The 55,758-nt window shown below is 41.4% G+C and overlaps 2 protein-coding genes and 1 long non-coding RNA gene across 3 annotated transcripts; all 3 read right to left on the bottom strand.

Moving 5' to 3' along the window:
• Positions 1-5,644: 5,644 nt before the first annotated feature.
• On the bottom strand, positions 5,645-9,127 carry LOC146682370 (C-type lectin domain family 4 member E-like). Its single transcript, XM_085445611.1, has 6 exons — positions 8,934-9,127; positions 7,815-7,925; positions 6,832-6,963; positions 6,583-6,722; positions 6,216-6,328; positions 5,645-5,936 (listed from the first exon to the last, which is right to left on the bottom strand). The coding sequence occupies exons 1-6, from the start codon at positions 9,076-9,078 to the stop codon at positions 5,804-5,806; spliced, it is 774 nt and encodes a 257-aa protein (XP_085301737.1). The 5' UTR covers positions 9,079-9,127; the 3' UTR covers positions 5,645-5,803.
• Positions 9,128-23,484: 14,357 nt separating this feature from the next.
• On the bottom strand, positions 23,485-35,081 carry LOC146682369 (uncharacterized). Its single transcript, XR_014917415.1, has 6 exons — positions 34,919-35,081; positions 25,163-25,273; positions 24,269-24,760; positions 23,974-24,015; positions 23,718-23,771; positions 23,485-23,526 (listed from the first exon to the last, which is right to left on the bottom strand). It is a non-coding gene; the product is annotated as an uncharacterized LOC146682369 (long non-coding RNA).
• Positions 35,082-40,909: 5,828 nt separating this feature from the next.
• On the bottom strand, positions 40,910-53,108 carry LOC146682368 (CD209 antigen-like protein D). Its single transcript, XM_085445603.1, has 7 exons — positions 52,874-53,108; positions 52,184-52,294; positions 44,786-44,833; positions 44,610-44,663; positions 44,377-44,516; positions 41,579-41,691; positions 40,910-41,299 (listed from the first exon to the last, which is right to left on the bottom strand). The coding sequence occupies exons 1-7, from the start codon at positions 53,016-53,018 to the stop codon at positions 41,167-41,169; spliced, it is 744 nt and encodes a 247-aa protein (XP_085301729.1). The 5' UTR covers positions 53,019-53,108; the 3' UTR covers positions 40,910-41,166.
• Between the last annotated feature and the right edge of the window lie 2,650 nt (positions 53,109-55,758).

The following is a 55,758-nucleotide window of genomic DNA, read 5'->3' as shown; positions in this document are numbered from 1 at the left end:
TTTATTTATATAGTGCCAAATCAAGTGAGTTGATATAATGAAATATTATTCCCATTGATCCCCTTTCTCTTATCCTTGTCAGGGTCACGGGTGGGGGGCTATCCCAGCTGTCTTAGGGCGAGAAGCAGGGTACATCCTGGACAGGCCACAGAGCTAACACATAGAGACAGATAACCAATCACAATCACACCTATGGGAAATTTAGAGTTTCCAGTTAACCTAACCCTACTAACTGCATGTCTTGTGGGAGTAAGCCGGAGTGAACCCACGCAAACACAGGGAGAACTGAACTCTTGCTGTGAGGCAACAGTGCTAACCACCATGCCACTGTGCTGCCCTGCTTATTTCATTTCAGACAATTTAGTCCAAAACATTAATAAAGTATTTTGAGTATTTTGAGCTGAATAGTCATCAAAGATCAATGGTCAAAGGTACAGGATGTGACACTATTTGCCAGCTATAGGTCAATATTTAATGCAGCAACAGAGATCTGTCTTCACAGCCAAAAAAGCAAATAACTTCACAAAATACATACAGCTCTGAATGCTATCGTGTGTAGGCACAATAGACATCTTTGATAAGCAAAACAAAATGTAAATGTGGAAATCACAATTAACCTCCTAAGACCCGAACTCTTCCACAGCAGCATTTTTAATTTTGATATTTGATATTTGGGCTGATTGGAGCCCGATAAATGTAAAAACAAAGAATTACCAGATTTGTTTTTATGAAAAATCAGAGCCACATATGAAGATATTCGTTTAAAATTTTGATAGAACAGTAGCAGAATAATGTCCTTGTAAATGGAAATCAGGCCCTTGAAGAGTAAAATTGAGTATTTTGGTCTAAATAACCCAAAATGTCATGTCCACATATGTGGACGCCAGGTCCTAGGAGGTTCAAGTTATAAATAAAAAGTCAATAATTCTGCATTCTTCATTTTCCATGGACATAATGACCTGAGTTTGTTTCTTATGAGACATGAAAATTTCAGAGATACACACATGGAGAGGCTTTCTGTAACCATAGTTACTCTCTCAAGTGCCAGTGAATGGGCTGTCTGTAGCTCCGGGAGCAGAAAAGGAAAGGACAATGCTGCTCTTAAACCCTGAGTGTGCCCTGAGCAACATGCATGCTTTCATGTTTACAGCATAATAGATTTGTGGCCATTTCTCACTATCCTGTGCTATCTGAAGAGCCTAATTTAAACAATGAGTTTGATTTGAAGTTATATGAGGAAAAGGAGAGTGTAACCATCTCATGTCCTCTCCTGCAGCAGCAGCAAGACAAAATTCCTTCTCCTCCTCCTCATCTCCCCTTGCTTCTTGCCTTTTTCATTTTTCTTTTAAACAAAGCATAACACCATTGTTGAAATCCTTAATTTATTTAGCCACCACCAGATCAACCTGTTTTGCAACACAGGCCACTCATTAGATTTGACCCTGGGACCTGACAAACTGATGCGAGAATGTGGTTTCAGGTTAATCTCGTTCAGGGCTCGCAAAATCGCTAGCCCGACGTCCTGGGGCTAGCGATCTTTTTTGTGCACCAATTCCTCTGACATCGTCTTATCAATCGTTAGCTTACTATGCAAACATGACAAGTGAAATCTCCCGCAGCTTAAACATGTGAGAGGTTGATCGCACAGAGAATCGCTGAGCTTATGTGAGTCCGTGTGTAAAAGCAGCAGGATATATATTTTAGTTCTGCTGAGCCAAATAAGACAGGTCAGGGTGAAGAAGTGACAGCCAAAGAAAAGCTTACCACAAAACGGAGAAGTTATGACAAATCAGACTATAAGGCAAAAAGAAAGTGCAGCTTTATGGTTTCATGGACAAAAGAATTTCTGTGGCTGCAATATGACGAGCTAAATAACCAGGGCTGCACATAAGTGGTCCGCAGGTGCGCATTCGCTGTCAAAAAAAAAAAAAAAAACGTGCACAAGATAAGAAGTTGCAACGCGTGTTTGTGTACATAAGATTTTCTGGAGGAGGACAGACATTTGTTTAGAACTCTTAAAGATGTCGAAGAAGCTCCTTTAAGCAATTACTGTGATGTTCCTCCACCTCCAAACAAATGTCAGAAGGAGTCCGAACCACAAAAGAAGCGCGTATTCTCAGAAAAGTGGTTGCAGGAGGTGAGCTGGCTTCAAACAAATGATGAACGCACAGAGATGTGGTGCGGAATGTGCCGTGAAAATCCCACGCTAGCGGACAAAAACAGCCTTTTATATGGACGCAAACGCGCGCTGCAACTTCTTATCTGGTGCGTCTTTTATTTTGACAGCGAATGCGCACATGCGCACAGTGAACTACCACTGGCAAAATTTAGCAGTCTTTGCAAACTTCAAAAAGCAAACGGCCTCAATCTTGGTTCCACTTGTCTCTTACCCGTGACTTCAGTGGAAATTTCAAATTCAGGATCTGACACAGACTGATTCATGTCCTACACAGTTCTTACAAGTTCATAGAAATTTCTGTTCAATCAGAACCAAGTATTTGAGTTGATGATTGTTTTTATACAATGTTGTAATTTTGTTTTTCAACAATTTTTTGATTAATGTTTTGTTTCCTTTACAATATTATACTTTAATGTATAATATTGTAAAGGAAACAAAACAGGAAACAAAACATCAATCAAAAAATTGCTCGCTTTTTTATTCGGGCTACTTAAATTTATTTTGGGCTACCAAAAACTGAAGAGTCCCTGCCCGAAGGGCTACCAGGGATTTTGAAATTTTGAGAGCCCTGTCGTTGAAATGACGTTAACGCCACAACACGGCAAATCTCCGTTAACGAGCTGCCCCTGATCGCCCCGTGCATGGGGCTGGAGGGCCAACACGTTAACGAGCTAACTGCGCTAACACACTAATTCCCACCCACGTAATTGAGCATTGCATGGCACATCCAACATACTGTTTTACTTTAGTCCATGACTCGCTTAATTAAAATTAATTAATTAATTAAAATTAATTAATTAATTAAAATTAATTAATTTTAATTAATTAATGACAGATTTACTTTATTACTGACAAATTTTAAATTATTTAATGATGCGATCGTGGCTCAAGAGTTGGGAGTTCGCCTTGTAGTCGTAAGGTTGCTGGTTCGAGCACCGGCTCCGACAGTCTCGGTCGTTGTGTCCTTGGGCAAGACACTTCACCCGTTGCCTACTGGTGGTGGTCAGAGGGCCCGGTGGCGCCAGTGTCCGGCAGCCTCGCCTCTGTCAGTGCGCCCCAGGGTGGCTGTGGCTACAATGTAGCTGCCATCACCAGTGTGTGGATGTGTGTGTGAATGGGTGGATGACTGGATATGTAAAGCGCTTTGGGGTCCTTAGGGACTAGTAAAGCGCTATATAAATACAGGCCATTTACCATTTACCATATTTATCTAAATCATTTTGTCACTCCTGGCCTTCCAGAATACTAAGGTGAAGTTCAGCCTTCACTTTATATTGGAAAAATGTGGTACAATTATCTCTGTCAATGTGCGCTGTGTGGCAGGCAGAGTAGGATCGAAATCCAGGACTCAGAAACCAGGGAGGTAAATAAAAAAAGCTTTGGAAAAAAAAAAGATGTCCCCAGTTTTTCTTTTTTCCATTGGCCCCAATCCTCTCTCATAAGAATGTATACGTGCACTGGGACAACCTGGTGCTGTGTTTTGGTGCTTATTTTCATATGTTACTGTTGCGGTAATTCACTGTCTCGGTAGTGCTACAGAATTTGAATTTGAATTTGAAAATTTGAATTTGAATAGGAGTGACTACAAAGGGAATGTTTTTCAGTATAAAAAGAAGAAAAAAATCAGCAGTTTTACAAAACGTTTTGTTTTGTTTAAGTGTGTGATATATACAGTACATTAAATTACAAAATGCAAAGTGTGAATTAACATGAGAATGGGAATGAATCAACTTATTGGCAGAAATTTGAACCAAAATCTCATTGCAGTTTTACAGCAGCTGAATAAAGTGTGGGTGTTCACCCATATGGTAGCAAACAAAAATATTAATGATGTATTGTAAAAACAAACAATACAAGATTGATCTCTGTGCAGACTAGAAGCTGTCTAACTGTACCATCTTGTGGTGCAAAATGGTATTAAGCATGAACTGGCATTAGCTGTTTAGGGAATTCTAATTCTATGCCTTAAAAATAACATCTGAGCTGATTCCCTTATATTCTGTTAAATGTTTTAACCGGCAGCGCCATGTGAGGACATTGATTTGTGAGCTCTGCCCTTGAACCCTTGGATTTACCATATAATTCTTAGAAAATTACGTGATATTACTTCACATATGAGAGCAACAACATATTAGAAAAGAACCATCCCAGTCTATGGACAATATGCCCAAAAAAATTCAAGCCAACAAGATGGAGCAGGACACGAGAGCTAGTTGCTGGCCCAGCTAGCCTAGCATGCCCAAATGCCACGGAGACAACTGCGGGCGAGCAGCAGGCAATCCTGAAGGAGCTGCAATGAATGAAGCAAGAATTGCTGGAGAAAATAGATGAAAAGGCTGCAGAGACCCAAACAGAGCTGCATAACGTCGTTGAGACACTCAATAAAAGATTGGATAAGGTTGAAAACCACACATCTGAGTTGGAAAAGGGAGTCACTGCTAATTCCGACTCTATGGAATCGACATTTCCAGCCTGAAAAAAAGAGCTTGCCCTGCTGAAGGCCTGGTGCGAGGATTTGGAGGCTAGGTCACAGCGCTGCAACGGCCGCGTTATGGTGGTAAAGGAGGGATGAGAGCAGGGGAAACACCCATCTGAATATGCGTCGGAAATGCTGAAAAATGCTCTTGGTCTAGAAAAAGTGCCGACTCTAGAATAGGCGCATTGGACCCTCTGCACCAAGCCAACTCAAGATGACCAGCCACCCGCGCATTTGTAGTGAAATGTCATTAGTTCACAGAAAAGGAAATATTTCTCAGAAAGGCAGCCGAGGCTGGGGTGATAACAACTGTAGATGGTGATTGTATTCGCGTACTGCCGGACTTCACCCAAGCTGTGAATAAACAGCGTGCCACCTTTACTGAGGTGAGGAATCTACTTCACAGTTGCAACGGAGTCCACTGGGGTATCCAGCGACGCTGAGGATTACTACCGCGGACGGACAAGAAATGACCTTTAAAGACCCAAAACGTGCGCTTAATATATGTCCAGGGCCAGGACTCGCTCTCCCTTTTTTTTTCTTGCACTGACAATACATAGTTTGGGATAACTATGAATGGCCGAAACAGGTACAAGATAATAACAACAATTAAACTCTACAGAGTCCCATTTATGCTTGGGATATGTGTTGTTATATCACTTGTTGCCAGTTATTTATTCCAAAGTTCGGTCTAATACTCTGCGTTTTGGTTTGGGTGTGGACTGGGTGTAAGCACTTAAGCATTTAAATAGTCTGAAAAATGAGAAGATGGACTGGGATCACTGGAAGGATAGCAGTCTCCTTTTGAGACCGGTTTCATTTTGTTTTGTTACTGTTGTTGTTGATGCTACTATTGTTATAGTTATCAGTGCCTTGCTTCTCTATGTTCATTGTACATTCCCCCCCCCCCCTTTTTTTTTTTTTGTTTCACCTATCATCCAAAAGGTGGACGAGGTGAAACGTCTTCAAGCAACTTAAAGAAGTCCAGAAGCTTTTCTTTCCAAGGTCCTTAGATAACACATGTAATCAATATATGATGCAGAATGAACAAGTAAAGACTGTAAGCTGAGTCTGAGGCTCATGCAGGACATTTCATAGTGAGGTGTCTTTGGTTGGATTATTCAAACATTTACATCAAAGCACCAAACTCATTTCTCACAGATGAAGGTCTTCGAGCTGTAACCAACATAATGTTCAACTGCCTGTTTCAAGTTCCCTTTATCATCACAGCAGACTCCATAGGAATCATAACTCGTACTCTGCTGTGCTGGTGCCCACAACCTGTCAGAGAAATAAAATATGATATTAAGGTGGAGTAAACATGTTTCAATCCTGATTCCTTCAAACTGACTTGTTGTAACTGAACGTCATCACAGACTGCAGATGAAGAGAGTTCAAGCACAGCTGTTCATTCAAAGGAGGATTTCTGCTTTTCTTTACATTCAGTTTGTGGGGCTGTTGGAAAATAGCTCAGCTCATGTATTGCTGATCTATCTTCCAAAACATCAGTGTTTCACTTCTAAATAATAACTCTGGAATAGAAACAAACTAATGTCTCACGTTTCTGTCAGCGCTGATCCGTCCACCCATTCCCATTTATATCCTCCTGATGTCTGTTTGCCTGTCAGACCAGTCCAGGACTCTCCTCTCATGTTCAGTTCATTGATAAATTCCTTTTTGAGTAGAGACACAAATATTGTCTCCAGTCATAATTCAGCACTTCTGTTGTAGTGACATCATCTTGTGAACATGTCTGAAGGAAGAATAACTGTGATGAAACTTTTCTTCCATTGTGTAGAAATCAGAGAGAAATCCATCAGAGTGGAGACAGGAAGCAGGTCACAGACTGACAGCAGGTCAAAAACACAAGTAACAGATGACTGTCAGCTCCATCAAAGATCACACAGACATGAACAAACACACCCACCTGTTCCTCTTTGCTGTTTATCATCACCAGATCAGCTCCTTTATCCTGACAGGCTCTCCTGCTCTCTTGCCAGTGCTTTGCCTCAGTGGATTTAAAGTAACAGCTGCTTCCAAATCTTGTCCATCGATCGGGACACTTCTCTTAATGTCAAACACATGTTTTAAATACAGTTTCTACTCAGTGCTGAAAGTTACAGCCTTTACTTGACTCACAGAGATGTTTTCATATCGTGATTCAAAGGTGTTTTACCTTCCATCTTTTCTTTGAGCTGCTTGACCTCTTCCTGTAGCTGACCCGAGTGATTAGCCAGAAGGCTGAAGTTGTTGCTCAGTTCATTGTTTCTGTTCTGCAGCTGCTCTTTGTCCAAAGTGACTAAAATATCTAGTTGAAGAGCAACAAAACTGATTTAAAACTAAATAATATCATCGACGGAAGTTTTTCATTTTCCTTTCAAATAAATGAAACAAACATTAGCTTGTTAGCTCCCTAATTATCTCAAGTGAACTAACTAGCCAGCATAATGATAACAGACCGCCACTGTCTAACATAGTGTGACTGCACCTGTAGCATTCTTCAGCAGATTCTGCTGCCTGTCTGCTTTGTTGATATAATCACAGAATCACCGTGTTGAGTGTTGTAGGTGGGGAAGAAATCAGCCCAGATGTTTGTTAATTTATAATGTGTTTTTTTTTATCAAAAATGTTTCCCCAGCGCCCATCTGCTGTTGCTTGTTCTGACACTGTCAGAGAAACTCTCTCCTGCTCGCTCTTCCTGTCCCTGTCAGCTACTCCAACCCTTTTCTTCTGTTCGAGCCATTGAAAGCTACTGAAATAGGGAAGCTGTGGTTAGAATGATGGTAGCTGCAGTGTTGGCCAGCCTTCCCTGCCCCCTGAGCACACTGCACTACCCCTCCCCTGCAGCAAGGAAGACTGTGAGAGTGTGGTCCCGTTAGAAAGCAGTGTGGATGATTTTTTTGTTTTCCCTGTTCTAGCCTAACTTCATAAAGGGAATAGATGTTAAAAACAAATAAACGTTACATATGTTTCTGCACTATGTATTCAAAGCCCAATAAAAGATCATATCCTACCAGAGGAAACACAGGAGGAGAATAAGAACTGGACAAAAGCAGGTCTAAATTTCAAATAGTTTCATGTAGAGATGTCAAATGTAAATAATAATAATTTAAATTATAATAATAATTTTTAATACATGTTGGAATTAAATGTCCTCACAGCGTGTCGTGATTCCAGCCAGCATCAGAAGATACAGCACTCCCAGGTTTACTTCAAAAACTCTGAGCCAGCTTCTTGTTGAAGCTGGAACGTTCTTCTGGAAGTGTTCATCTATGCAGAAAATACACAAAGAGTCCACTGATGAGGCACTAAAGACACTTTGGAATTCATTTTTCTTTACATTTAGTTAATTTCCTTTGTAGGAATGTTAAATCGAGTGGTTCTTGCACATCACAAAATGTGTTTTTCTAATGTGGCTGGCAATGTTGAGACATGACTACATTTTAGACACATTTGTGGTCAGCAGCAAAATATATTTTGACCAACAGAAATCAGAAAACTGATATCTTTTTAGCGTGTTTCAGCTGCTGTTGGACAGGTGTGTTTGATTTCTCTTGAACTACTTCAGAAGACAATGTTTCCATGGGAACAGGATACCTAGCAGTCCTGATGTAACAGTTATTAGCTTTATCATATGCACACATGAGTGATGTACAAATGTAATACTAAGGAACAACCATGAACTGTAGAAACATTAAGGGCTGATGAGTTAAATGAGTTCTATTGGTTACTCTGTTCTTTAGTACAGTTAAACTCTACAGTTTAAACTACACTTAAACACTTTTAAGTTAAAAGCTTTTTCATCTGTTTGTGTTTCTCCTAATCACATATACTGCATTTTGATAGAGCTGACTTAACAAAGAATTTGTTTAGATATCCATCTGTTCCTTGTCGGACCACAGAACAGAAATACTGATTTAAACGCTTTGCATTAACTAACGGGTTAAAAGAGCTGTGCTGCTCCTATTGGCTGCTTCTCTCTGCCACTCACAGACCTCTTCCTGAAAGCAGAGCAGCAGCTGAACCAGTTGGACTTGAAGCCACAGACACTGAAACAGTCAGACGGTTAGAAACGGAGCTCCTAACTGGGAGTAAACAGGCCCAGTGCAACAAATGATCTGTGTGCCAGTTTGGACTGGAAACATATTCTGGGGACATGTGACACGAACACTAATATGTCTAAAAGTGGTCGGATATCAGAGCTTTGAAAGACACTGAACAACACTTTCATCACCAACATTTTCTTTGGTTTGGTCACTTTGATGATTTCCTGCTTACCAGCTTCTTGTAGGCCAACGTCAGGGTGCTGCTCTCCATCATCTAACACCTCCACCTCACTCTGCTCTCTCACTCCTCCATCCTCTTGGGACCCTCTGCTGTATTTCACCCTGAAATCTTCAACACTTTGAATTTCTGTAGACATTTTGAGCTGAAAGATCTTTGAGCAGCTTCACCGTCTGTCTGTGTCTTTAAGTCCGACAGTTTTGAAATGAAAATATTGAGGAAGTAAAACCAGACGAGAGTCACTTTTCATCTGACACGTCATGATACGTGTAAGAGTCAGTTATGAAGCACTGCAAACAACATCCTGCAAGACCTCCAGTTCCATTATATAAATTAAAAATGCTGAAATTCCATTAATACAGTAATTAAATCATTAAAAATGATAAATGACAGAAACTTGCAGTAGCTTAAATACATTTGTGGATTTCAGTGGGATCGGGAAACCATTTAGTGCTCATTAAAATACCTCCAACAACTTGTTTTTAATATTTGCTGCTTATCATATCACAAACATACAGGTTTAACTCAGCAGCTGCAGTATGTTTATAATAACACGGCTTTGTTAGACGCTGCCTTCTACAAACTGTAAGTACATCGAAGCAGCAGAGAGAAGAAGTGTTTGTGACACAGGAAATATGTCAGAGTGAACTATTTATTTTTACCAGCACAGAAACTAACAGGGCAGCGTGGTGCTGCAGTGGTGAGCACCATCACTTCTTAGACAGAGAGTTCCTGTTTTGGGTGGTTTTGAGTAGAGTCTGCTAGTGTGGGTTTCCTGCTTCCTGCTGTCCAGGTTCCTTGTAATCTGGCTGTACATGTAAACTAAAACACAGAGAATAAATCAAGCCGGCGTAAAGCCTTTCTTTAAACTGCCTGCTGAAACAGTGAAACATGCTGCCCACACATAGTCACAGAGGTTTTTTTGACTGTGCAACTATGTCTCCTCTCTTTCTAAACTTCAGTCCCCTTCTCATATATCTCATAGAATAGCAGATTTACAGGACAGCTCCAAGTACCTATCCCACAGGCCAACAGGAGCCCTAAAAAGATGTTCAAAGGTCAGCCACAGCCAAAAACCACCATAAAGTACGAGGTGATAAGCCATCTGAAATGAAGGAATATGATCTTGAATAGATTCAGCTTCATGAAGCATTTTGTGAAAGCTGTTTAGAGCAGGGCTCATTACCTTTAATACCTTTAATACATGTAATCTTTGACACCCACTTTAACTGGCCACGTAAGTGTTTTCCAACACATTCACACAAACACAGAGACACACTAAAGTGTGACTTTATTTATCATCTTTTTAAAATGACTCTGCACAACAAACTGCTTGCAGTGTTTATAAAATATGTGTTCAAATATGGAAAAAGATAGAAGTCATACATGCATTATATGTTTTATGCAGTTCAAACAAGGAAAACACTAATTGGCACATCATTTTCATGATGTTATTTTATTAATGAAATAAAAAGCAGTTTTTCTGTGATCACATGCTGAGAAAGCCCTTCTTTGCTCAAAACAACAATACGTCTTCTAAACCTTTCTTTTAAGTTCAGCTGGCATGTGTTTCCCGAACACAGTGTTGCTTAGTCAACAATGTTTTCCCTGATATTTAATGAACGATCATAATATTAATGGTGAGCTGTGTTCATTGAATGAGGCACCAGAGTTGGTCCTGCAGACTTTTGACATTTCAGTTCACACAACTGTGTTATAAACAGTGACCATTTCCGAATGTGTGTTTAACAGAACACCTGGTTTCAGTTAGCTTCATGTTTAAGCATATCTGAAAAATCTCTGCCCACAAACAGCCTCACAGGAGTAACAAAAAAAGAGAATTATGATTTATTACATCTGCAAGAGAACTGAAAGAGAACTATGAATCATGAAACTCTTAAAGACTGTAATCAGATTGGCCGTGTAGCACAGTGGAACAGTGGTTAGCATGTTTGCTTCACAGCAAGAAGGAGTTCAGTTCCACCATCACGAGTCTTTCTGTGTGTCTTTCTGCATGTTCTCCCTGTATTAGTGGGGGTTCTCTCTGGGTACTCTGGTTTAGTCCCACAGTCCAAAGACATGCAGTTAATGGGGTTAGATTAATTGGTGATTCGAAATTGCCCACCAGTGTGAATGTGAGTGCAAATGGTTATCTATCTCAATGTAATAACTAACTCTACCTTTCTCAGCCTGCTTAAGCTCCAGCTGAAGGATCTTTTAGATATCAGTGCTAATGAAGATATCGACCCACAAGTCTTATGGGAGGCTACAAAATGTTTCATTCGTGGCTTTTCCATCTCATTCTCCTCCATGCTGGCAAAAACAAACTTGCTCAGGTGTCCAATTTAGAAAATCAGATAGAATCTTTACAGAATCTGCAAAAACTTATCCAGTCGGACGATCAGTCTACACTCCTAGCTTCACTGAAGGAAGAATATGATGCAATAACCTTGTCCAAATCAGAGTTCATAACTAGACAGAAGAACTATTTTGAATCAGAGCGTCCTAGTCGTTTGTTAGTACTTATGCTTAAAGAATGTGAAACAAGGGCACATATTCCAGCTATAACTAGGGATGGGTATCGTTTAGGTTTTATCCAATACCAGTACCAAACCGGTACTTTTGAAACGGTGCCGGTGCTTAAACGGTGCTCGAACCAGTGATTAAAGAATGGAGAACACAAAATGGGTCCAAAAACTTCTCATGTTCAGCTGTTTTTTTGTAAAAAGATAACAATGTTAGCCTTTTCTGCAGCTATGGGGCATATATGGTATCATTCTTGGCTGGAAGCAGTGCTTAAACAATGGAAAAAACACAAACTTTGTCCAAAAACCTCTCATGTTTAACGTTTTTCCACTTTTTCTTTGGTCTTTTTAGCCTTTTTGGCCAGGGTGAAGGGAGTATCTGCCATCAAACAAGAAGACAGCCGCATGTAGCTATGATGATGTTTGCTAGTTCACCTTACATGCATTAATGTAATAACGTGGTTAGCCTACTCAACGTAAATTACACACGAACAACATGAAGCTACTCACGCAGAGAAGAACGGCTGCTGCTGCATCATCATCCTCATCATTTCTGCTACACTGGCAGGGCTAGGGGCCAGGACTCTCCTCTTCGGGTTTTTGGGGGATGTTGCTAACTCCGGGTCCGATAACAGGCACCACACCCGCAGTAGATGCGCTCGGTGTGAGGTCTCGCAGCAAGCTATCAAATACGGCGCATTTCTCGGCTTTAAAAAAACCCCGCTACGCGTCGCCAGGTGTTTCATCAGATTCGAGGAGTTACCTCCTTTGACAGTATCACAGTATCACCTTAAAGCAATTGTTGCAGGCTGCTGAGTTTGCATCTTTTGCTGTGAAGTACAGCCAGACTTTGACCTCTTCACCTTGGGCATTTTTAATCTGTAGCTCTGCTCTAACAGAACGTACGTACCTGGCCCCGCCTACTATCCTTGGAAAGGTAAAATGATTGGCTAGAATCCAAAGTGTATCACAGCTCAGGAAAAAAAGCACCGAAATGTGCGCTGCTTTTCGGTCTGGTTACTACCGTTTATGTCAAAACCGGTGCCATAATGACACTGGATGCCGGTACCCATCCCTAGCTATAACAGCTGCAAACGGTAAAAATACGACAAATCCTCAGTCCATTAATGCGACTTTCTCGTCATTTTTTGAAAATCTGTATAAATCAAATATCAATTTTAAGGATACTACCTGTAATCGCATTAACTCTAGATGAGCTGCATAGAGCGCTGAAAGACCTTAACCCTTTAAGACCTACCATAGAACCAAGTCCGCCAGAACTTATATTTATATTTTTACATGCTGTAGTACCATTTTTGGGAGCATTTCAAGTTGCTATACATCAATACAACCATTATAACCCAGATTCTAATAATATGTCTGCATTAAGTGCATAGTAATTACATAAATTGCAAAAAAGTGCAATAAATTACAAAAAAATTGAAAATCGTTTTTGTTTTTTTAACATATATTTCTAGTTAGAGAAATTTAAGAGGCTTATCCCTCAACACTTTAAATACAAAAAAGTTGCACAAAATAGTTTCCCACTACAGGAAATTTATTTTAAGTGTCTTCATAGTTTTATTTTTGAAATAGACCAATTTTTATATACTGCAGGAAAAATGAAAATAAATATTATAATGCAAATTTGCAAAAAAACAGCATATGCATCAAAATAAACTATTTCCAGCAGTGCAATATGAGTTCTAAGCATCCCAGAAACGACACAGAAAGTCATAAAGTCAAACATAACTACACCAGTATAGGCTTACAAGGCCCTGATGGTAAAAAAAACAAAAACAAACGAAATTTCCGCGAAAATGACGTCACGTCCGGTTTCGGGCAGGTCATGGTGGACATAGGATAGTTCGCGCTGATGGATGTAGGAAGTATTACGAACAGCTGATCGGATCGGCAAAGCGTGTTTCTGGAATATTATGTTTTTGTTGCTGCAAGTGCTTTTTATGCAATATTTGCAAAGCTATATGTGGAAGGAAACCGTGACCGAGGACAAGCTGATGGCATAAGATGTAAGTACAACTCCTCCGGTTTCATATGCAAAAGAATTATTGCGCTAGCTTATGTGGTTGCAGAGCTACCGGGATTTAAAAATAGTTACGCAAAACGGAGCGTGCCCGCTCTGACCGGCTCAATTAATTTTGCAATCCAGAACGGGTCTTTCCCCAGAGACCAGAAAACAGAACTTATTACCATTCTCTTTAAAAAGGGAAAAGACCCTCTTGAGTGCTCTAGTTTCAGACCAATATCTCTGCTCACAACTGATCTCAAAGTATTCGCAAAAGCTCTCGCATTGCGCTTGGAAAGAGTTATCCATGCAGTCAGTATTAGTACGGCGAGTAACCTTCAGTAAAAGTAATAATTCACACAGCAATAGTACATTCATGTAGTTGTAAAAAGCTTGATAATATATTAAGTAATCCAAAGTATTCAGAATGCGTTACTCTCATTGAGTAACGTAAAGGAATACGTTACAAATACATTTTGGGGCATGTAATCTGTAATCTGTAGTGGAATACTGGTCTATAAAGCTCTGAATGGTTTAGGACCAAAATACATCAGTGACCTCCTGACCCAGTATGAACCTTCCAGATCCCTCAGGTCATCTGGATCCGGTCTTTTATCAGTTCCCAGAGTCAGAACCAGACACGGAGAAGCTGCATTCAGCTTTTATGCTCCTTATATCTGGAACAAACCCCCAGAAAGCCTCAGATCAGCTGAAACACTCAGTTTATTTAAATCCAGGTTGAAGACTCACCTGTTCTCAGCTGCATTTGAATAAAGCACCAAATCTGCACTGTTTACTTTTAAGCTTAAATTTCAAAACTTACATTTTAACTACTGATTTTATCTACTTCTCTTTTTTTTCCATTTTAAAACATGCTTTTTATTTGTTTTATCTTTTAAATGTCTCTGTAAAGCACTTTGAATCACCTTGCTGTTGTATTGTGCTATATAAATAAACTTGCCTTGCCTTGCCTAATGTCCCCGCCTACAATTAAACACATTCACTTAATGAAAATCGGGGGCATCTGCTGTGGCAAATAGGCAATGGCGTGTCCAGCGGGGTGGCCTGGGGGGGCACAGGCCACCCCCCAAACCAGACTGGCCACCCCAGGTGCCACCCCAAAGGCAAAACAATAAAATTCAATCAAATATCAAATGTCCGATTATGTTTTCACGGTGACGCTCAGATATCCGAGTGTAAGTGAATGCAGCATCGCTTCTGCGCTATGCGCATCACGTTAGCAAAGGTAGGAGAGCCAAGCGCGAAAGATGGCACTGCAGGAAACAATTTTTCGGTGAAAGAAAATGAGGACAGAATAAATGTCCCGGTAAGTAATATCAAGTTTGTTGAGTTTAGTAAACTTCGGTGAAATTAGAATACCAAGGAAAAAATAACACTTAAAGAATTATTGCAGCTGTGGAATATTTCAGACAGTATGTGTTAGAGATTTTCTACATTATACATTATAACCAAATCTCTATAATACAATATAATCAAGTGTGCCTTATATTCTAACCAAGTATGCCTTATATTTTGTGTGTTCATATATTTTCACATAACCAAGCTTATTGTTAAAGAGAACATAATGCATTCCTTACCTTAGTGTGTGATGTCAGATAAGGTCAGATAAGCTGAGATAATGCCTGACCTCTCCCTTTACAGTTAAAAGAGGAAGTACTATGTAACTTACTTTCACTATAAATAAAGAACCAAGCCTGCGCTCAGTGTGTGTGTCTTCTCAGAGACATTCACACCCGTGCGCACGTTTACTAATTACTCTCTGAGTCGGTCTGCAGTTGTCTCATTTCTCTTATCTGTGTTTGAACTAATGTCAACCCCTGACAGTAGGCTACTGAGGGCAGCTAACATAAGAGTTATGAGTTATAAGATATAATCTAAGTCGTAACATTGCTGTATGGAGCTGCAGATTTGGTTGCAGGTTAACATAGCTGGACTGGCCATCGGGCATACCGGGCATATGCCCGGTGACTTATTTTTTATTTTTTTTGTAATGGCATGAACAATGAGAGGTGGTGGATTGGCCAGATGCAGGTCGATGTGTAGAAATAACTCCGTTGTTTGGTGGTGGCTATGACGGGGCTTCCACAGAGGCAACAGGTGGATGAGGGAAGGGGAGGCAGGAGGAGAGCCCCGAAGCAGCCGCCAGTCCGAGTGTCAGGTGAACTGAACTTCAGGTAAGAAGTTATGACCTGCAGTCTATCTGGGTCAGATATAAACCAAGTTTAGGTGGAGTTTATTTTCATGTTGCTGACTTTTTACTGTCAGTTGCAATAACTCATACTGCGTTCTAGCCAGTTTGACGGAGTTTTTATACAGCTGGGTGGGTGCTATGATGTTACTGATAGTGAACTTTATTTTATTCATAAGGTTAGTAGAGTTGCCAACGGCTCCTTAAAAAAAATGGAATGGTCCCTCATTCAGAGAAAATATTACACGTTTTGTATTGAGCTGAGAAGAGACGCAGTTTGTCCCGGACTTTAGCTAGAATGGAAAAAGACACAAAGCTGGATTTATTCTGTCTTTATGCTGCACAGCTGCCTCTTCTTCTCTCATTCTCTCCCCCTCCCTCTCCTGTTGCTACTTCAATCATGAAACTGATCAATGATCAGCTGATCGTCTCTCTTGTTTGTCGCCCACTTTGCGCCAGAAAGAGGAAACCAGCGGATGTCGCGCTAAACAACAGCAGCACTTTTAAGCTTGATCAGCTGTTGTTAGAATGTATTTAATATTAATTTCTAGTATCAGCTGATGTTTGCTGGAGCCACAGCTGTAAAGCTGCTGGTCATGATGTCGGTTTGGATATGTGGTGAGAGGGAAACATGAAGATGAAACCAGGAGATGTCCTTACTGAATCATCAGAGCTGAACAGGTGATGGAGAAACAGGGTTACCTTTTAGGTGACATGGATGAGTTGAAGTTATGAACTGTTTCTGAGAGATAAATAACACCAGGATCCTTTTTTAGGTAGCTGACAGCTGGTAACTGTGCAGGGGCGGGTCTAGCAAAGTGTTGCCAGGGGGCCAGGTAGGGCATTAACAGGGAAAGGTGGGCACAAAGAAATACTTTTCTTTCTTATTCTCATTTAAAATATCTCGCTTTTATTAAATAATTATCTAAATCTTACAACCAAAGTTTTTATCTGACGTAAAATGTATAGAAATCATACATATACCAACAAGACTGTACATCACTGTCACAACAGCATTTGTTTTCATTCAAAGTCTTTATGGCTTTAATACCTGGTGGGTCGGTCTGTAGTAAAAATGCCCAATTTTTTTGTCCCAGTCCAGCCCTGCAGGTTAATACTGGCAGTGTCACCATGCCAGCTGACTGTATTTCATCATCAGCCAGTGCTGTTCTTTATCAATATTACCAGAGTTTACCATAAGGCAGCATAGAAAGTATTTACTTGCTTTCAGGTTTCATTCAAATGTTAGTCTTTTCAGTTGTTTCCCCACTTTTTTCCTGTTTCAAAATCAAACACCAGATTGTGAGAAGATTATCTTCTTTTTTTAACAGGCAGATAAAGTTTTGCATTGGCATTGGCTAATTTGTCAATTGTTTGTTACAGATGTTCGTATTTTAATTTTCAAAAATGTTTTTGCCCAAAACATATGTGCACTATATGTCAGTAAAAATACTATGCAAATATTGCTGTCCTTGAATGCTGAGTAAACACTGACAAAGCACTGATTGTATCTCTTGTACTTTATCAACGCAGTATCTAAAAACTTTGCACCGTAATGGTTAAAATCTCATTCTAATAAGAGTTAAAAGTGCATTTGGTTATTAGGTTTATAGGATTATTGAATTATGGTTAAGGGTTGGTAGAATTTTTTTAAACATTATCTGCCAATTAAATCTGCCACCCTTCTCCAAATCTGTGCCCCTACCTGGCCCCCCCAACAAAAATTTTCTAGACACGCCACTGCAAATAGGTGCAAGCCTTTGACCACAAACTGAGTCTCTGCTCGGTGACATTCGTCTATCCTGGTCTGAAAGGAGACGCTGCCGGTAGACTGCAGCGAGAACTGCCAGCATCTGAGCCAGACTCTGTCTGTCTCATCATGGTCACTAAATGCACAGTAATGGCAGGTTTGTAATAAGGCAGACCGCGCTAACATAATATGCACTGTTAGTTGATTATTTACCTGCCGCATTAACGGGAGAGGACGTGCAAACGTTACCGCTGCTGCTGGGTTGAGATTCACGAGTCCGGAGCGGAATTAAAAACACGACATTCATTTAAAGTCATCGTCTGTTTTGCGAGCAAATGCTTTTGCATATTCGTAGTGTTTCCTCCCTTAAATGAAATATCTACTTTGCAAGTACTGCAAGTTGCCCTGTTGTCATCTGTTCTCGTAAAGTATAACCAAACTTTTGAGCGTTTGTGCCGCATAGGCGCCGTGTTTCCTGCCAGGTAAATGACGCTCCGCAACGTGGTGATGTCATTTGAGACGACTGGAATCGATAAGGGAATCGTTTGTAAAAATGGCAAACAATTGAAACAGTGGGAACTCGGCACAGCTGGCTGCCGGCGGAGCTCACGGGCGCGTCACTGCAACTCCCCCTGGCTTCTGCTCCGCGGCTGCTGAGTGAGCCCTCATCTGGGACTCTCCTCAGCTCTTTCCGGGACAGTGGCGCAGCTGCCCCTCTGTTGGTCTTCCTTGGTCTCTTGTGTTCTGGGGGCCTCTGGATGTCTGGAGTTTTGATCTCCTCCATACCTGCTTCACGCCCTGGAGGACGGGGCTGTGCCCCCCCCACACCCTCTAGCAGATCATTGCATGAAGGAACCTTTTAAAAAAAAAACAAGCGCGTCCATGCTCACAGGTGTACACACGGGTGATCACACCCACAAACTACACCCTTTTTGGCTCCTACCTCAAAGCACACTGTGTTCTGTTGATCTTATGTGCTGCACAATAATGTTTAATATTTAGTATTTACTGTCATATTCCCATATATCATTGTGATGTTGTTTATTCTATTACTCTTGTTCTCTTTTTTCTTTCTCAGCAGGTGATCCAGGTGATTGATATATGCATTTTTTTCTCTGCCCGTTCTGTTGGTTTTTGTCTTTTGCCCTTCTCCCCCGTCCCCCTTCTCAGCTGTTTTTCTTTCCCCCAGTCAAGTCTGTCCCGTATTCAGTAAGTGAAAATAAAATAAACAATAAAAGGTGAATCAAATGGACCATTACGGCAAGGCTGGGATGGTCAGTTTGGTGAAGTAAATCCGTTGGGCATCTTTCTTTGCCTTTAGACAACAATTCTGATGCAAAAGAGCCAAACGGGACAGGCAAAAAAAAAAAAAAGAAACAGTGGGAACCAGTTCTCAAATCGATTCCCATCCCTACGTATAAGTCGTGATGCTTTGTGATTTAAAGTAAGGAACAGGGTGTGACTGGAACGCAGTTGTTGTGGTTTCATGGTCAAGTTAAGTTACATCAAGTGTAGCAGAAGTTCATATGAATTTTAGCCGATGATGCTGAGATTCATGCATGTACCAGCCCACAACCCTGGCGATACACCAGCGAAGACACACGCCCCTCAGGCAAAGCCAGAACCAAAAAAGCCAGAGACAGAGTGCCCCATAAGGCCAAGTCCCAAACGCACCCCAGATCGAGCCGGGAGCAGTGTACCACGTCAGTAACCTATGTCTGCCAGCAAGGACCCCCCTCAAAAACAATTCAATTCAGTTCAATTTGGTTTTATTCATAGAGAATCACATCACAACAACAGCTCAAGGCATTTTACATTTTAGGATAAAGACTCTACAATAATACAAAGAAAACACAGAAAACCCCAACAATGAAATGACCTACTGTAAGCAAGCAATTTGTTGAGAGTGGGAAGGAAAAATCCCGTTTAACAGGAAGAAAACAGAACCAGGCTCAGGGAGGGGCGGAGCCATCTGCTGTGACTGGCTGGGGTGAGTGGAAGAAGACAGGATAAAGACATGCTGTGGAAGAGAGACAGAGATTAATAACCAGTACGATTCAATGCAGAGAGGTCTGTTAATACATAGTGAGTGAGAAAGGTGACTGAAGAAGAAACACCCAGTGCATCATGGGAATCCCCGGCAGCCTACGTCTATTGCAGCATAACTAAGGGAGGATTCAGGGTCACCTGGTCCAGTCCTAACTATATGCTTTAGCAAAAAGGAAAGTTTGAAGCCTAATCTTAAAGTAGAGATAGTGTCTGTCTCTAATCTTTATGAGAGAGCTTTGCAGATTACATTAAGGTCAACATTAAAAAGAGATACTGGACGGTAGCTGGTAGGAAACACAGCGTACTTGCCTGGTTTTAGCCAGAGACTAATGTTGAAAGAATACATATTTGGTGGTAGTCTGCCATTTCCTTATTTTCCTGCAACATTCCATATAATGTTGGTAACAGAATTATGCAGAAGTCTTTATAGAATTCTGCTTTAATCTAATTCTCTACCAGAAAATGTTTGTGGCTACTAGATTATCTTTCTCATCGTAGCAGTTTTCATTTAAGTGCTTCTTAGTATATGAACACAAACATAAACTTATTAAATCAGATCTATTTTGTTATCATTAAAATGATTCTGCACACCACCAAGCACCAGCTGCTAAACACAGTACAGCACCTTTTTAACGAGATTCTGGTGAGCTGGAACCACTCTGCGTGTCCTATTGTGATGGGCACCACTAGTATGCCTGTCAGTGGTTTTAATGTTATGGCAGATTAGTGTGCAGTGCAAAATCCCATTCACATTTGAGATGGAAGGATAAGCCATACTTGCATTTTGTCATTGGATCCCACACTGCTGAACTTCCTCAGTTGTTTCCCCATGAAGTATTCTCTACACAGAGACAAAAACATGGAAGAGTTGCCATACTTTGTAAATGTATATTTTATGCAGTGAAAAAAAAATAGAAATTAGTTAAATAACTTATTTCTATAATAAAGTGAAGAGCAAGAATGCAAAAAGTACACATGTTTAGAGTTTGACTTTGTTTCCTGGGAATTGGAGCTAGCAATTAAAGAAAGATCTTTCTTTATTCTATTTATAAAGCACTGTACATCCAACAATGTTGGCCAAAGTGCTACAAATATGAAACAAAGAGAAAACAGTTTAAATTACATATAGAATACCTTAAAATTAAAAAAATATATAATTAATAACGAACAGATTAAGAGACATCAAAAAATCCTGCTGTGCTGAAAGCCGGGGTAAATAAATATGTTTTAAGACATGATTTAAAAAGCGATAAGGAAGGCGCCTGTCTAACATGTAAATGCAACTCATTCCACAATTTTAGTGCTGACACCACAAACACACAATCCCCTCTGAACTTACGATTACAGGCACACTCAGGAGGAGCTGGTCTGCCGACCTGAGGGACCTGGACGGTATGTATGGATGAAGAAGCTTAGAGAGGTACAGAGCGGCAGCATTGGACAAAGATTTAAAAAAATAAAAAGCAGCTTAAAATGGATCCTAACATACACGGGCAGCCAATGAAGTGAATATAAAACTGGGGTGATATACTCGCATCTACGAGTGGCAGTTAAAAGACGTGCAGCAGCATTCTGGACTAGCTGCAGAAAAGCAGAAGATCGACTCACCCCATAATAAAGAGAATTACAGTAATCCAGCCGAATGGTTACAAAGGCATGGATTACTGTTTCAAATTGCTGTGGCGCAAGAACGTGCTTAATTTTGGCCAGCTGCCTCAGATGAAAGAAACTAGACCTTACAGCCGACCTAATCTGGCCTTCAAGCTTAAGTTCAGGATCCATTTTAAAACCTAGATTTACAATCTCTGGTTTACAAAATGATTTCAGGATTTGCAAATCAACACACAGAACACCAATGGAGGCAGGTCTAAGCATCATTACTTCAGTTTTAGAATCATTAAAGCAAAGAAAGTTTAGGGCCAACCACGACTTGACGTCCTCCAGACATGTTTGCAAGCGATTTACAGACGACCCATTTTTCTTTTTAAGAGGAACATAAATCTGACAGTCATCTGCATAACAGTGAAAAGAGAGTCTGTGTTTTCTAAAAATTGAGCCCAAGGGAAGTAAACAAAGCGAAAACAGGATAGAGCCCAGAATGGAACCCTGTGGTACTCCATGAGACAGCGGAGCACGGGAGGACTCAGTTTCCTAAGCGAACTGAAAAGGTTCGATCTGTTAAATAAGACCATTTCAGAGCCACACCTGTTATACGGACACACACACAGATTAAAATTTCATCGTCTACAGTGTCAAATTCAGCAGTTAAATCGAGTAAAATAAGAATGACACTTTCACCAGAATCAAATTAAAATATATCATTACAAACTCTTAAAAGTGACGATTCAGTGCTATGCATTGCTTTAAAACCAGATAGGAAAATCTCCTGAATATTTTGTGCATTCAAGTATGGTTATATATCAATTGGTTATATACTATTTTTTCCAAGAATTTAGATAAAAAGGGCAGCTTAGATATTGGTCTGAAGTTTTCAGCGTTTGTATCTAGCCCAGGTTTCTTTAGAATAAATTGTATCTTTGAAATTCTTTGGAACCACACCTGAGGTAAGGCTGCTATTTAAAATGGTTACAATAGTTGAACATATGGTAGAAAGAACGTTTTTCAGAAAACGGGGAGGGATAGCATCGTGAGGTGAGCCTACAGGCTTTAGATGATCCACCACCTCCTGTAGCTGAGCAACAATAACCGACTCAAACTGTTGAAAGACAAATTGGTCAGATGTGGGCAAAATAATCCATACCCTAGCCAAAAGTAATTTGTTCATAAAGAAGTGAAGGCTCAAAACTGAGAGAAGAAGGAGGGCATAAAATAGTCTCAATTGAGTTAAACATTGTATGTGGTTTCTGATAATTTACCAAAATAATGTTAGCAAAGCCTTTCCTCTTTGTTTCTTTTACTGTGTACTGATATAAGGCCCAGCGCTCGCTTAAATTTTGTAAAGAGACCTGTAAGTTATCTTTTTTCCATCTCCACTCAGCCCTGCGACATTCACGCCTCGCAGCACAGGTTTCATTGTTCAACCAGGGTCCAAACTTGGTCTTAGGATGCCTGATTTTCAGAGGGGCAACAATATCCAAGGCAGTCTGACAAGTGGTATGAAACCAAGAACTGAGTTCCTCTACGTTTTGGAGTGTCTCGGGAATGGAGAACTGATTATAGAAGGTGGAGAGAAATTTAACAAACGAGATGGCTGAGCAGGGACATGCCCCCTGAATTCATTTATAGATAACGAGATGTAAAACAGAACCAGCATATGATCAGAGAAAACAGGTCAGAGACTTAAAACAGGCAGTGAGTGCGCTAAAACCAGATCGAGAGCGTGGCCACACTGTTGTGTGGATGCAGACACACATCGAACTAAATTAAAAGAATCAGTAAGATTCAAAAAGTCTTTAACCATGGGCTTTTCTGGACAGCACACATGAATATTAAAATCCCCGACAATAAGAAAGGAGTCATATTTTATCGTGACTTCAGTTAGAAATGCAGCAAATTCCTTTATACAGCCCTTACTGTATTTTGGGGCCCTGTATATTATTGTGCACAGTACAGGGGGAGAATAGGCTATTTCAAATAGCAACAGTTAATAAGTGGAAAAATAAATTTCCAATGAAACCTGTTTACACCTGTAGCGATTTCTGAAGATGGTAGCTACTCCTCCACCTCGACCAGATCTGCGTGGGACTTTAAAATAGCAGCAGTCTGAAGGCTAAAGTTCTGCAAAGGCGTTGGAATCACCAGCAGTTGTCCACGTCTCAGTTAGGCAGAGAAAGTCCAAGTAGTGTACCAAAGAAAATGTTGATCAGTACCAAATTAATATCCTTGCATTGCATATAATGATTATCAAAATAGCCTGCAAAACATAAACACCTCTTTCATTTTTCATCATAAAATTACAATTACAGCTAAACATTTGAGTCTTAAAAGTGATTGCTTAAGAAATTTAAATGAATGAGCTTCTAAACCTTTTTCAGTTGTACTTTGTGTTGTCATCTTGTTTACACTCTCTGGAAAATAAGTGGAAAATGCAAGGGATACCAAAGAAACTACAGGTTAACATCAAGTAAATATACTTAAATTACATAAATCGATTGTCAAAACTGCACTAATCATACACTTTAAACTCTCTTTCAGTCAAATTATATTTTAAAATATCATTGTTAAAAGTCACTGTTTTAAAAAAAAGACATTTCTAAACCTTTCTGAGTTGCACTTCGTGTCGTCATCATCTTCTTAGTCCATTTAACATAAACTGAAATGTATTGAAAACCAAAGTTAACACATATACAAATCAAGTAAATATTGCTGATTTACATAAATTGATGGTCAAAATCTTGTGTAAAGCAGAAACCGTAAAACCTCTTTCAGTCTTCATCAAAGAAATTAAACATCCATTTTAAACAGTTGATTGTTAAGTGATTTTTTTAAACAAATAGATACATGAGTTTCCAAACCTTTCTTTGTTGTACTTTGTGTTGTCATCTTATTTGCATTTTCTGAAAAAGAGCATTGAAATTGTACTCAGGTTTTCTGTCGGCGACTTAACATTATTCATTCATTATGAAAGTGCATTGAAAAGCCAGGAAAACACAGGTCAATATAAAATAAATAATCTTACATTACATATACTGATCATCAAAATAGCATGCAAAGCATAAACTGTAAAACCTATTTCAGTCCTCATCAAAAATATAATTAGTTAAACATTTAAATGTTAAAACTGATTATAACAAAAAAAATTATAATTACCTTTTAAAACTTTCTTTGTTGTACTTTGTGCTGTCATCTTGTTTACAGTTGCTGAAAAAAGAATTGAAATTGTACTTTGGTTGTCTGCAGGTGACTTAAAATTTATATATTATTATAAATTATATTATAATATATATATTATACATATGTTATTCATTTATTATGAAAATGCATTGAAAAGCCAGGAAAGCATATGTCCTTACATTACATATAGTGATCATCAAAATGGCATGCAAAGTGTATACTGTAAAATCTCTTTTGGTCTTCATAGAAAAAAGAGCTTACAGCCAATGTTCCCTCAAACTTTTTTATGTAACTGAACGAACACACAAACTCGCTGAGCGGTTTGAAGCCTCAACAACTGCTTATAGGTATACTTCAACATCTGATTGTTAAAAATGAAGGTAAACAAGCCTTTCTCGGTTGTAGTTTCCGTTGTAAGATGGCTATGTAAAGTACTGGTCTGCTCTGACTGCAAGGTTGCTGAGATACCTGAGGAAAACAGTAAATAACAGGCAGATCAACCTTAAAATTACAGTTCTTAAAGTTTAAAAAGTTGATTTTGTGTTTGTCCGTTCACACAAATGTACGTTTTGAATATTTTTTTTTCCTGTCCCTGTTATTGTCTATACTGGGAAATGGTAATCACCAGGTTGTTTGAATATCTTGAACAAAATAGTGTTACAGCTCAAATGTTTCATGTTGTCATTTAAATTGCAGCACTGTACCTCTAGCAGAACATTTTGAAAAGTAATAAGCGCTAAATGTGAAAAAACATGGGGGGGGGTTGAGCTGTTAATGAAATGCCAAATTATTCTTCCAAATATATAAGGTGAACAACACAAAAACACAAGTGTTGGACTTTGGTCTTTATAGAAAACAGTTAAGCCTCACCGCGACTGACAATTACAGTCAACGTCAAGACAAAACAAGCTCCCAGAGCTGCTGCGATGACTCTGGAATGGCTCCTTTTGGCAGATGAACGGTTCATTCGAGTGTGTTGACCTGTAGAGACAAAATGCATTATCTATTACCAAGTGAGATAATAGATAATTGTATCTATTATCTCACCACACTATTTATATTCCTATGAGTAGACACATCAAAGATGAACAGCAATCAGCTGTGGCAGCTCCTTGTGATTAAAGTAGCAGCCAAAAGTGACTTTTTTCATTTAATCAGTAAGAAGAGCAACATTTGGGTCCAAGTGGTTCCGTATCACACACACTTGATGGGCCCACATCCTCATTTTAGGTTTGACAGCGTTTTTAACAGATAAAAGGTAAATGGTTTACACATAAATTACGCTGCAGTTTGGGGAAAGCCTTGAAGGGGCCTGGCAGATACCCAATAATCCGACAGTAATCCGATTACTTTTTTCAAGTAACGAGTAAAGTAAGGGATTACTATTGCAAAAACGGTAATTCGATTACCGTTGCTTTTCCGTAAGCAAGCTGCGTTACTGCATTACTAAAACCATGATTTTTTTGCGAGAATGTCTCATGACAGTGACGTAAGCGAGTGCGACGTTCGTGACAACAGCTGTGTGCAGATCAACAATGGATCACATATCGAGTGCAGGAGAGAGTATGAGCGTGCAGCGTTTAAAGCGTGGAAGTACTGACCTTATTTTGAGTTTGATTCCATAAAAAGTGACAAAAACATTAGTGTCCGCTGTGCGTGGGAAGAAAACTTCTTTTTACAGCGAAAAAACCCCTAAACTTCCAACAAGCACCGAGTAGCTACGACGTAATGGGAAACTCACAGAGAAACTCGCGGATTCTTCCACTGACCGCGGCACACCTGCACCAGGGTAAACCTCCGCCTACCCCGCTCCTGCTTTACAGGTGAAAATAGAGCAACAGGACCGCTGAGTCTTTGACTTTATTTATTTTCTGCTGTGTTTTACTTGCATCTATTTGAAAGACTGAGTGTAAACACAAAAAATATTTTATTTTATGAGCTGGAATGTGCAGAAAATAGGTTTAAATGTTAAACTAATTTCTTCAAGTCAGAGAATGTTGCATATAATTAATTTTTTTAAAAGATTAAAACTTTTAACTTTTAAAACAAGTTTTAAAAAGAGACTTTTCCAGTTGATTACATTTTGTATGATGGATTATGCAGAAAAAGTAGAATTGGGCTTAAAGATCTATCGCTTTATCACCTATTCAGGTTGTAAATCGTGTTTTTGAAAAGTAACTAAGTAACTAAGTAATTAATTACTTTTGAAAATAAGTAATCAGTAAAGTAACAGGATTACTTTTTGGGGGATGTAATCAGTAATTAGTTACTGATTAGTTTTTTCAAGTAACTTGACCAACACTGCCAAAGAAGGCATCCCCTAGAAGCAGTAATAACTGTGGGGCACAAAGGTCAAAGACCTCTGCAGTAATCAGTGTTGGTCAAGTTACTTGAAAAAAGTAATCAGTATCTAATTACAAACAATTAAAAACGAGACATGAACATGATTCTGAGCAGGAGTACGAGTGTAAAACTGCGAACAGAATCAAGCAGTACCTGGAATCTGACCTGACATGGGGAGAGGGAAACAGACAAACCCACAATGAACAGAGGGAGACAGAGGACTTAAATACACAGCAGGGTAATGAGGGAAGTGGAAACACCTGGGGAGACACAGCTGACCCAAATGATCATGACACCACAAGGAAAAGTAAAACTAAGCACAATGAACATAGAAACAAGACTTTTAAAACATGGAGAGACATGAACTTGGACTCGCAAGCTTAACACAAGAGACAGGGAGAGCGAACAAGAGAAGGAGAAGATGTTTGTAGCTTATTTTAGGACATAGAAGTATAGTAGAGACACTGACACTGCCCTGGATGTAATATAGGCCTAAATGTGTCATAAACGTAGGCGTAGACTTGTAGGAGACCCTCCCCCACCTTGAGCTGTGAAAATAAGACAAAAAGAAGCTAAAGCTGAGTACAGTGTTGCCAACTTAGCGACTTTGTCGCTATATTTAGCGAGTTTTCAGACCCCTTAGTGACGTTTTTTCTAAAGAAAGTCGCTAAAAAAAGACGTGAAGGCGCGTATCGCTTTTACTCTCAACAAGCAGCAGGTGCTGTAACGCAGTCAGTTCTTCTTTTACTCTTATGTTGTTTTGTGGATCACAAGGTTTAAAACTACTTATAAACACACACACAAAGTAACTCCACCAGAGCGCCTATTTCGGGTCACTTTTGCCGGTCCAAGCCCGGGTAAAGGAGCAGGGTTGGAATTGTGACATTAAAAAAAACAATAATTACTAAAATAAATTTAATTTGTAGTTCTAAATAAACTCTAAATGCATTTAGGACGTTTTTACTCACTTTATGTCTCTTCCACGATGTTATTTCTCTCTCCAACAACATAGGTTACAATTACATTAGCATGACCAGTTATGCAAATTAGGCAATGACGTCATTTAGCGACTTCTAGCGACTTTTAGGACAACCAATAGCGATTTTCCTTACTGAGGAGTTGGCAACACTGGCTGAGTGGAAATTCCGAAGGAGATACCTGGGTGTGGGTGTCAGTACAGTGTTTGAAACTGGATAACTTTGGTCTGGAAGGGAAATGCACTTTTATGATCCACAAGAAGTTCCGTACGCAGAGGTACATACACATATATACACATGCACTTACACACAGGTACGTGCACACGTACTCGCACACACACAACATACAAACACAGTGTTTAGTTTTATGGCACATCGTATAGGGCTTAAAATGGGGGTCACGTCTATAAAACTGTGTGCAACAGCAAAGGAGTTGAGATCTGCTGATGAATTCCAGGGTCCTGTACATCTCCCTTCTAGAAGCTGTATCAATGAGTGTGGATAAATAAAAGTGTTGTGAATTGACTACTTAGTGCTGGTGTTGTCTCTGGAGGCCTGAGGAATCTAAGAACTGGGGTGAAACTGTTTAGAGGTAACAGTTTTGATGCCGAAACCCGGGACATTTTTGCTCTGAGATCGCGCAAACGAAGCGAACAGAGAGCCGCCTAACTCATCTGAAAAGGTAAGCACCACCTGTTTATTCGAAGTGTGCCTATTGGATGAATGCTAAATTATCTGTTTGCTAAGTTGAGCGTATCCCAGTGTAAATTCACTCAGTAGAATAAATAGGTGGTTAAAAGTTTGTCTTAGTCCGTTACAGCAGGAGACGTTTGTCAAGAATTTCAGGTTGATGTTTAGCCTACTGTAAGAAAACTGGGGTTAGAGGCCTTGTCACCGGCTAAAGGCCGCATGTGTGTTCTGGGCTTGGCTGCTCCACAGGCTCTTGGATGCGAGGGCGAGACCTGTGGGACGGGAGGACTAGGTTGGTAACCTTCAGACTGGAACTCTTAAAATAACTAAGTCGGGGTTAGAGTCCCCGTTACGGACTCAAGTCTGCATAAACGCAGGACTGGTTGCTTGGGCCAGTTAAATTCTGTGCTGGGTTGAACCGGAGTGTCTGCTGCAACTAGAGGGCCGTGAAGAGTGTGTGCAATTGCTGTTAGATTCGGCACCCTGCCGGTGGCGGACTCCCTCAGGTGTCGGTGCGTTGGTGGTTCTTTGTATCTGGGGGTGGGCGTCCGGGTACACACCGGCTCACTCCTTGGCGGCCGCTTATTGGGGCTCGCTCGCGCCACTTTGGAGGTGGAGTGCCCCCGGCCTCTCGGCCTGGGGCTCGGTCACTCAGGCACAGCTGGCTGCCGGCGGAGCTCACGGGCACGTCACTGCAACTCCCCCTGGCTTCTGCTCCGCGGCTGCTGAATGAGCTCTCATCTGGGACTCTCCTCAGCTCTTACTGGGACAGTGGCGCGGCTGCCCCTCTGTGGGTCTTCCTTGGTCTCTTGTGTTCTGGGGGCCTCTGGATGTCTGGAGTTTTGATCTCCTCCATACCTGCTTGATACCATAGAGGACAGGGCTGTGGCTCCCCACACTCTCTAGCAGATCATTACATGGAGAAACCTTTGGAATGCAAGCATGCTGATCCACACAGGTATGCACACAGGTGTACACATGGGTATTCACAGATGCGGACTACAGCTTTCTTGGCTGCTGCCTCAAAGCACACTGTGCGCTGTCTATCTTGCGTGCTGCACAATATCGTTTATTATTTAGTAACTATTGATATCTATGACTAGCTAGTTTATTGTGATGGTGCTTTTTTTTAAATTTTATTATTATGTTGCTCTTTGTTGTTTGCTGTCTCCCCTGTTTTTTTTGTTTTTCTTTCTCTCCATACAGGTGACCCAGGAGTTTTTTTTTTTTTTTTTTTTTGTTTTTTTTCTCTCTTCCCCCCCCTTCTCACCGTCTCTTCTCCCCTTTGGTTTTCTTTCTTCCTCTCCCCCTCTTTCTTTCATTCTTTCCCCCTGTCCTATTACAAAAAAAAAAAAAAAAAAAAAGGATGACAAAGGATGAACTGAAGCTCCGCCATCACGTGATGTCACATGCTGCTGTTTCTGATGTCACTTCCAAAATAAATAAATAAATAAAAAAATAAAAATAAATAAAAATAAAAAGATTCGGCACCCCGACAGAGGTTCAGGAGTAAATTGAAGTAATAAAGGAATTGGAGTCTAAAGTGTGTTTGTGGTGTCGGAAAATCCCCGTTAGAGTCGGGGTCTCGAGAGAAGTTTGGGAGTAAGTGCAGATACTAAGAGATTTGAGTTTAAGATTGTGTTTTTGTGGTGTGTGTGGAAATTGTGACGGGAGGCCAACTAATTGTTGTAAATTGTGAGTTTATTGGGGGGTATAATTTGATTGTGTTTTGGGAAAAAGAGAAACCGCGGTTAGACGCCGTGCTGCAGTTTAAGTAATTTGTGCCGTGATCTGAAGATTGTGGGTCCATTGTTCTGGTGTGGTTGAGGTCTAAAAGAGCGGACCGCACCCACTCTGTGTGCTGATTTAGGGCATTGTCCTGAATCGGCAGAGGAGGAAGTGCCTCAAAGCGAGCTGTGAAGGAGACTGCCTAAGGGGGCGGACTCATAGGCGAGATGAAGGAGGAGCAACAAGGACGGCGACATCTGGTGGTAAGTAGAGGGAATTCCAGGTCAGTTAAAAAATAATTGCTGAACAAGGGGAGATTATTAGAGGAGTGAGAAGTTCAACAGAGGAAGAAATTCAATGGAAGACAATTGAGAAGCAAAAAGAGAAACTAGGTGATGCATTGAGGACACCCAACAGGTAAGGATGGTAAAATACGGGAAATGTGGAAGGAAATAATCGGTGTGTGTGACCAAGTTGGAGTGAAGAGTGACACGCGATGCTCCCTGCATCTGCATTAGAAATGCCCCTAGTGGTTGCAGCAGGGGGTGAAAGAAGATACCATATGGGGTAGGGGATTTCCGAGCCATAGCTGGCCGGTGCATTACAGTTACTGCACTGGAAGAAATACTGGCAGCTTTCACTACCAGACCAGACTCCACACCCTTTTTTTCAAATGCAGGAGCAGATTGGGAATTCCATGCGTCAAAAATATCCGACCCCAGGTATCGTTTAGAAAGACTATGCTAGAGGGGGTACCAGAAAAGGCAAGAGAAAAAATCTTAGATTACCCTGACTTAGAAGGGGCAGATGCAAATCGCTGGGAGAGACACCTGGTGCATTATTTGGGGAAGCATTAATAAGAGAAAGATAAGAAGAAAGTGGACCTAAAGGAGCTTCAGGAACAATTTCTTAAGCTCAACTGGGGAGAAGCGAGACAGAAGGTAAGTGAGAGAAAGAAAGAGAACAAATCAACTGGCTCGCCTAAGGTAATGGTAGTTCAAGGCTGCCCACCGGTGCCCTGGGCTATGGAAGGGGTGCGCCTGGAGCGGGTCATGGGCCTAGAGGTGTCTGTTTGATGTGTTATCAGCCTGGGCACTGGTCGAGAGACTGTCCACAGCAGCCACAAATACAGCAGCATATGGGCCCGCCTCAGGGAGGAAGGGGTGGTCCATTCCATCAGGCTCCAAACCCACACATGATCCCTGGACGAAGACCCCAAATGCCGATCTGGGAGGTTGACTGGTACAGCTCGGACTGGCAGCAGTGACACACTCCACAGGGAGGCCGGGGAGAAGGGGGAAAGGCAGGTAATTCCTTTAAAGACTGAAATTGGAAAGCAAGCAGTGGCTCATCCATATGTCATTTCAGCGCAAGTGCCTGTGAACCTGATGGGGCGAGACCTGCTCATCAAACTGAGAGCTGTGATCATGTGTGGGCCTGATGGTTTAACAGTGACTTTGAGAGATGGCACACCGCTTCCTTGTGTGGCCACAGGCACGAGAGGACAGTGGCTGCTGTCTGAGGACATTGACCGCACAGCAGAAATCTACTGAGCCCATCTGACAACCTCTGATGGCATCTTGGCACACTTCCAGCTCTGGCGGCCCTGGATTATGGCCCTGGACAATATATGCTCCACCCATCGACCCATACCACGTGACGCTCTTTTATGACCGCGAAATTACTGAGTGGTATGAATACCTGTTCCATGAATTCCTGGAGGGGAAGGTATGGAAGGTCTCTACCAGGGATATTTATGTTGGACCGCAGGGGGGTAGCAGCCCTGGTCCACTTGGCGGAAGAACAAGAAAGCTGGTTCCAAATGGGTCACGAGTCTGTGCCTCATGTGTCTCTAGTGGTTCATTCTGGACACCAAGCAAAGGACTTCAGTCCCATGATACGCGTAGCGTCACGAGCAACTGATTGGCAACCTACACAGATTCCTGATGTCTCCTTCTCCCCAAGTACTAAAACCTATAGAATTTCAACATCTCACACAGATGATACTATATTGGAACATCATCCCATTCCAGGACACATGGCAGGGAACTGACAGATCATCCAGAGGTCGTTAAAGGCCTCTCACAGTTTCCTGACACATTGTGGTCACAGGGGCCTAGTGATGTTGGCTTAACCACCTGCTCCCCTGTGACCTTTGAACTCAAATCTGACATTCCAATATGGCATCCGCAGTACCGACATTCACCACAGGTGGAGGAAGGCATTGCAGAGACTATTGCAGTCGGGTCCAACATCTTTAATGGCAGTGCAAAATAGAAATGCTTTGGACATGTTGCTGGGAGAAAAAGGGAGTGCTGTACTTTTATTCCTAATAACACAGCACCCGATGGCTCTGTGATCAGAGTTCTGGAAGGCCTGAAGACGCTGTCCACCACAATGCATGACCATTCAGGAGTTGACAACCCACTGGAAGCATGGATGACCTCTGTCTTTGGGCAAGGGAAAGGTTTTATTATGTCAATTATGATTTCTTTGTCTGTTTTCCCTGCTATATTAGCAACGTATGGGTGCTGTTGTGTGCCTTGTATCAGAGCTTTGTTCGTAAGACTCATCGACCGTGCTGATGAGTCTTACTCAGACACGGAGACCAGCCCCTAACACAAGGATTCCATATAGTGGAGTGGAGGAAGTCGTAAAATTCGGCAGGAATGGCGTAAGAAGAGATCAAAGGAAATTTCGGACAATATAAGACCTTAATGAGGGGAACCCTTGATCAGATAGCGACGTGGCATGACTCTTAACTGAAGCTCTGACAGAGAGCAGTGACGCATGCCAGGATTTTAAGACTTGAGGTAATGGCTTGATGGCTCGTGAAAGCTTATGTGAGTTTGTCTTTGAGTAGAAATTGAGAGGGGGTGCCTAGCTGGTTAATTTACTTTGGGTAAGGTAGTGATAACTAATGTGCTGATTTCTGAAATGAACAGAGGGTGGGGAGTTTCTGAAGGGCTGGTTAAACTGAGAGACTGATCAGAGGAGAACTGCACTTTGCAGAATGAGGGATGGAAAACATTCAATTCAATTTTATTTATATAGCGCCAAATCACAACAAAAGTTGCCTCAAGGCGCTTTATACATTAAAACTGGCATCCCATGACTAGCAGAGATAAACAGCAATGGAGGACCAGCAGAGCATGGAACTAGCAAATGATTTCCAGTTATTAAATGGTGTTAGGAGGCAGTTGCACAGAACTGAGCTTGCTAGCTGGCGCTGATGGGTGGGTGGAGCTACAAGGTATGCAGTAACTTTTGCTGTTGGAGCTGCAATTTTTGCTTTTGCAAGTAAGAAGACTTTGGATTGACATTTAGATTTGTGTGGTTAAGAACCCTTGAAAGTTAGAATGCTGGTGAATGGAAGCAGTTGTAGCTGGTCCAGTCTGAATCCTTAATGGAAGGATATTCAGGAGACTTTACAGAAGCATGGGTACGTTGTGGCTTCTGGGTCCGGCGCTGGTGTCCGTTGGCTTTTCCGCTAACTCTCCCGGTCTGTGGCCTTGTTTCAAAGCAACTGCTATGAGCTTTGCTGGTGGGTGATCTTGCTGAATTGCATGGATGTGGTTACTTCATAACTGGATTTAGCAGAGAGACGACTGGTTGGATAAACATAGCAGACCAGATTGTCGGCCAGTGAGAAAGCTGCTAGTAAGTTCATATGGTATTCAGTTTCTTGTGTAGCTCGTTGTCTGATGTGCTGACAGAAAAGAAGTGGTGGTGTGCGATACTGCATATTTTGGTGTCAAACCGATACCGATACTTTTAAATAAAAAAGGTTGACACTCAATGAATTGCTAATAAATGGCCTGTATTTATATAGCGCTTTACTAGTCCCTAAGGACCCCAAAGCGCTTTACATATCCAGTCATCCACCCATTCACACACACATCCACACACTGGTGATGGCAGCTACATTGTAGCCACAGCCACCCTGGGGCGCACTGACATATTTAATTTTATTATTAAATAGTGTTATTAAAGAGTTAAAACCCAGGACATAATTAGGACAAAGTTGTTGTTGGTGGTGATGTGTACAGCTGGCAGCGGGAGGGCTGCAGCCGTTGAATGTAATGTTACAGCAACCGTGTGATTTTTGTAAGAGTAAATGATGCTGCGAAGCATGAAAATGCCATTGGGTCTGCCGTGATGGTTTCGTTTAGTATTTCTTTCTAAAAATAAAAGTGCACCAAAACCAGTAAAACAATTAAAATGAGTACTGTTGAGAAACTATAATACAAAAATTACAATTAAAATTCTCAACAACAAAAACAACAGGTGAAAATATAATTATCATGTAAACAACTGAACAACCCCCATCTCTGGCGCTGTCCCAGGAGCGGCGAGTCCGGCGACTTGGCTGTTTCGTCTTTGCCGAAAGCACAGCATTGGAAACAAGAGCAGAACTTGAAGTAAAGAATCGATCTCACTAGGCCAGTATCGATCTGATACCAATACTGACTTAGTATCGATACAATCGATATTTGGATTGATTGTCCCACCACTAATGAGAAGGTGATTGCAAGAAAATGGAAGGATGGGTAAAATTATGTTACTCTTGTAAAATAAGCTGTGTTAAAGACTTTCTCCAAAGGTGTTCACACGAGAACGGACGAGAGCAAACTGTGTTCGCACGAAAACGAGAAGGAACAGCTCTAGAATTGGGGGATCATAGATAAGAACCAGAAGGAGCGTGTTTGGAGGTGTGGTCTCACTCCTGAAATTCAGATACTTTATCTCTAAATAAGGTTTCAAAGGAGACTTCATAATCATATTAACATAAAAAATTTCAAAAGCATCTTAAGCTAATTAAGCTATTTTAGGTGTTGAATGTGAAAGTCAGCATTCATTGCTGCACCACAAAATTTCCAGTGCTTACCATTTTCCTGTAACCCAGGACTGATGGAGTAGTCTTCATGTTCTTGAATCTCCACTTGTCTTTTCTCTTCACCATCCACTCGGTCTCCTTTGCTATATCTCACATGTGTTGCAACTTGAGTACCTGTGGACATTTTGGGAGAACTAAAAGCCTCAACCATCTGCTTCCGCCTCTGTCACGCAGCTGTTTCAAGAGATGAGCATGAAGGAAGTAGCAGCTAACCACAAACACAAACACACCCGCAAAACATATGCACTACTATTATGTATTTACAGACGCTCACTCTCTGTCAGTTAAATATTGTAAGGATTATAGAATGTAATAAATTATTTATTTCTTATTTGGAAAGGCCTTGCCATTTTTCCTGACTTTAAGGCTTTGTGTACCACAGTCTCACAGATGTGATGCTATGGTCTGTGATGTGCTGCAGCATGAGCATGTTTGCAGACTTCAGACTGGTCACTGAAGATGTCAGACTCGCTGTCTTTTTATAGATAAAAAGACACGGCTGCTGTTTTTATATTTGAGTCAAATGATGATTAGTGTCATGAATATCAATAATAAATAAAGCAAAATTGCTAAATGGTGTTTAAAAATGCTGTAGTTTATTCTCTTTTGCTGTTATGTGATTTGAAACTTGCAGATACGTGACACAACAGACTAATGTGGCCTTATGAGCTACAAATAAACTTAATAACGTTTAATGCTTTTAATGTTACTGTCTCACATCTGATCAGAGACTTTGTGGCTTGAATGTGTCAAAGAGCTGATCACAGAAACCACTTCCTTCTTCATGAGGTACACAGCAACTAATTTCCTACTCAGCATTTGAAACTGAGTCGTTACAGACGGCAGGAATTGTGCAGTCAGCGGGTGTAGTTAGAAGTCTTTTGTTAAGTTCTGTTAAAGAAAAACATTTATTCACATTACTGCTTCCACTTTTGGTGGTAACCTGGTGTGAGCTAACTCCCCAGAGAGATGTCATAACGTTAATAAGATTGATTCCTGTTGGCAGAGCCTAATTCAGATTTTAGGTGTGGTGTGAATCAGATGACACAGGCTATTATGACATCAATAATGCACATCAGGTTGACTGCAATTCTTTGTATGGGAACGGCATACCATGCCCCCGCCACACACTGATGTACACTGGTAGTGTCAGACTCCACAACCACCACTAGAGGGTGCCCTGGAGGAGTTAAGTTGGTAGGGTGAGCCACTTGGTTGCACTGCATACCTTAATGCTGGAGCTGGCTGATGCTGAAGTTGGGATCTGGAGCCGATGATTGACATGAAGTAATGAAGGGCCTTCTGGAGAGTGCATCTGGATTTTGGTGGCTTTTCCAGGTAGGTATATTACTTGGAAATCACAGTTCTACAGTGTGAGATTATTATATTATCTTATGCCACGTTATGCCCCTAATTAAAGATTGTGAAATTATTATGTAGCTTTAGTTTGCATTATTCTCCTGACTTGAAGGAAAACGACTACATTTGTTAAACTGATTTGTATTACATTAGACTGCTGATTTATGGTGAATGAATGATATTGTTTATGATGCATGATACTGCTGAGTTATAAGAAATACTATTTTCAGAGAATCATGGCCTTATTTGTCTGATTAGAAGAGAACAGAGCATACCGTAGAGGTTTTCTGCCCCATCTCATCAGGAGGAGATAAAACAGGAAGCCAAGGCCGTCACGTAGGCGCCGTAAGAGAGAAAGAATGTGAATGCTTAGTTTGGAGGGGGGCTGAAGCTATAGGAATGTGAGAAACGCTCAGGCACTTCGAGATCTGGTGGACACCCTCCTGTCCACATCTCCCCTCCGGATGGTTAATGCTCAAAAGTGTTGCATGGAATAATGAGAATTGTATGGAATAAAGAGATTGTTGATTGAGCATTTATACACCGAGTGTTGTTCTTCCTTCAGCCCAAAGACCAAAGAGCTGAGATTTAACAACAGTCCAAAAAAATCACATCCCACTCAAAAAGTCCCTTCTGGATACAAAATACAGCTCCTTTGTGGGTTCTGGCAGTCTACTGCAAAATATCAATGTTAAGTATATTATACTTAACATGTGGTCTACTTGCTTGGCAGTAGACAACATCTCTTACCAAGCATCCATTCCTTGTATGCATGGTGGGGTAAGCCTCTTTAATGGTTTGCCTATAATCCACGCACAATTTAGGACTCTCTTCTTTTTTCATCATCACAATTGCCTGCATGGCTTGGTACAGAAGCAGGGGGAAGGAATATTAAGCTCAGGAGTAGGGATGGGAATCGAAACCTGGTTCTTGTTGAGAACCGGTTCCCACTGTTTCAATTCCTTGGAATTGTTTGGCATTTTTGCAAACGATTCCCTTATCGAGTCCAGTCGCCCCGAATGACGTCACCACGTTGCGGAGCGTCATTTACCTGGCAGGAAACATGGCGGCTCAAACGCTCAAAACTTTGGTTATACTTTACGAGAACAGATGACAACAGGGCAACTTGCAATACTTGCAAAGTAGATATTTCATTTAAGGGAGGAAACACTACGAATATGCAAAAGCATTTGCTCACAAAACACGCGATGACCTTAAATGAATGTCGTGTTTTTAATTCCGCTCCGGACTCGTGAATCTCAACCCAGCAGCAGCGGTAACGTTTGCACGTCCTCTCCCGTTAATGCGGCAGGTAAATAATCAACTAACAGTGCATAATATGTTAGCGCGATCTGCCTTATTACAAACCTGCCATTACTGTGCATTTAGTGACCATGATGAGACAGACAGAGTCTGGCTCAGATGCTGGCAGCTCTCGCTGCAGTCTGCCGGCAGCGTCTCCTTTCAGGCCAGGATAGACTAATGTCACCGAGCAGTGACTCAGTTTGTGGTCAAAGGCTTGCACCCATTTGCCACAGCAGATGCCCCCGATTTTTGGTAAGTGAATGTGTTTAATTGTAGGCAGGGACATTACTGGATATTCTTGTGTAATTGCTACAGAATAATTTATGTTATACTTTGTTATTGCTACAGAAGAATATTTATTTTATTATTTTACATTTATAATTTTTTTTCCTGGGGACCCTGTGACACCCCATTGAAGAGACGTAGGCTGTGGATCTCTTAAGATCTCACTGCTGGGTTTGTAAGGCCATGTTACCCCTAAATTTCTATCTTGTTCAAAGAGAAGATAAAAAACAAAGTTTTAAGCTAATCAACCTTAGTGTTCTCCTTTTAAAAAAAAAAAAAAAAAAGAATCGATAAAGAATCGAATCGTTAAACAGAATCGAAAATGGAATTGGAATCGTGAAAATCTTATCAATACCCATCCCTGCTCAGGAGCTACTGGAATGCTGGTGGATGAGGCTTTATTCCTGTCAAGACTTTGGCTTGGGCACTATCTGAAGTGCCCCAGCCAAAACACCTCACCTTAAGGAGACTAGTGAAGCCCCTGGGCTGAAAACTCAGATAGGGATACTTGAGAGTTTCTGAGGCTGCACAACTCTGTGGGCCACCAGAACTTTGTCCTTCTTCACAAAGATCTTAGTGGAGCTCAGCAGCGCAGAACCAGAGTTTTGTGTAACTTTTCACCCAAGCGGTCAGCTCTTTGTGCACCTCTGTGACGCGGACTTCACCAATCATTTTGCTAGCAATTGCCATCATCTTCCAGTAACCACTCAAAACCAGTGAGGGAATATTCATTGTCAGATGTTCATACAGCAGTACTGACGTTCTCACTGACTTGATCCTACATTGTCGCAATGATTGCCATATGTCCAAAATTGCAGAAAAGTGAGCATCATGTAAATGGCCTGTATTTGTATAGTGCTTTACTTAGTCCCTAAGGACCCCAAAGTGCTTTACACTACAATCAGTCAACCATCAATTCACACACATACTGGTGATGGCAGCTACATTGTAGCCACAGCTGCCCCGGAGCGCACTGACAGAGGCGAGGCTGCCGGACACTGGCGCCACCGGGCTCTCTGACCACCACCAGTAGGCAAACATGGGGTTAGTATCTTGCCCACGGATATTTGATATGCAGCCAGGAGGCAGCCTGGGATCAAACCACCGACCTTCCGGTGAGTAGGTGACCCGCTCTACTACCTGAGCTACCCTATGTGGTTAACATGTCCACAAATCCTCACTACTATATTATACAGGGACAACAACTGTGCTGTAGACTTTACCCTAACCCAAGGTTGTATAGTTTTGTTCTCCCATATCCACATCCACATCGAATAAAGATATGATACAGAGTGCAGACCTGCTTCTCACTCTCTGTGGTGCTGAAAATTTTAAACATTTTAAACAATAACTATAGCTCCAGCTTCTTAAATGTCAAAATGCTCCTTTTCCTTTCACATGTATCTTTTAACATTTCACACAAACATTAAATCAAACTGTGACCACAGGGGGGCAGCATAGAGCCAGAGAGTGTTAGTGTAGCTGTTCAGCCCTATAGTAAGAAACAAGAAGACTGATGAAGGAAAAGCTTCTTCCACTGGTGTAACACACAGGTTTGTATGAAGTCACACTAACTAACCAGCAGTAACCCACATTTGATCAAAACAGGGGCAGAACTTTAATAACAGGTTATAATGTGTCATCACAGTTGTTGTCAATCCAAACACACTTTCTGATTGTTGCTGTTTATTGTAAAAGAACAACACACTTGTGGTCTGACCTAATGCTGCAGTGCAACAACAACTATACAAATGTGAGCTCAGTGCAGACTATGCTGGCTCACTGCAGCCTCTTGTGGAACAAAGTGGTATTACATGAGAGTACAGGCTGGTTAGAAAATGCAAAATTTAATTAATAGATAAACAGTATATGTCCTGTACATTATGTCTGAGTTGTTGTTATTTTTAGCAGTTTTGTTAGTGCACATTATACATGTAATATTGTGTTTGGTGTAAAAAACAAGACTCGGAGACAGCAGAAAGGCCATTTAAACCAGTTAAAGTCCAGGAGACGGCGGGAAATTGACAGATTAGTGAAAGAGAGAAGACAACTGAGGAAACAGTGGAGCGGGGCCAATGAGACAGAAAGGGAGGGACTTACTGCCCTGCAGGAGGAAATAAAGCAACAACTTAGTAAGCTGCGAAGAGCAGAACACCTCAGACGACAACATAAGAAGAAAGAACGGACAAGGACCCTTTTCTGAAGCAGCCCATACTACTTTGGAATTTTTTTTCAAAGAGAAGAGCTGGTGCCTCATGCCCATAAAAGACCTGGAAGATCATCTGAGGAAAACTTACTCGGAGGAGTAACTTGGAAGAAGAACGCTGCAGCCACAGACGAGCTCCTCTTCATCACTGTGGTCAGCCACACCTCACCTGTCTCCCTCTTGGCACTGTGGACTGAAGAAGATGAGCCTGCCTCTGTATCCTCCTCTACCTATTCAAGGCTTCTAATATTAGATCAGAATATATATCATTCTTAAACATTTTCTTCTTGCTTTAGAAATGAGACATTTGTGGATTGCTAGTATACAATAATCTAGAAAACAAAAGGAAAAACATTAAAATTCAGAGTACAAAAATAGATCCATATTTAGAAATGATCCATCAGAATGAAGTCAGGAAATAAAGCACACAGCAGATCAAAAACATGAATAACAGGAGTCCTTTAATACATTTAGCTCTGACAATGTCAGGTTAAAGTTGGACAAATAAAATACATTGAGAGAAAGAACCTGGTTACATTCAGCTACATAAACTCTGTTTCCTGGAGTCAACAATTCAACATCCCATTTAGCCCCAACTTCTCTATCCTTACTTTACAAGTGCAGCATAAAAGAGAATTGATAAGTTATTCGCACATTTGAAAATTGTTAAATCTGCTTTTCTTCTTCATTTCAATCTCCTGTCAAAATCCCCCATTTGTAGCTAAAAGTAAGAAGCAGCTACTTTCAGCTGTTTGAGAGAAACTGAAGAAGACATTTACTGAAGTTTTAGGACCAACAGACTGATGAATAAACCAAGTAAAGCAAAGTAAAGACAAGCTGCACTTTGACTTTTATTAGAACAATTTGCTGGAACTACAGAGTAATGAAGTACTTCAAGGTTTTGTGTGGATGACTTCCAACCTTACTGTACAGCACAGAGCACAGAGGGACAATATATGTAATCAATATATGATGCAGAATGAACAAGTAAAGACTGTAAGCTGAGTCTGAGGCTCATGCAGGACATTTCATAGTGAGGTGTCTTTGGTTGGATTATTCAAACATTTACATCAAAGCACCAAACTCATTTCTCACAGATGAAGGTCTTCGAGCTGTAACCAACATAATGTTCAACTGCCTGTTTCAAGTTCCCTTTATCATCACAGCAGACTCCATAGGAATCATAACTCGTACTCTGCTGTGCTGGTGCCCACAACCTGTCAGAGAAATAAAATATGATATTAAGCTGGACTAAACTTTTTTCAATCCTGATTCCTTCAAACTGACTTGTTGTAACTGAACGTCATCACAGACTGCAGATGAAGAGAGTTCAAGCACAGCTGTTCATTCAAAGGAGGATTTCTGCTTTTCTTTACATTCAGTTTGTGGGGCTGTTGGAAAATAGCTCAGCTCATGTATTGCTGATCTATCTTCCAAAACATCAGTGTTTCACTTCTAAATAATAACTCTGGAATAGAAACAAACTAATGTCTCACCTTTCTGTCAGCGCTGATCCGTCCACCCATTCCCATTCATATCCTCCTGATGTCTGTTTGCCTGTCAGACCAGTCCAGGACTCTCCTCTCATGTTCAGTTCATTAATAAATATCTATTTGGGAAGAGACACAAATATTGTCTCCAGTCATAATTCAGCACTTCTGTTGTAGTGACATCATCTTGTGAATATGTCAGAAGGAAGAATAAATGTGATGAAATTTTTCAGTTCTTCCATTGTGCAGAAATCAAAAATACCCAAAGAATTTCCCCACTCACACGCTTTTGCTCGCCCAATCTGGAACTTTTGATCATTAAATGTCGCCCTTTCTATCTCCCTCCAGAATTCCCTGTGGTCATTGCCTGCGCGTTTTATATTCCTCATCACGCAGACACGGACTCTCACACAACAACAAGCACTTCACCAGGATGCTGTGTACATCAACTCACATCAACTGCCCTACCAGGGACAGTAGGACATTAGATCACTGCTGCACTCCGTTCAAGGACTGCTACAAAGCTCAGCCTCTGCTGGCATTTGGAAAATCAGACCATGCCCCCATCTTCCTTATGCCTTTTTACAAACAAAGGCTAAAGCAGCAAGCACCAATCAGGGGGGAGTTCGCACACTGGACAAACCACTCAGTGGCCATGCTGCAGGACGCTCTGGATGACGCTCTGGATGACGCAGACTGGGACATGTTTCATCAACATGTTTACAGAAGCGGTTTTGGGATCTATCATTCAAAATTTCCCAACCAGAAGCCGTGGGTGGATAAAAACATCTGCGATCACGCACCGCTGTCTACAAAGACAGGCTCGTCTCCGGTAATATGCAATACAAGCTGTGTCTTAAAACGTGAGCAGCGCGATCAGAAAGGCAGAGCAGAGCTACAGGAAACTAGAGTCACAGCTACACCAGAGACTGCAGACAATAATGGACTATAAACAACCAGCTTCTTCAATGATGACTTGTTGATGTCTCTTAATATGTTTCTTATTAATTATATTGCTTTTTTAAGATATTCTATATGTAATTTAAACTGTTTTCTCTTTGTTTTCTATTTGTAGCACTTTGGCCAACATTGTTGGATGTAAAGCGCTGCTATAAATAAAGATGCTATGCTATGATGAATGCCGATGTTTCACTGGCTGTTGAGCTGAACACATTTTATGCACGCTTCGACGCTGCAGCAATTAAAACAACAAATTGCGTGCGCACAGAGTGCGCCAGTGAAGATAAGGCTTTCATCATCACAGAGCATGCCGTGAGGAAAGCTATCAGGAGAGTGAACACCAGGAAGGCTGCAGGTTCAGATGCAGTCCCTGGTCGGGTCCTGAGAGCCTGAGTTGACCTGCTAGCACTGGTGTTCATGTTCATTTTCAACCTCTCCCTGGCCCAAGCAATGGTTCCCACGAGCTTCAAAGAGTCCATCATTGTCACTGTCCCAAAGAAACAACAGTCCACTTGCCACAATGGTTACCGCCCAGTAGCACTGACTTCACTTCACTTGTGATGAAGTGTTTTGAAAGACTGATGAGAGATCACATCACTTCTTCACTTCCTGCCACCATCGACCCACTTCAGTTTGCATACCGGACTAATTGTTCCACAGACGATGCCATATCTCACCTGCTCCACACATCCCTGAGTCACCTGGACACTGGAAGAGGGAATTATGTTAGGATGCTGTTCATGGACTACAGTTCAGCATTCAACACAATAATTCCCTCTAAGCTTTTCATCAAGTTGAAAAGTTGATCAGTTGGGACCCGTCATCGTCCTGTCACATTAACACTCTGGTGTTAATGCCAGCATCTCTTTTTCCCCAGAAGACTTAGAGACTTCCATCTGCCACTGAAGGTGCTCAAGAACTTCTACTCCTGCACCATCGAGAGCGTCCTGACGGCAAACATCTGCACCTGGTTTGGGAACAGCACCAAGCAGGACAGACGAGATCTGCAAAGGGTGGTGCGCTCGGCCGAACGCATCATTCAATCAGAGCTCCCTGACCTGCTGTCCATCTACACCAAGCGGTGCAAGTCCAAAGCCAGGAAGATTATGATGGACCTCTCCCATCCCAACAATGGACTCTTTGAGTTGAGGTCTAAGAAGCACTTCTGCTCCCTTAAGGCCAAAACAGAGAGAATGAAGAAGAGCTTCTTCTCCCAGGCTATTCGGGCCCTGAACCAGGTGTAGGACTGGACTCTCTCACACACAATACATCACCACAGCACTCTGTTTATTTGCACACTTCTTATAATTTATTATTTATTTTTATTCATAATTTCTTTCGTAAATCATTATTTGCACATTCTTTTACTGTGAATTCCTAACTTAAAATCTTTAAATTTTGTAGTAATCTGTAAATCTGACTGTCAATTCTTGTTGTCATTTAATGGTCGGGCATTGCACAGCAATAAGCATTTCACCACATGCCGTACTGTGTATGGTTGTGTGTGTGACAAATTAAATTTGAATTTGAAGCTCAGTTACTGTTGCAGTGGGATCACTGTTAATATTATATTTTATTTGGTTTTATTAAATAAGAAACTTAGCCAGGATTATGAGGATTGCTTTTATTTTGGAACATTTCTGTGTAATTTAAATTTTTGCTTCAAAATTGTGTAAAAACTTTGCATTTGAATGTGAATGTCTCTAACATAAAAGGAGAACCAAAGAAATCCATCAGAGTGGAGACAGGAAGCAGGTCACAGACTGACAGCAGGTCAAAGACACAAGTAACAGATGACTGTCAGCTCCATCAAAGATCACACAGACATGAACAAACACACCCACCTGTTCCTCTTTGCTGTTTATCATCACCAGATCAGCTCCTTTATCCTGACAGGCTCTCCTGCTCTCTTGCCAGTGCTTTGCCTCAGTGGATTTAAAGTAACAGCTGCTTCCAAATCTCGTCCATCGATCAGGACACTTCTCTTAAAGTCAAACACGTTTTAAAGGCGGTATTTATTTACTGCTCATAGTTTTTGTTGTGTAATAAAGATTTTTAGTTTTTAACAGCTTGTTACCTTTGATCTTCTCCTTTAGCAACTTGATTTCTTGCTGTAGTTGAATTATTTTTGCTGCATGTTGAGAACAAACATAATTATAATAAAATAAAAATAAAACAGGAATAAAAAAGGAAAAATGACTGCAAAGTTAGTTCATGAATATTTATTTATATTTGTTTTGAAATATTTCTTACTTGAACAATTAGCCTGGAGATGCTCTTTTTCCAAAGTGACTAAAATATCTGGTTACAAACAAAACAGGAAACTGATTTAAAGTTTAAAGCATTTTATCAATGAAGTTTTTATTATTCCCATCACATGAATGGAACTAACACATGCTGAGCTGCATGCTGCTCAATGCACCAAGTGAACTAACTAGCCGGCACAATGATAGACATCACTGTCTAACATAGTGTGGCTGCACCTGCATCAGTCTGCAGCAGATGCTGCTGCCTGTCTGCTTTGTTGAGATAATCACAGAATCAGCGTGTTGAGTGAAGAGTTTGAAGGAACAACAAGAACATTCACTCCACAACACACACAAGATATGAGCCAGGAATCATGCACACAGACAGACTATTAAAACCATTAAGAGGCTTAAAAAGAAATAAAGGAATGTTAAAATGGATTTAAAACTGAACGGTAAACCAGTGAAGGTACACTAAAACCATGGTTATGTGCTCTTGTTCTTGTTAAAATCATGCAGCATTGTCTCTAGGTGGCATCTAGACAGGATGGCTTAATCTTTACAGCCGTCTGAACTGAAAGATGGAGGACTTAACCACAGCATTGACATGCCAGTCAGGTTTTAGGCTGCTTTCCATTTTCACAACTAAATTGGTGATTCTGGATTTTTCACGTGGGGCCAAAGAGGAAAGGTCAAAGGCAGGGATACAGCTGGAGGCACTGGAGTTAAAAAGCATGACCTCTGCCTTTTTTTCATTAAAATTAAGAAAATTCAGTGCAATCCACCCCCTGATGTCATTGAGATAATCAAGGAGAGGCTGAAGAGAACCACTGTGTTTGAAAGGGAAATAGACTTGACAGGCATTAGCATATAAATGAAACACAATGCTTTCTAAAACTAGCACCAAGTGGCAGCAAATACAGAGAGAACAGTAGAGGACAATGAATGGAACCCTGAGGAACCCCCAGGGAAGGGCAGCGGAACCAGAGGTAAGATCGTCCATCATGACACAGAAACTCCTGTCAGAGAGGTCAGACCTAAACCATTGCAGAACTGAACCCACTGCTCCAGTCTGGAGATGAGAATGTTATGGTCATCAGCTGTAAATTTAAAAGACAAGGAAAACTCTGTTCCCAGAAAACATTGCTAAAAATATGTTATTAAAAACCCTTAAAAGAGCAGATTCACTGCTGTGGTTTGTTTTAAATCCAAAGTGGAACTCTTCCAAAATTTTACATTCATCCAGGAAGGCCTTCAGCTGGGTGTAAACAATCTTTCCCAAGATTTTGGGGAAAAAAAGCCAAAGTTAGACAAAGCAGAAGGGTCAATGTCAGGTTTCTTCAACACGGGTTGCACCACAGCATGTTTAAAATGGCTGGAGGTCAAATTACCATTAATGACATTAAGGATAAAAAGACCAACAGTAGTAACAACCTTAAGAAGATGTGGAGGAACGACATCACAGTTGGTTTCATACTGGTAACCAGTTTCCCAAGAGAGGAAAGGGAAATAAGCTCTAAGTGATCAAAGACAGCCAGGCAGGGGAGCAAGATGGACCGATGATGGGAGGCAAGAGAAATACAAGCTCCGTGTTAACAAAATTATCAGAGTTCTCTGTAAGCTTTCAGAGGGACGTGGGCATTAAAAGCAGTGTTAATGTATTATAAAGGACAAGGGGGTTGTGAGCGTTAGCAGCAATGATGTCGGAAAAATGTTTTGCTCTTGCAGTTTCCACAGCTCTTTGAAAACAACACCAGCTCTCAGTCTCAGAAGAGACTTGCAGTTTGTCCATCTTCAACTTTCATTTCTCCTGCACTCCCATCTGATGGCACGGGTATGATCACTTAACCAAGGGTCTGATCTGGGCTTTGATCGCCTGGTTTTAATTGGAGCCACAGAATTTACAACAGTATTATGGCGTACGGCACAAGGAATTAAATTACAGGGAAAGCTCCTCAGTGCTGGAAGACACAGAGGGCTGCAAGTCTAAATTATTAAAAACAGTGGAGACATGAGCAGCCGTTGAAGAGTAAAAACATGTCAGCACCGAGCAAGAGCAAAGAGTTTGAATAAATTAGAAATGGGTAAACCTTAAGATAAAGCAAGATCCAGTGTGTGGGTACATTCATGGGTCGGGCCGTTCACCAACTGAGTGAGGCCAAAGGAGTCCAATAAGTCTAAGAAGTCTTTTACCAGAGGCTTTCCAGAGTAGCACATGTGAATTTTAACTCCGCCTAACAATTAAAACTTGCTCATATTTTGACATAATTTCATCCAAGAAGTCTGAAAATTCCCACAAAAAATCTTTGTTGTATACTTTGGTGACCAATAGATCGCTGTGCACAGCAGCGGACGGAAGAGTCTCAACTCGTAAAAGGCTCGGTTCAAAGCTGCAGAAAACAGTCGGCAAAACTCCTCCATGACCCAAGGACCTCAGAGTATTAAAGTATGAGTGACAGTGGGGTAATAATTCTGAAAAAACACTGGACTCACCCGGAGAGGTCTGTGTTTAAGTAACGCTGAGAAGGTCCAAACTCTGGGACATGAAACATTCCTTAAGGATAAAAGTTTTATTCACGATGGACCTTAAATTCACCAGACCTATTCTAATGGGCACCACGTCTGTAGAAGCAGCAGTGGGAGAAGTAGGTGAAATCTGTGCAAGATGCCACAGATACCCAAGGTTGACACCAGGTGAAGGGGACCGGGTCCAAAAGGGTCCAGGGAACACCAAGATGTAAAAAGTCTAGGACCCTCACCAGCCGCTCGCCACGACATCAGTGGCGCCTTCTCCAGCGAGATGGTTGTGGTTCTTGGCAAAGGTAAGCTGGTACTCCAGCCAAGAGCAGGGGTAAGAAATCAAGTCTTTCTTGATGGCAGTGCAGAAATTTTGCGGTAGACGGATGAAGGGAGGAGAGAGCTTGGCAATCATAGATTACTAATAAGCTGACATGATGAAAGATGCACAGGACTAACAACAGAGAGAGCAGTAGATAACTCGTCACACACACTGGGCCATCTCTTAACCGCTCAATCAATCAGTGCATTCAATGCTAAGTAAGAGACTCATGAAATACTAGAAGCTCAGTCAGCAAAACAAACTTGTTGGTCAGGCTGTACCACACAGCAGCTCATATTACTGATCAGAGAATTCTATTTAAAATGCATTTAAATAGAATCCACTAAAAGCCATTTATCAGTCAAACCAAGATGGCGGCGCGCACAGACGCAGCGGCCCGGAGCTCCTACACTTTTGCACTTTTGGTGGTACTGTGTATTATTTCACACAGTCTGGGGTTACTTCAATACAACAGAGATGATCTACTACAACTAAGCCGTGGAGATCTTCAACTAACATCCGAGTATCTCATCCCCCCGGAGATCGTTAAGCAACCCCCGGGGCTACCCGCAACAGCAAGCCACAGGAGGAGACGTTGCGAGCGGAGGCAGAAGAGAGGCAAGCGGGGAGGCCTGTGGGCACGGCTAAAGACTAGTCCGTTTAAACCACCACTCCCGATCATATTCCTCTCCAACGCCCGTTCAATCCGTTACAAACTGGATGAAATACGACTGCAGATCGCCACTCGACGGACTTTTAATAACTGTTCGTGCATGATTTTCACTGAAACCTGGCTGGACAGCGCCATTCCCGATGCGGCTATCGATCTAGCAGGCCGCACCGCCTATCGAGCCGACAGGTCTGCGGACTCGGGTAAGAAGACTGGCGGGGGGCTGTGCATCTATATTAACAACCTTTGGTGCACGAATGTCACGGTAACGGAAAAACTGTGCAGTACAGAGGTAGAACTGTTGTTGTTAAAGTGCCGTCCATTCTATCTCCCTCGGGAATTTTCTGTCGTTTACATCTGCGCTGTTTACATTCCACCAGATGCTAATGCTAAGCTAGCGTTAGCACAATTGAGCAGCAGCATCAATAACAGCCTGGTAGCACACCCGGACAGTGTCTTTATTGCGGCTGGGGATTTTAACCACGCGGACCTGAAATCTGTACTTCACAATTTCCACCGTAATGTGAAGTGTGCTACCAGAGGAGATAGAACGTTGGACCAGGTGTACACCAACATGGCGAATGCGTACAGAGCCCAGGCTTATCCCCACCTGGGTCTGTCAGACCATCTCTCCCTTCTGCTACACCCAATATACACACAAAAGATCAAGAGCACTGGGATTACAACCAAAACCGTGAGAACATGGCCGCAGGACGCTATTCCGATGCTTCAGGACTGTTTCCACTGTACAGACTGGGATGTATTCAAGGTGCAGGACACTGACAATCGTGTCGCATTGGACAGTTACACCTCCACTGTCTTGGACTACATCTGTTTCTGTGTGGACAATGTAACAACTTGGAAACGATTCCGTGTGTTCCCTAATAATCCACCCTGGATGACACACGGAGTTCAACAACTTATTCGAACAAGGAACAACGCTTTCAAATCCGGGGACCAGGAGGCATACAGTGCTGCCAGGGCCAACCTGAGAAGAGGCATCAAGACTGCCAAGCAGCAGCACAGGAGGCGTATCGAGGCCAGGTTTGAGAACAACACAAACCCAAGGCAGGTCTGGGAGGGCATCAGGGCTATCACGGACTACAAAAGAAGAACACCATCACCCTCAGCCGACAGTTCTACTCTGGCTGAGGATCTAAATCTCTTTTATGCCCGTTTTGACAGGGAGAACACCGACCCTGTCCTGTCCCCTCTCCCCTCAACCGACCCTGCTCCGGTCCTGAGCACTCATGAGCTGAGGCGTGTGTTCCGGAGCATTAACACCAGGAAGGCGGCCGGGCCGGATGGAGTGCTGGGCCGGGTGCTAAAAGACTGTGCTGCGGACCTGGCGGACGTCTTCACCTCTATATATAACACCTCGTTGTCCTGTTCACTGGTACCATCCTGTTTCAAAGCAGCAACCATCGTTCCCATCCAAAACAGTCAAATGTCACATGTCTGAACGATTTCAGACCTGTGGCACTCACCCCCATTCCCGCCAAATGCCTGGAGAGACTGGTCATTAAACACATCAGAGCTGCTTTTCCACCATCCCTGGACTCGCACCAGTTTGCATACAGGGAGAACCGGTCAACCGAGGATGCGATCGCCACAGTGCTGCACACATTACTGAAGCACTTGGAACACAGGAACACCTATGCACGGCTCCTCTTTGTAGACTACAGCTCGGCTTTTAATACCATCCGGCCATACAAACTCCGTCCCAAACTCCACCAACTGGGACTTAACTCCTCTCTGTGCAACTGGATTGTGGACTTCCTCACTAACCGTAGACAGAGTGTCAGAGTGGGTAAGAACACCTCTTCCACCCTTGTGGTCAACACCGGTGCCCCTCAGGGGTGTGTTCTGAGCCCTCTGCTATACACTCTCTTCACCCATGACTGTATTTCCTCCTGCGCGTCCAATCTCATTGTTAAGTTTGCAGATGACACTACAGTGCTCGGACTTATATCCAACAATGATGAGACAAACTATAGGACAGAGGTGCAACAACTAGAGTCATGGTGCCACGACAATAACTTGGTCTTAAACACCAAAAAGACCAAGGAGATCATTGTAGATCTCCGGAAGAGGGGTCATAACAACCATCTGCCTCTCTTCATTGGCAGTGAGGCGGTGGAGAGGGTGAGCAGTTTTAAATTCTTGGGGGTAACTGTGACCGAGGACCTGTCCTGGGGCAACCATATCACCTCAGTTGTACGGAAGGCCCAACAGCGCCTCTACTACCTGAGGAGACTGCGGAGCGCACACATTCCCAGATCTCTGATGTTGAACTTCTACAACTGTGCCATCAGCAGCGTTCTGACGTATGGATTTCTAGTGTGGTTCCCCAGCTGCACCAAGGCCGATCAGCAAGCACTCCAGCGGGTGGTGAAAGAAGCTGGCAGAATTATTGGAACAAGTCTGCCAGAGATCAGTAATATCTTCCCCACTCGCTGTCTGAGGAGGGTGCACAGTATCCTGCGGGACCAACATCACCCTGCGCGCCACCTTTTCCATCTGCTGCCCTCAGGGAGAAGGTACAGGTCTATACAGGCCAGAACATCCAGACTGGCCAACAGCCTGTATCCACAGGCTGTGAGGCTCCTGAACTCTCTGCCCCCCTCTCACGGACAATAACCATATCCAACTTCTTAATAGCAATGAACTGGTCTGCATTGGTGCATCATATCTTTATTCTCTTCCCCCTCCTGCCCCCCCCCCCTCTTTCTTAAATAGATAACTATCATATCTGATATCATATCTCACAGTACAATAATATTGAATGGGTTGCATTGTTGTATTTTGTCATGTTTCTCAGGTCTTTGTCTGAATTTCTACGAACATTATTGCTAAGGATTGTCTTATTGCATTGGAGTCACACTGGGTTAAATATGTACACTTGGGTTTTAAGGGGTATTTATTATTTTCTTCTTTTTTTTGGGTTGTATGGAAGCCCCAAACGCAATTTCATTGTTCTTGACAATGACAATAAATAAATAAATACTAAATACTAAATACTAAGAGGGAAACTAATCTCAGAGACCAAAACTCATTTTGTCCTGAATGGAAACATGCTTTTAATGCTGGAAAGGTGCTCATCATAACATGGTAGTCTGTGGGGACTGACTCGCTTTCAGAATCAGCCTTTAGTGGTCATTAAAGGAACTGCAGTTTTTGGATCTGTGCTGGCTTTCTGTTTCTTATCTGTTTCAGACAGGAAATGGCTTTGAGGAAGTGACAGCATGCAAAGAAACACAGGCCTATAAATGAATGTGATTAATATGAGTGATAACCTCCAGTGTGCTGAACGCTAGACGGAGAATTCCCTTTTCTTTATATTTGTAAAGCCCATTAGACTATCAAACAATTTGCGAGGCAAGAATAAATTATTTTTCATTGTTCAACCAAAGAGGAGCTCTTAAAGAGAGAGAGGAAAAACACATTCACACCTCACTCTCACGGTGCATACAAACCAGGAAATGCTTTTTAAAGGGCAACACTGTTTTGCCTTATAGAGAAACTGTGTCATAGCTTTCATCACATATGCCTTAAATAAAGTTACATTTGGGATCAGCATTGATTACTTTACTAATGAAGGCTGAAAACTTTCCTTTTCATTCTTCTTCTTGCAGACCTTTCTATTTAAAAACAATAAAAAGAAAAGAAAACAATAATAAATAAACAATAAAACACTACTGGTCATATTTGACACTACTGGTCAAATATGACCAGTAGTGTCAAATATCACCCATTTCCCGTGTAGAGGGGGAACAGGTGACTGTTTCTAACTAAAATATGAATAAGAATAGGAGCCAAACAAAAGCAAGTCTACATCAACATCTAATCTGTAAAATATTACATCCACCAGGCTATATTTTAATAAAATTACTCACATCGTGTGGTGATTCCAGACAGAATCAAAAGATACAGCAGCCCAAGATTCACTTCAAAAGCTCTGAACCATCTTCTTTTCACATCTAAAAGCTTCATCTGGATGTTTAATTCTACAGAGACAAAATTGAGATTTAATAATTGTATTATTTTAATTAATACGTCGTAATCAGACTGCACTCATCTTGAGAATGAGCTGAACAAGTTCATCATGTTAGTCTCATATTTACAGGAGATTGTTTAACATATAGAAAACAGAGAAACAGTGTTTGAGAAGGAGAAATATTTCTAGGTGATTCTTAGAGCATGTGGGCCAGAAAAAGGCCAGTATATCTGTCAGTATGGTCGAAAATAAGCTTAAAAATACAATTAGCTCTGTAGACATGAAGACCACTCTGGAGTTGTTTCCTGTGGTTTCACTTGCACCACACAGTGTCTAAGAAGACTTCCTTGTTTTTAATATTTCTACCTTTGCCTCGGATCTGTCAGATAAGAGTCTTGTGGAACTTCCCTCCTTTTCTGTAATTTTTTGACGACTGAACAGTTTTTAAACATATTAAACCAACTTAAATTCCCTCATATTCAGTTTTATTTATATAGCGCAGAATCGCAACAACATTTGGCTCAAGGCACTTTGTTTTGTGAGGTCAAGACCTTGCAATAGTACAATAGTTTATTTATTTCCTGCTTACCAGCTGCCTGCAGCCCAACATCAGGATGTTGTTCTCCATCATCTAGCATCTCAACCTCACTGTGCTCTTGCTCTCGTCCATCACTGTCGATCCTTCTGCTGTATTTCACTCTAAAATCGGCTGCAGTCTGACTGTCTGCAGACATCTTGGTGGGTGAAAGTATTTGAGCAGCTTTCACTGTCTGTTTCTGTCAGTCAGGCAGGTTTTAATCATCAGCATCAAACAGGAAGTAGCAGCAGACCAAACCACAAACAAAGAGAGGCTAACTTCATTGGTACTTTACAATGTGGTTAGCAGACTTTTGAGTGAGAGCACATGTCATATTAAAAAAAACAACTTTTTCTGTCATTTTTACTGGCTGTTGCAACACGGAACTTTGAAACTAACAGAAATACATACATGTACAAACAAGAATACCTTTGTCTTGAATTAGTACATACTGTGAATAGACAGAAGCACACCAATTTCAGAGTTTTTCCAACACGGGAACACCTCACATGTCTAACAGAGCTTCAGTGAGACAAAGGAGATTCTTTCAGCTAGTGGCCAACTGAAGAATGCCCTCAACTCATTTTAAATCTGTGTTTCATGCCATTGGTGTTTACTTCCTCGTGCAGTTTGAAAAATTTCACTTTCTTCACAAAAACCAGAGGTCATATGGCACTTTTCCTACTCGAGCTTTTACATCAAATCAAACAGTGTGACAGTGCGTGATCATATAGATAAAGGTAGGCCTGTTTGGTTTCACTTAATGCGCCTTATAGTCTGAAAAATACAGTAATAGCAATTTTATTAAGTTGAGGACTTAAGTTGGGGATCTCTGTAATACTTGATCATCAATTTATAGACAGACTTCCTTGTTTTTATGAACTTCTACCTGCACTAAACGTAGAAGACCTCCTGCAGCATAAACCATGACAACCATGCTTCCCGCCACTCTTTTTTTTTTGTTAGGTTTTAACATATTAAAATGATCACTAATACTTTGAATAAGCCTGTTTTTGTTATTGTTTAATGTTTGATGCTTCCTGCTGTCAGTTTCTTGTAACCACACACAAGGATGCTTTTTGTCATTGAGGACCACTCTGCTGTATTTCTCTGTAAAACCTAAAAACTTTTTCCAGTCATCTCGAGGGGCAAGAAAAAAAGGTTTCGCTCAGTGTTTTTCTGGGTCAAGTGGTGTTTAATAAATGTTGCCTCAGAAACAATGTTTAACCAAACAGGAAGCAGCAGCAGAGCAAACCACAAAGACAAAGAGGGGCTAGCTTCAAATCTGCTTTACATTGTGATTAGGAGACCTTTTACTGAGAGTACATTTAAGACAAAAGCGAAACTAAAAGGAGGTTTATCAATTTAGATTTTTTTATTGTTGTTAATAACACAGAAATCTTGTTTGGAGCCATGTTGACTGGGTGGAGGCTCTGGTGGACGAATCTCTACTCGCCGACATTGAGCTGAAAGGCACTGAATGTCACTTTGCTCATGAATGAGGAGTGATTTGAAATGGAGCAGACGGAAAGAGTGAGGCTGTGCATATATGTGGCAGAAATTAGCTTCCTTCATAGATTGGTGGCCATGATATTTCAAAGAACCGGAGGGTAAGTAAATGGCAGACAGAAATGAGGCAGTTTGAATCTTCTTGTGTCTCACACATGTGCAGGACTGGAACGTAAGTGTTTTGGGCCGTTTCAATATGGACGCACAACTCTGTGAAAACACTGAAAACGCTGGTGTGGACGCGGAGCATTTTCAGAGAAAAACGCCATTTTTAAATCTATCCGGGCTAGTGTGGATGTAACCGAAATCCTGAGCTGGCTTGGTATCACCTCTGTGTCACCTGAAAGAAGTGACCCCTCTGCGATCTGAACCTAGATAAGCTGCTGATTAACCTTTTCTGTGTACATTCCTTTACATTAGTGCATTTTGTATTTGATCAAGAGTTTAGATTTAGATTATTGACAAAAAATCACTACACCCACATCAGAAAGTAACAGATACATGCCCAGTATATTCATTGTATCATCTAAGACAGTGGTGCTCAAACTGTTGTACATGTACCACTGGCCATACATGGGCTCCCTCTAGTGGTATGTGGGGAGTCTCCAAATGTTTAAGATTAAATAATATACTGTGTTCTGATGAATGTACAGCTCTGCTATCACTTCTGAAGTGAATGACAGAAAACTAAACAGGGTTACGGAAGTCGGGCTAGCTGGTATATAATGATGTGCTACGTTGGCTACAGTCCCTAGCAACACAGCTGTTAGCATAATAGAAAACAGTGAAGCTGGAGGATGAACGCCAACTTTTTCCACTCAGTAACTGATGGTTAGGGACAAATGCAATGACATGGCAGGATGCTGTAAACGGACCAAACTTCCATCCATAATACGAGGTTAGTCATCAATACACTGCTACATGGGCTCGGCTGTAGTTTTAAAAACTGAGCTTTAAAATGAACAGTGGTAATAAAAACCGAGAGAGGCCAACAGTGATCACTGATTGTTTTTAGGGGCTTGTTCAGATTAAATTAAACAAGATACAAAGTATTAAAATCTGTTAAAAAAAAAAAAAAGCCTTGATGAATTCAGAGTAGTTTCGACCCAGTAGCAGGGTTCATAGGTCATCACCTAAAGACCGGACATCCCACCTGCTGTGAATGTTTTAATGCAGTACAGTTGTTATCATTATGAGTTGTCACATCCTGTTTATCACAGTTAAAATAAATAACACTCTTATGAGAAATACAATTGTCTGGTGTAAACAGTATATGGTGTTAAATAGACCTACACTACTGTACTTTAATGTCGGTCATAAGGGTGGTACTTCAAGAGCCATATTTTACGAGGGGGTATTTATTGTGAAAAGTTTGAGAACCACTGATC

The sequence above is a fragment of the Copadichromis virginalis genome, linkage group LG22 (genome assembly GCF_057382275.1).
Source record: "Copadichromis virginalis isolate Kocher_CV1m ecotype Utaka linkage group LG22, C_Virginalis_male_GT1.1, whole genome shotgun sequence".
Taxonomy (NCBI): Eukaryota; Metazoa; Chordata; class Actinopteri; order Cichliformes; family Cichlidae; genus Copadichromis; species Copadichromis virginalis.
Note: the sequence above shows the minus strand (reverse complement) of the source record. Positions and strands in the feature narration are given on the sequence as shown.

Excerpts from the sequence above, each read along its gene's own strand:
- LOC146682370 (XM_085445611.1), bottom strand. The coding sequence starts at position 9,078 with ATGTCTACAGAAATTCAAAGTGTTGAAGATTTCAGGGTGAAATACAGC. Across the intron at positions 6,723-6,831 it reads GCTCAAAGAAAAGATGGAAG|AGAAGTGTCCCGATCGATGG; the intron begins GTAAAACACCTT and ends TTTGACATTAAG. Across the intron at positions 5,937-6,215 it reads GGATCAGCGCTGACAGAAAC|GTTGTGGGCACCAGCACAGC; the intron begins GTGAGACATTAG and ends TTTCTCTGACAG.
- LOC146682368 (XM_085445603.1), bottom strand. The coding sequence starts at position 53,018 with ATGTCTGCAGACAGTCAGACTGCAGCCGATTTTAGAGTGAAATACAGC. Across the intron at positions 44,834-52,183 it reads GTCTGGAATCACCACACGAT|ATATTTTAGTCACTTTGGAA; the intron begins GTGAGTAATTTT and ends GTTTGTAACCAG. Across the intron at positions 41,692-44,376 it reads TAAACAGCAAAGAGGAACAG|ATATTTATTAATGAACTGAA; the intron begins GTGGGTGTGTTT and ends CTTCCCAAATAG.